A 72,089-nucleotide genomic window follows, 5' to 3' on the forward strand; every position below is an offset into this window, starting at 1 on the left:
TTGAAAAAAGTCTAGACAAGAATTTTATAAGACAGGGCACTGTTGGACTAGAAGTCCAAACGTCAGGGAAGAGTTGCTCCAGACACCATTCACATAACCACAAATTGATGCAAAAGCAAGAGGATTTTTATTCTGTCATGACAGGGTCCTTCAGGTTCTGGATATGAAGGACAACGATAGCTGTTACAGTCCATCTTTTAAAGCAAAAAGCCACAGACACAAGGAGGGTGACCTGTAGGTTGTTTTCCAACTTACTGGATTGGCTTATTCAAAGGGTTATTATCAGTGATTGGTCTGTTCCAGGGCAGGAGAATAGCTGCGTGATAAGGGAAACATCTGTAGGGGCGACTGTTCCTTTTGTGAACTGATAACATTCTAAGTTTGGCACATGTGCCGACTACCGGTATCCTGTTCTCCTAAGCAAACGGGATGTTCTCATGAGAGCAGGCTAGCTGCAGGTCCTGAGGGGGTCCTGAGGGTCTCAAGCAAACAGGATGTTCTCATGGTATAGCCGACTGCAGGTCCTGAAAATCTTTCAAACAAACAGGATGGTCTCACGGGAGCAGGCTAGCTGCGGGTTCTGAGGGGGGTCCAGAGAGAGGGTCTTTCAGGCACAACTAATAGGATTAAGAAAAGCAGGAAAAAGGGGGTTAAGAAAGGTATTATCTAATTCTGTATGTTGGAAGTCAGGCTATACCTGTGGGTGTTAAGCTCTGAAGGGAAAGGTATCTTGGACATCAGAAGCCAGGCTATACCTAAAGCTATGAAGGGAAAAGTATCCTAGATAGCTATAGCTGTCAGAATCCAGGCTGTCCTTACAGCTCATAGAAGAAAGCAATCTTGGTACACCTCTGTAGTGTAGCAAAAGGAAACAAAACCAAGAGCTCTGAGTGACACATACCCGGTACAAGGGGAGAAACAAGCGGTTAGAACAGATGGAGAAGAAAATAGTTGGAGAAGCACAAGTGTCTTAGTATGTGGTGGGACCCTGAAGGGTGTTGCAGGGAGTATGCCCAGTGGTGGGCAGCCCAAAGTGTGTAGAAGATTCTCAAAAGGTCAATAATTAATACCTTAAAGGCCGTTGCTAAGACTTTTGCCTGTGGAGTCAATGGTTCTTTCTCTAGACGTTTAAACTTGGCCCTAATATCAGGGAAACTTTGGGAGAAGTCATAAGAAGTTGTTTCCCATCTGGGGTCTCAGGATCCAGATTGGTATATTGATTGTAAGAGGGTCTTTGTGAGACAGTCTAGGAACTGAGTTGGGTCTCATGTTTGTCCTGGATGACCTCTTGGATTTTTTTTTTCCATAATTTACCTCTTTAAGGGTAGCCAGCCGGGCCGGGTGGTGGTGGCTCATGCCTTTAATCCCAGCACTCAGGAGGCAGAGGCAGGTGGATCTTTGTGAGTTTGAGGCCAGCCTGGTCTACAAGAGCTAGTTCTGGTACAGGCTCCAAAGTTACAGAGAAATCCTGTCTTGAAAAAAAACAAAACAAAACAAACAAACAAACCAAGAGTAGCCAGCCAGAAGGCAAGTTAAAAATTGATCCCTAGCAAGGATGCCCTGTGTGGTATTATAATTTCATTCAGGTTCCTGGTCAGGGGCAGCCTCAGTTCTGACTGGGGTGGGGGCAGCCTATCACTGATAAAGGAGAAAGAAATACCAGAGAACCTGGAGAGGAAGAGAAGGGACCATGGTCTGAGGCTTGTTAGTGTGATATAAAATAGTGCGAGCATCATCTGATTTGGGCCTCACAACTAGGAGGAGTTGTTTTTCCTTGAATGGCTTATGTGGTCCTTTTTATCAAGATGGGAGTGAGGTCACGTGGCAAAGATGGCTGTCAGTCATGTGGCTACCTCCATCCCAGTGTGGGAGAAAGCAGCTAAGGTGGCAGCAAGCCACATGTTTCCTTTAGATTACCCATGCATAGATGTTAAATTATCAACTCTGCTGTTTGGAGTTCTAAATTAACTCTTCTGTTGCAGATTCTACAGGCCCAATATGCTTACAAATCTTGAGGTACAGAAAGCTAACACAATAGTTTTACAAATCTTGAGATAAGATGTATCTTAACAAAAATTTTTTTTAAATATTTATTTATTTATTAGGTATACATTATTCTGTTTTGCTTGTATGCCTGCAGGCCAGAAGAGGGCACCAGACCTCATTACAGATGGTTGTGAGCCACCATGTGGTTGCCGGGAGTTGAACTCAGGACCTTTGGAAGAGCAGGCAATGCTCTTAACCACTGAGCCATCTCTCCAGCCCCTCTTAACAAAAATTTTAGAGAGTTAAAACAAAAACCAAGAGTGTGAGATGAGTGGCAATAGTCCCCACTGGGAATAGTCAGTCCCTTCTGTTTTGCTCTTCAGAGCAGGTGGCTCACCTGGTGTGGGACAGAGATTTTGGAAGAAGCCTTTAAATAAACATGCTTGGTTCTGGAGGAGTGGGAGCCAAATCCTAACTCTAGAGTCCGATTCTTTATTTATTTATTTATTTATTTATTTATTTTTAATTTATTTATTATGTATATAGTGTTCTGGGCACCAGATCTCATTATAGATGGGTGTGAGCCATCATGTGGTTGCTGGGAACTGAATGCAGGACCTCCAGAACAGCAGTCAGTTCTCTTAACCTCTGAGCCATCTCGCCAGCCCTAGAGTCAGATTTTTAATTCACGCATACCTAAAAGACACCTGAAACCCTATAAAGCTGAATCTAGTAAGCTGAAAACAAAGAAGGCTTAGAGATATGAAAATTTTGAGTCCTGGCTATGAGCAGAGGATGCTGAAGGAGGGAGCCGAGAGAAGCACCACCTGATGAAGAGTGTGTACGCTGTGTGTGCATATTGCTGCTGGCCTACTACTTTGCTCTCTCTAGGCCTGACTCCCACTTTGCAACAAATTTACAGACCCATCTATGGCAACTTAAAAGACAGGACATTTACACAGTGTGTGTGGAGAGAGGAGGAGACTAGACAAAAACAGGGATTGGAGCAGAGAAAGAGGGAATGGGGAAATCTTCCATTTCCCCACTTGCTCACGGTATTTGTAAAGGTCCCAAATAATATTAGGATCTAAGGTGCCATTAAGTGGCCCTTTGTATTGATTTTCTAAGGGCTATTGAAGCCATATTTGGTTGTAAAAGTGAATAAATGTAGTGCCCTTCAGGTCGGGTATCAGGTGAAGAGGTCGGAGGTTTTCTAAGAAGCATCCCAAGGGGGAATGACAGAGTATGGAAAACATATTTCCATAGATGAGAGAAAAGGAAAATGTTACTGTAGCCTGTAGTCCTGGGCATCCACAGGACTTAGGGAGAACCAAATGAGGACCAAGCTGTTCAGTGGGTCATCACCACACTCAACAGGGGTCAGGAACTTAGCCTGCCTGAGCCAGCAGAGAGACTCAGTTGCCTGGTACAAGGGCTTCTGTAGAGGCGAGAAGGCGAGAAAAAACCCGCGCTCTAGGGAGAGGGTCTCAAACACAGAAATGAGGTCACAAAAGTCACAAGGGCCTAAAGGAGCTGTGGGATTACGGGAAGTTCCAGAGGGAGGTGGGAGAAGAGGGCAGGAAGGGGAGCAATAGCCTGGTTTTGCCTAAGGAAACTACAGGATTGCAGCTACAAAGGTGGGGGGATGGGGTCAGGTGAAGAGGGTCAGCTGTATCCTTAAAGACTGTGTTTGGGGGTACCTTCACCTCCAAGAGTACTAGAGGGGTGCCAGACACTCAACAGTTACTTCCTCAGACTCAGGAAAACTTTTACGCTGGCCAAATGGGAACCTTACCTAATTGCTGCTGGTGGGTGTGGTGTTGAGTGTTAGGTGAACCAGAAGGTGAGTCTGTTGTGGGTGGACTGGTGGGATAGGGTCCTAGTGCAGCTCAGACCATGAGAGGAAATGCAGGGACTAAATGAGCCTATCTGAGTCACAGACACCAAGTGTAAGCATTGCAGCTCAGATGGAAAGGTAACTTGGCAGCCAGGAACCAAGGAATACCAAAAAGTCACACAGCACAACAAACCTCACACAAGAGATTTATTAGGAGGGAAAAAACCAGGAGGGTGGCTACTGCAGAGTCCAGGAATAAGAAAATAAAAATGCAGATTCCAAAAATAAAAATGTAAAAATAAAGAAATATAAAGTTATAAGTCTAGGAGAATGAGAACAGACTATCAGCAGTTTTCTCAGCAGATCAAGGATCATTCATTCACAGTGAGCTATTTTCTCAGATGCTTGGGAAGCTTAGGTCATTTTACAACTGGCTGTTTTATTTACAAGGCCAGAGCTTCTCCCTACAAATTGAGAGTGATGTCCTGGCCATCCCTGATAAATGACAGATGTGAACTGAGATAACCTTTAGGAGACAGAGATATGTGACCTCTGGGTTAGACACTGTCTCCGTTATGGAAGACTGGCACCACCAGAGAAGAGGCATAAGACTCCAGTTTACATCTGGAGGTACCAGGAGACAGTGGACAAATACAATGGTTTAATTGATGAGCTCTGATAATAAACGTTGTAAAGTATGGCAGTCGGTATCTGAGTTTTACCTTGAGATAGTGTGAAAAGCTTTCTGCTAGCTCCTAAATTCTCAGCCTAAGAACCAGTTAATCCTAATTTATTAACCTTCTAGTATTACTAGCAGTCCCTTTCTGACTAATTGCTAAAGACATCTGTTTTCTTGCAATTAGTGACCTTTGTTGTAATCTCCTCTGAAACATATTTCATAATGGCTGCCTAGTTACCCATTGACATTAGCACTCACTCCTCTCTTTAGGGTCTCTGCTGACTAACCCAAGGGTCAGGGCAAGGCTGTAAAAATTCCTTTGTTCGGAGCTAATGCCTGGTGTCCCTACTATAAGAAGTGGGTTCAGAAACCTGCCTTTTGCCACAACCTAACAAACACCATCTCTGGCTGTGGTCTCAGCTAGCTGATAAGCAAGCTTCTGTGCCCCGTGGTGTTTTATTTTTATTTTTTATTTTTAAGTTTTCTTCTGGTTTTCCTAGGATCTGGTTTCTGGAATAAAGTTTGCTTCTGATTTATTAGACTTGGTGGTGTTCTCATCTTTGCGTGACACCCCCCCCCCTCCCCCCGGACCCAACAGCTACCTCTGCTTGAGTAAAAAAACAGCAGCAAACTGAACAGGACAGAGAGCTTATATAGAGTCTCTTGGGAAGGGGGTAGAACTATTCAGGGTGGAGCTTTACAGGGTGGAGATTGGTGGGATTTTGCATCCAGAGACTGGGATTTTTACTCAGTAGGATGGGGGCAGTTTAGAATATACTGTGGGTGGAACCTGGCAGTTAGAAGTTTTTGGAGGAGGGTCCTGGACACTCATGTGGCTTGAGGGGCTTACAGATATATCAGTCAATTAACATGAACTTAGTTGCTACAAGTGTTTAAAAAATCAGCAGCATTGTTTGAGGAAGCCCAGAGGGCAAATCTATTGGGATTTAAATAGTATCCAAAAAGTATCCTGGTACAAAACGTAGATGACCTCCTCATAGCTTCCACCACTCAGGAGAATAAAGATAAACAACAAAAGGACTATTAGAGATTTTCCAAACCCTGGGATACAGTTCCAACCAGGAGACTTGGTTTGGATAAAGAGAATCCCTTCCCAGACCTCAGAACCTATCTGGAAGGGATTCCACCGGACCATTGTCACCATCCCAAACACTGTCAAAGTAGCTGGCCATCCGTTGGATGCATCACTCTCAATTGAAGGAGGCCATGGAGAACAATGGCTGATTGACCACCACCAGAACCTCTGACCTCTAAAGATAAGGTTGACCTGGGTCCCCTAAGTGTGGGTGTCATATTTCTTTTCTTCCTCCTCCCTGGGGGCTGGAGCTATAACCCATACAGTTCAGAAAATTGGGTATTTGAACTGAGATAAACAGAAAATGGAAAGATTCTCTTTAACTTAACTTTGGATGGCCAACCATCTCTCCACGTAGATCTTTGTACCCTTATGACCCTGCCTATTAGGGGACTAGGATGAAAAGGTGGGTCTAAGGATGGATTGCAGCCCTATTGCTATGGAGAAGGAAATTCAAGACCTCCAGTTCTATGTATGTCCAACAAATGGTCCATCCTCCTGTCAAGGAAATGGTAATTATTACCACGTTGACTAGGCTTGTAAAATAGAATACTCCTGGGAACAGATAGAAAGGGAGAAACCCGGGGCTGAAGAGATGGCTCAGTGGTTAAGAGCACTGACTGCTCCTCCAGAGGACCCGGGTTCAATTCCCAGCACCCACATGGCAGCTCACAGCTGTCTGTAGCTCCAGTTCAAGAGAATCTGACATCTTTATACCAATGTGCATGAAATGAAGTTAAATAAAGTTTTTTAAAAAAAAAAGAAAGGGAGAAACCCCTTCAACCTTTAATATTGAAATATGTATCCCCATGATCATTAAGGTAAAGGCCTGTATTTCTATAGGTACCCACTATTGGGTCACAGGGATAAAATGGGCAATTTGGCTTTATACCACTGAACAGTACTCAGGGGATTCATTTACCCAGAAAAAATACACACCCAAGAGGGTGACTCCCACAAGGCCCAATTCTGGTATGTTCCTCCTAATCCCAATCCTAAAGGAGAACCAAAGCTCTAGAGATCCTACCCCATTTCCCATGCTTGTCTTGACTACCAGAGAGCCTAGACTCGCACCCCTGTTTCATTCAAAGTCTTTCCTTCCGTGCTAGACATGTTATGAAAGGTCTGTTGCTTTTTAAACACTTCTGATCCAAAATTAGGGCAAGACTTCTGACTATGTCTGGATCCACGGCCACCTTTCTATATAGGAGTAGGATCCAAACCCAACTCTTTCCAATTGAACACTCTACCAGTTTTGAATGGAAACAGCCTAAAATTTCATTAGAATGCCTGCAAGAACTTACCTATATCATGTCTTCAGATTATAATCTTGCTTTCTCTCACCATATGAAAAGGAATATTCCTTATATTTGAGGAAACAAATGCTTCTTAGGGGACTGCATATTCTTTTATGCCCCTGAATCTACCTGGCCTGCTTATACTAACGGTTTGACTAAATGTGCCTTCTCCAACTCATTGGAAAGTCATACCTCCAGTTTATGTATATTGGTCTATGTTATTCCCAAGATATGCTATCCTACATTAAAGACATTATGTATCTATAGTGAAGAGGGGAGAGCTCATATTGACCCTGACTCAATGTTAACAAGGGTTAATTAAGCCCCAATTCTTGTCCTGATTTGAGAATGGGCAAGAATAGTTAGCACAACTGCCATAGGAAGCTCAGCATTTATTGTTTGATCCAAAACTTTAGGGAACTAATTTCCCAGGTAGACTTAAACCTAAGCCATTTGGAGAATTGTATTTCTAGGTTAGAGAGTCAAGTTGACTCCTACACAGAGGTAGTCTTTTGTTTGTTTGTTTGATTTTTTGTTTTGTTTTTGTTTTTCAAGAGAGGGTTTATCGAAGGTGAGGTTGTAAGGTTGGGTGATATATTGTAACTGTTTAATGATGATAATGATGGTGGAGGGATTAGATGTACAAGCTCCTAACCTCTTTTCTATGAGAGAGAGAGAGAGAGAGAGAGAGAGAGAGAGAGAGAGAGAGATTACTTAATGGGAAAGTTTCTATGCAGCAACCTCCAGTAAAGGATGAAAAGACCACCTCAGCTAAACTATCCCCCTCCTCTGGGAACCAGGAACCTGATAATCACCCACACGTGCACTAGAAACTTTGGGTACTTTCCCCCGGAACTCTCCATCCCCTTTGTAGTTTTTCTTCAATAGACCCAGTTCTTCAATAGAACTGGGGCAAAATGACCAGCAGATGACCTGCAGATAGATGTTTCTTCTTGTTTAACCAACCCAGCAATCGCCATAGCAACGATCCATCATAGTTAGCTGACCATTAAATGAGCTAGTCACAACAGCTGATAAATGACTTCTGTACCTTCCCCCTTTTGAATCTGCACTCCCCCTTTTGATACTGCACTCCCCCTTTTGATTCTGCATTCCCCCTTTTGATTCTGCACTCCCCCTTTTTGATCCTGCATTCCCCCTTTTTGATTCTGCATTCCCCCTTTTGATTCTGCATTCCCCCTTTTGATTCTGCATTCCCCCTTTTTGATTCTGCATTCCCCCTTTTGATACTGCATTCCCCCTTTTGATTCTGCATTCCCCCTTTTGATTCTGCATTCCCCCTTTTGATTCTGCATTCCCCCTTTTGATTCTGCATTCCCCCTTTTTGATTCTGCATTCCCCCTTTTGATTCTGCACTCCCCCTTTTGATACTGCATTCCCTCTTTTGATTCTGCACTCCCCCTTTTTGGTTCTGAGGTTTTTCTCTTTAAAAGAAGCCTGTAGTAGCGTTTTGACGTCCTTCTCCTCCCAAAGTTGGGGGAACTCTGTTGGGGCAGAAATATATATTCCTCTTGCTTTTGCATTAACTGCGGTGTGCGGATGGTCTCTTGGGGTGACTCCTCCTCAGTGATTGGACTTTAGGGTCCAAAAGGGAAAACTGGGGCTTGGGGGGTTTCCATGGTAGAGCGGGCATAAGTAGCAGGAGTACTGAAGGCTGCCAGTGGGCTAAAATTGGGTACCAGAGAGGAATAATTAGGGTGGCCTGCTGCTGGAGAGGGAGAAGGGGAGACTGGGGGGCTGGAAGAAGAAAAGGAGCTGAGGGTTGAGGCCAATAAGGGGGAAGCTTGACAGCTGGATCAGAAATGGCTTGTGCTTCATTCCTAGGAGGAGTTAGGTGGGGAAACAGGAAGAACAGAGATAAGAGAAAACTAGAATGTAGGGAATAGGGACTCTCCATTTCCACTATCTGAATGATCTGAGTACTATTTGGTTATCTAAGGGATACTGAGGCCAAATTTCATTACTTTAATCTGGGCCACACCTTCTGTTGGAAGCAGACCTTGATAGACCCAGGTCCCAGCAGATCCATGGTCCTAGCACAATCCCTGGGCACCTGGCACTGAACCTAGAGACAGTGAAGGAAACACACCCTAGATATGGGACCTGATCCAGCAAAAGAAACACTTTATCCCTGCACCCAGAGCCAGAGAAAAACACCCTGACCCTGAAATCAGAGTCAAAGGAACACACTTTGCCCCTAGAATCAGAGCCTGTTGAAATTTGCCCTTAAAATTTGGTCTTAAAATTAGAGCCTAAAGGATAAAAAGGGTCAGAGAAAGTATTTTGGCCCTGAAATCAGAGTCATCTCTGTAAACCAAGCTCAAAACAGCGTCTTTATTAACCAATGATAATAAAACATATTCACAGCATGAAGGGGGTCCCACATCTCATCTCTGCTCCTGGCATGAAACTGACCAATCACTGAGTAGGAAAGGAGGATCCTCTAGTAGAGAGGCATGACCTTTCTGGACTGTAGCCCGGGGAAATGGTAACCTCTAGTCTACAGATGCCACTCCTCACAGATCTTAGCCCAGGGAAGTAGTAACCTCTAGTGTAGGGGCGTGGCCTTTCCCTGACCCCTGACATCAGGGGCTCCTCCACCTTATGGGAGGAACTAATCAGAAGTTGGTAGTGCCCTCACCCCATAGGGGGCAGCCAATCCCAAGCCTTCCCCTCTATAAAAACCCCCTTCCAGCACCGCTTGGGGTCCCTTCTGTTGCTCTGGATAAATGGGGAGACCCAAGTTAACTTGCAATAAAGACTCTGCTTTTGCATCAGATTTGGGTTCATGGTTATTGAAAGACCAGGAAGAAAATAGCCAAAAATCTAAGCAGGAAGAGAAGAATCAAAAATCTAGGGTTAGCCGGTTCAGTGACTGTGTTTCAGAAACTAGCTGAAGATAAAGTTAGATTGTAATCTTGAGAATAATCTTGAGAAACGGAGTTTCCCTCTTGTGATTTTAGGAACTAGCTGATTATGACCTTGAGTGATCTTGAGAGGCAAGGAGTTGTCCCCTTGTGTAATGAGCACGGAAGCAGATTCTTCTGAATGAATAAATAAAGGGGGATCTGTAGTGTAGATTGTTATGGTTTTGGTCCCTTTAAGAGACAAGCCACACCCACTCCCCTCCCCATCTGCTGAGGCAGGCTGATCTTCAGCTTCAGGCCTGAGCTCGCTCTCTTTTCCATCTTCCTCTTGGAGAGGCAGCTTCGCTTTTGTCTCTCTCCCCACTTCTCTGCTTCCCCCCTTCTCTGTACCTTTCTCCTCTTCTCTCTCTCTCTCTCTCTCTCTCTCTCTCTGTCCCCCCCTTCACGCTTCCTCCTCCATAGCCCCCTGAATAAACATTCAACCTCACCCTGCATGTCGTGTCTATCCATGTTTCTGTCTTCTGCCCGCCCGCCATGTGTCTCCCTGCCTGGGACCAGCCATTGCTCAGGGACCAGCAGCCGTCCCTGCCTGGGGCCCACTGTCTGCTGCCACATGGCCCGCCACCACCGCTCAGGCCATCACTCTGGGACTGGCAGCCATTTCTGCCTGGGACTGGCTGCTCCCAGACCCCGCTGCCTGACACCACATGGCCCGCTACCACCATTTGGGACCTACAGCATTTCTGCTGCCTACTGCTGCGGGGATCTTGCAGCATTTTTTAAAAAACAACATAGATAGAGCAGGAAATTTATAGAATAAGAATGAATGTAACTTGGTGTAATGTAAAAGCATTTCTTCTTGTGTGTGGTATGGAAAATTACTAAGGTGAAATATTAATAGAACATTTGCCCGCTTGAAGGCTGCACCCAGCAACTGTGGTAACGAAATAATCTTGCCACACAAGAGGGACTCCCACCCTTCTGTGGTCAGTCGATACTGATAACCTGGGACATCTGGTTATCAGAAGGATCAAACCAGGGACAATTTCGAACTGATTTAAAAGAGATGGCTGAAGCAGGACAGTTATCTCACTTCTCACAATGGCTCTGGCACCAGGCCTCCATGGAAAGAGAGATCCTCCTAGCCTGCCTCCCGAAAAGCAGCAATATTAAATGCCTCGCCTAAACACTTAATGCTCTGTCTCCCAAGTACAGAACTTCGTCTCCCGAAAACTGATATTTAACATCTTACATCCCGAATGCAAATCCTCATTCCCTGAGAGTGGACATTGAAGGTCTGTCTCCCAAAACCAGACTAGATACTCTGCCTTTCAGAATGCTTTGCCATCCCAAGAGCAAAGATTCGTCTTCTGAGCAGACAGAAGGCTTTGCCATCCCGAGAGCAAAGCCTCATCTTCGAGAGTAGAGAACTAAAAGCCTTGTCTCCCAAGACTCAGTCACCCGAATAGCCGAGTCCAAGGCCCTACTAGATACCAGCCTGGAACATCAGAACCTTATCTCCCGAGCGCAGACTACGGGGTCAAGAGTCGATCTACACTACCCAGCCTCCAGTGCGGACAAGAGCCTGTTGGACTCTAGCGTCCAAACACCGAGAAGGAGTCACCCCCAGAGACCATCTCACACACCACAGCCCATGCAAAAGCATGAGGATTTTATTAATTCTGTCATGACAGGGTCCCCCAGCATTCAGGAAGCCGAGGGACCTCAAAAAGCGGGTACAGTCTACTTTTAAAGGAGCCACAGAAGCAAGGGGGGTTGTTCTTTGACTATTCTGATTGGCTTATTTGAAAGGGCTATTACCGCCAGGCGGTGGTGGCGCACGCCTTTAATCCCAGCACTCGGGAGGCAGAGGCAGGCGGATCTCTGTGAGTTCGAGACCAGCCTGGTCTACAGAGCTAGTTCCAGGACAGGCTCCAAAGCCACAGAGAAACCCTGTCTTGAAAAACCAAAAAAAAAAAAAAAAAAAAAAAAAAAAAGAAAGGGCTATTACCAATAATTGACTGGAGAGCTGTTGCCAGATCAGATGAAGTAAGAGGTCATTTTGACCCCATTTCCCAGGGGACCGAACCAAAGCGTATGTATATGGGTAATTGTTCAGGAACTGAGTACATGCGAGTGTAGCTGTTAGGTCCTTGGTTCCCAGGGGAGGAGGGGAAGCACTATGGCACAGAGGCTGAGAGGATTCAGAATTGTCAAAAATGGCTTCAGGATTGTCTTAAAGTCTTACAAGCCCAGCCTGAAGAAATTCAAAAAGCCTTTTTTAAGCCAGGGAATACCAGGTAGTATGATGCTATTTCATGTGTGTATGAGAGGTTAAGAGAAGAGCATAGATGAGTTAATACATAAGTTTAATGTGTGAAATGTTAAGAAATATTTTATGGATAATTGATAAGATTAGGAAATATTAATGGATAAGTTAAGGTTAAGAAGTTTTATAGATAATTAATGGATAAGTTATAGATAAGTAATGGATAAGTTAAGGTTAAGAAGTGTTTTATAGATAAGTAATGGATAGTTGTATTAAGGTTAAGAAGTGTTTTATGAATAAGTGATAAGTTAGATTAAGGTTATGAATTGGTTTTATGTATTAGGTTTAGTAGGATTAATAACTGTGATATTGAAGTGCCTGTGTGTTGCCCATTATGTTCCCCATGCCTAATGCGATTGTAAACCCCCATTGATGCATTGGATATTGAAGTTGCTAGTAAAGAATCATCATAAAAACAATTCTCTTGCTTGGTCTGGTTACTCATCACTCTCTGGGGAGAAGGGCACAGAGTCCTCATAGATATTACTCGAAAAGAACCTGGAGCTGAAGCTCGTAACACCTTGTGACTTTCTGTGACACCCTCCCTTGCCCCTTTCGGATTATTGCGCTGTGGTTTCTTCCTATAAAAACCCCTTCTCCAGGTCACTCAGGGTCGAACTCTTCCCCTGCGTGGGTTATGAGTCTCGGCCCCAGTGCACTGGTTCCTGTCTCATCTCATCATTAAAGCCTCGTGTGATTGCAGCAAGGACGGTCTCTCGTGAGTTACTAAGGGGGTCGTGTTATCCCGAGACTTGAGTGAGAGTCTCCCCAGCACTGGGGGTCTTTCAGTCATATTTTGGGGATCCAGACTTTGGGTGTAACAATATAAGTGAGAGGTACAGGCCCCACAGATTCTGTGAGTCCGTAGCCCTAGCACAACCCCCAGCAGCTCTCTGGGTTCAGAGTCAGGGAAAGAAACACACCCTGGAAATGGGACCAGAGCCAGGGGAAGAGAGACACTCTACCTCCTACCCCAACCTAGAGCTGGAGAAAACTCCCCAGACCCTGAAACCAGGATCAAAAGAATGCACTAAGCCCCCAGAATACCAAAGGTTTTCACCCTGGTCCCAAAATTAAGAGTCAAAAAGATAAAAAGAACCAAAGAAAGAAACACAGTTTGGATCCAAAATTGGATCCATCTCTGCCCCTGACACAAAACCAGCCAATCCCTGAGCAGGGAAAACAGACCAATCACTGAGTCCCTGAAGGCTTTGAATTCCCCACAGACAGTTACTGGCAGTTGGGAATTCCCCCTCAGGCCTGGAAATCCCCTTACATCACAGGGAGAAGCCAATCCCAAGCCTGGAAGTCTGGAATTCCCCTCACCCCACTCAGGGGCAGCCAATCACAAGCCCAGAGGCTTGGACTTCCCCATGTCTCTTCCCCTATATAAACTCCCACTTTTCAGTGCTGGGGAAGGGTTTTCTCCTGAGCTGTTCCTGTTGCTGCTGTCCCCCCTGCCAGCTGGATGAAGGGACCTGAGTTAACTTGCAATAAGGACTTTTTGCTTTTGCATCAGGAGATGGTCTCATGGTGATGCTTGGGGATCTGGACTTTGGGGGTAATCAGCAAGAGGCTTCTTTATTAATCACAAGTGCCTGTGGGTGACTCAGCAGCAGCTCTGACTATAACAGTTCTGGCTAGCTGAGCACACTGAACAAACTTTTAACCAGCTTTTAATAGGATTTTACAGGTTACATAATGGGGGGGGGGCATAGCAACAGAAATTTCATTGGTTCTTTACATGGCGGGCTTAGCTCAAGCTGGGGCCAGCCCCATGTCTGTCTTTAAATTTCACCGAAAAACCGCAAGGCTAGATCAAGCATACTTCAGCAAGTTGACAGTTTTGATAAAGTGTTCCAGGGGGCTGATTATTCCCTTTCCTTTGCCTAGTCAGTGAGTCTGCAACCCATAGATATCCTGTTTTAGCATCAGCTGAGCCTCGGGACTTTCTGTCTATAGCTCAGCTAAGTTTAGCAAATGTTAACAGGGTACTTGGGTGAGTTCGAGACCAGCCTGGTCTACAGAGCTAGTTCCAGGACAGGCTGCAAAACCACAGAGAAACCCTGTCTCGAAAAAACAAAACAAAACAAAACAAAACCAAACAAACAAAAAAAAACCCAAAACAAAACAGGGTACTTGGGTACGGGGATCTTTCGGGGGGTCTTTCAACATAAGGACCATGAAAGGAAGAAGGAGTGTTCTTCCCTGCTTGTCCTCACCTCCATCAGCACATCCATTCCTGCTTCGAGATCCCAGCAGACCAGCTGAGACACCCAGCCTTGTGGGACTGAGCAGCTGCTAGATTCTTGGGCTTTCCATTCACGACTTGCCATTGTTGGACTATAGCCTATAAGTCAACCAATAAATTTCCATGTGTGTGGAGAAAGAGAGAAATTCATTAATTCTGTGACTCTAGGGAACCCTGACTAATACAACTATCATAAAAGCCATGAGGGCATAGAGAAGCTGTGGGATTACAGGAAACTCTGAGGGGGAGGCAGGAAGGGGAGCAGGATAATAAAGGGTCACAAAAGCCCAGACTGGTCTAAGGAAAACAGGATTATACCTCTGAGGGTAGGAGAAATGGGGTCACAGCTCTAAAGACTGTGGCTGGGGGTACATCCGTCTCCACGACTACCAGAGGGGGGGCAGGTGCTCACTGGACTCTTCTTCCGACTCAGGCAAGAGTTCACATTGATCAAAGGGGAAAGTTAGTGAATTAGCCTTGGTGGATGAGGTGACATGAGATGGTGAGCTGGAAGGTGAGTCTGTTGGGGTGGGCTGGAGATGAGAGAGAGCGTCCCAGTGTGGCTCAGATCCCAAGAAGGAACACAGGCACCAGGAGAGCCAGCTGGCGTCATCACAGCAACGCAAGGGTTTCCAGCACAAGGGCATCTTGGCAGTTAGGAGCCAGGATATCATGTAATTGAGCCATGTAATCTCACACAACAGATTTATTGGGGAGAACAGAATGGCTTCTCCCTCTGAACAGAGAGACGGCAGAGGGCTGGAGGGAGGGAAAGGCTTTTATATGGCTCTTGGACCATGTGTTGTGAATTTAGTGGGAAAGTATAAGATAGAAACATTGGTTGGGCCAGGCGGTGGTGGCGCACACCTTTAATCCCAGCATTTGGGAGGCAGAGGCCAGCCTGGTCTACAAGAGCTAGTTCCAGGGAAACCCTGTCTCGAAAAACCAAAAAAAAAAAAAAAAAAAAAAAAAAAAAGGAAAAAAAAAGAAGAAAAAACATTGGTTGGCCTTCCATGCTGAGTCATGGGTGGTGGGGTGGTGGGATGGGGATTTCCAAGTCTCTGAGCTCTAGGTCAAACCCAGGACAGCGTGTTTTCTCTTTGGCCTTTGCCTTGGTCTTGAGATCAGGTCAGAGTCAAGGTGTTTTTTTTCTCGGCTCTTTTTCACCACTCTTATGTCTCCAGCTAGAGGGCTACACTGCCTTGCAGCAGTTGGTACTGAAAGACCCCCGTGGCAGGCAGTCTTTCAGCCTGAGGAGACCCTCCCAAGGAACAGCGAAACCACTATTCGGATGCAAATAGCAAGAGGCTTTATTAAGTACACAGGTACCTGGGGCGACTTAGTCTTTCGGAAGACAAGCGCGCCTGCAGACTGGGGGAAGGTCTTTTTATAGGAAAGAGGGCAGCAGAAGCAGATTACAGAAGCAAATGCATCGTTAGTGGTCAGTTGGAATGGGGCAAGGGGCACAGGTGGTTTTTCCTCTCCCAGCACAGATGTATGGGAACAGATATCCTGTTAATTGATGTCCTGTCCTAATCTATGGATATAAAGATCCTGTTTTGCAGCCAGGGACCCTGACCTTACTCTGCACTTACAGTCGTTCGTCAAAAGCTTTGTGAAATGACGTTACAGCAGATAAGCTGGGATCTTTCATAGGGGGAGTTGTCTCTTCTGTGAATTACTGATATTCTAAGTTGGGCACATGTGCTGACTATAGGCATCCCGTTTCCCTAAGCAAACGGGATGTTCTCATTAGAGCAGGCCAGCTGCGGGTTCCTTATCGCTTGGGGCCAGATGGCTGACCGGCTGACCGCAGATATCTTGCCTGGCTTCTCCGCCCTTGTTTTCAAGTCGAACTTCCCTGCTCTAATTACTTGCGTTGCTCCAAAGTTTAAGCCTTGCAAAATGGCGTTACTGCTGCTTAGTGAGTGGGGGTCTTTCAGTACAAGAGAGGTACATGCATTTACCTCACAGTCGTGTTCAGTGATTCCCCCAGGTCTATGACTAATGAGCAGCAGCATCGAGACCAAGGTTCAAAGACACAGGAACTGCATACGACAAGAACTATGACCTCTGCCCCTTTCATTCTTTAAACTGAATCTTAATCTGGCAGAAACAGCAGCAGGTAGCTCAGTAGGATTGGGTTTAAGGAGAAAAATGGGAAAGTCCGTGATATGATGAGTTGATAAGTCCTGATTGGTCATGTTTAGCCAAAAAGAATTTTTGATAGCTGGACCTGGGTGGTAAGCTTCAGGAATGAGTCAGGCATGAAGAAGTGGCCAAATGAGTCTAGTGTGGAGGCTAGTGGTTTAGCAAAAGCAGGGACATCAGACCAGGACCCGTGCCATGTTTGCCATGTGTATGTGCCTGTTAGAGTCCTTCAGCTGATTCATCCATCCATCTATCATTATCTATCTATCTATCTATCTATCATCCATCCATCATCTCTCTCTCTCTCCCTCTCTATCACCTGTCAATCACATGTCTATCTACCTATCTACTATCTGTCTATCCATCTGTCTTCATCATCATCTACATATTTTTCTTTTCTTGGGTTGAGATAAATCTCTTGTTGGGCGGTGATGGCACACACCTTTAATCCCAGTACTTAGGAAGCAGAGACAGACGGATCTTTGTGAGTTCGAGGCCAGCCTGGTTTACAGAGCAATTTCCAGAGCCTGCTCTACAGGCTCCAAAGCTACAGAGAAACCCTATTTTGAAAGAGAGAGACAGTGAGCGAGAGCGAGAGCGAGAGCGAGAGAGAGAGAGAGAGAGAGAGAGAGAGATGAGGGGGGGGGGGTTGTATCTCTGGCTGTCCTGAAACTAGGTAGGCCAGGCTGGATTCAATCACTCTCAGGGATCTTCCTTCTTCTCCCTCCAAAATGCTGGGTTTAAAGGAATGCTCCGCTAAGCCCCAGGGAGGGTGCATTTCTTTTGTGTAGTTCATAGAAGTTGCCATCCCATCTCAAGATCTCAAGATCAGTCGGGCGGTGGTGGCGCACGCCTTTAATCCCAGCACTCGGGAGGCAGAGGCAGGCGGATCTCTGTGAGTTCGAGACCAGCCTGGTCTACAGAGCTAGTTCCAGGACAGGCTCCAAAACCACAGAGAAACCCTGTCTCAAAAAAAAAAAAAAAAAAGATTATGAGATGATCATCAGCTTATCTTCAAAGAATTACAACTTGTCTGAACTGCAAGTCTCAGCCCCATCCCAATTGACCAATTGACTGAATCCCTTATATTTCCGCCCGCGATTTTTTTTTTTTTCCTTCAGAAGTCCTCCAGGGATTCTGGTGCAAATTCCAGGTGCAGGGCGAGGCTTCTTCTCTCTTTCCCCTCAGACTGCGGAGACTGCAGAGGCCGTATCTGTCAGGCACTAGGACCGTGGCCCTGGCGCAGACGCCCGGGGGCGGAGCACAGAGCCTGCTCAACCCGCCCAGACGGAGGCCGCCACCGGAGCTCGGCGCGTTCCGCGCTAGCGGAGGCCTCGATCCGTGCTGCAGGCGAGTGAGCACCCACAGAAGCGGCAGGTCTGCTGCGAGCGGGCTTTTGTTCTTTGCTCGGGGCTCGGGGTTGGGTCTCGGTCACCTCCGTCTCTGCCGAGGGGCGCCGCCAGCATTCCAGCAGCCCTTTGGGGTCGCGGTGCGGGTGTGCGGTCTGCGGTTGTTGGCCTGACGTAGCGGGCGGGCTTGTTGCAGCTTCACGTTCCTTCCTGTCTCGGAAGGAGAAGCAGAGCTTTGTTTTGCTTTTCGGTTTCTTTCTGGTTCGTCTTCCGCGCCCCCACACCGCCTCCGCCCCTGCGACCCAGCGGCATTACCTTGTGCTCCGCCCAGGCCTGGGCGAGCGCCGCGGGCCGCAGCATCTCGGAAGCAGTTTGCATTTGTGGTACTTTGAGTGCTTTCCTAGAAAAATGAAAAAGCAGGTGAAGTGTGTGAGCTTGGCGTGCATTCCAATAGGCCAGCAGCAGAACTTGCGTGGGCATTTAGATAGTCTGCTAAATATGTTACGTTTAAGGGGAGCCTTAAGTTTGTTGCTTGTTAACATGCTAAGGTCTTAGTAACTGCTTCCCTAAGCCCTAGTCGGATTCTCTTTTAACTAACCCAATAAAAAAAAGGCTGAAGGGGCCTGTGCTTTCTGTAGTTGTATGTTGAAGTATTTTAGCTTTGGAATTATAGGACAATCGTGGAGTTGGAGAAGTGCACTTCAATTCTAGTGGCAGGAAATATTTTGAGACTAGCCTAGTTTAGTGTTTTTTTTTTTTTTAAGCATAGCTAGTACCAATTCAGTAAACTTAGTATGCTCTCAGTACCATTTAGAGGAAGATAGATTTGGCCTTTAATCTTAAAGACGTTTCTTGCTTTTCCTAGGGTCAAAGACGTGAACACACTCCTTGTGGAAGAGACTAAAAGGTAAAATTGTATTTACAGGTAAGTCTGCGCTTTAAAAAGCCTGTCTAGTTCTACCTAACTATTCACATTTTACCATGGAGTAATTTGTTTTTTGTATTTACAGGTAAGTCTGCGCTTTAAAAAGCCTGTCTGGTTCTACCTGATAACTATTCACATTTTACCATGGAGTAATTTGTTTTGGAATAAAATGTTGAATCAATACTGGTTAAACCTACAGAACTTGGCCTGTCATGGTTTGCCTGCCTTTAATTCCAGCATCTGGGAGGCCAAAGCATGCAGATCTCTGCGTTGGAGGCCAGCCTGGTCTGCAGATCAAGGCAGGTCAGCCGGAAATACATAGAGAACCCCTGCCTCTAAAAACCAAGAAAACAAAAACAAACTTCCCCCAAACAAAACCCTCACAGAACCAGTGAGACACAGTGGACTTGGTGACAAAGCTTAAGAAATAATACTGTTGGCATGGTGCTTCTCTGGGAATGATTGCTACCCTGGGAGAGGTTGTCTTAGGTGGTGAATTAAGGCTACCTAGGCAGAGGCTAGCTCTTAACTTTTGGTGGGAATGTAGTACCAGAGGTTTTTCTTATTTAAATGTTTTCTCAAATTTGTTTTATGGGTGTGTTTTGCCCACATGTAAGACTACTTTGTATGTATTTGGTGTGTGGCGTCTGGAAGAGGGTGTGGAACCTCATGAACTAATGTTGCAGGCAGTTGTCTATCCATGTTGGTGTTGGGATCTGAGCTCAGGTCCTCTTCTAGGGCCACAAGTACTCTTAACTTTTGTCATCTCTTTCAGCTCCTACACGCAGTGATCTCTAGGAGTTTCATCCGCTGAAGGGGCCTGTGCTTTCTGTAGTTGTATGTTGCAGTATGTTACTTGTGTTCTGGTGTTGGTGCCTCCACTTGGATCTTCCCCTCACTAAAATCTCAGAAGAATTTTACTTCCCTGCTTTAACTTCCTCATCTTTAAAATGGGATAACAGTAGTAGTACCTCTGCCTCCCAAGTGCTGGGATTAAAGGCAGTGCTAGAACAGTCTTAAAATAGCTCCTGGTATATAGTAACTTGCTTAATAGAGTTTAGCTTTTATCTTGTTAGAGGAAGTATATATTTTAATGGCGTTAGACATTTTAAAGCTATTCCGTCTTATAGGCAGTTCAACTTTTTTATTTAAATTAATAATAATTGATGAGCTTTGCATGTTAAACCCTTCTTTTGTAGCTTAGGCTGGCCTTGAACTTGCTGTCTTGCTGGGGGTGACACTTCTGGATCCTTCCAGTCTTCCTGAAGCTGGGGTTAGATTTGCATTCCCTAATCACAGTTTTTTGAAGTCAAAATTCCTTGGCTACAGTAATCCTGGCCCTAGTGTTTTTTTTTTTTTTTTTCCTTTTACCTATTTGATTAGTTCCTTCTCTTTTACATTATCAGTGACACATGATTTTAGGAACTCAAGTCAGCTGCTTAGGGAGTTGTAATCTTGTGAAAGTTTAGTAAGGGTAAACTTCAAGCATCATTGTTTTTAGCAGGCTTCTCTTCCCTTTTCTTTGGAAACAAATACCTGTAAAACAAGTGGGAAGCATTCAGTTTGAGGTAAAGCAAGGATTTTTACCAACCCTGGCTATAGAAATGCAGATGAAATGCAAACTAAAAAACCTTAAGACCTTGAAGAATTCTGATTTTTTTTTTCCTGAGGCAGCTGTATGCTAAATGAAGTTGGTAGCTGTAAATGAAAGAGGTGGGTAGAGTGGACCTTGTGAGGAGATACAGTCTCAATTGAGATTAGAACTATCTTGATTACTATCTTTGAGCCCTGCTATTCTCTGCCTTGGGTTCTTACCCAGTCTTAGACCAAGAAATCACAAAATCAGTTTATTTTCATATGAAGTAAAATGTATAAATTGAGAAAAACAGGGTCAATTAGAAATCAAACAAATGTTGCTTCAAAGAAAAGGATTTTTTTTTTTAAAAAGGAACAATGAGGTGAAATACCTAGTTTTGAGCAATTTTGATTGGTCTTGCTAGTTATTTAGAATGAATTTAAATTGATGCAGGCAATCTATTCATACTGCTTAGGTCAGTGTGACTAGTTGTTTTAGCTTTCAGTAATCCAGTAATGCCTTAAAGTGTAAGGGGGGGTATGTGCACTTGGAGTCCAGAAGAGGGTGTCAGACCCCCAGGAAATGGAGTTAAAAATGATTATAAGCTGCCTGAAATAGGTGCTAGGAAGTTGGGTCTTCTGTAAGATTTGGTTGGTTGGTGGTGGTTTTCTAATTTCCTTCTTGTCTCTCCTTCTCATTTTGGTTATTTGAAATAGTCTCTGGCTGTCCTGGATCTCATTTCCTGAGTACTGGGATTAAAGGTGTGTGCCACTATTCCCGGTTGCTTAAAGTTGTCTTTTATGTTACTGTAAATAGAATAACTTTCTTAGTTTCCGGCTTAATTATGTAGAAATGCATTTTTTTCTTTTTCTATCATTTTTTTTCTTTTATTGACAGAATTCCTTGTATAGCCCAGACTGCCCTCAAGTTCATGAACTTCCTGATTCTCTCTTAGAGTGGTAGGAACACCACTTTAGTAATAGTATATGTTACTGTACTTGGCTGGTTTTATGATTGATCTTGTCTATGTGACCTAGTCGAGCTAGTAGTTTGTTTTTGAGACAAGGTGTCATGTCTTAAACTCACTATGTAGTTAAGGATGATTCTCCTTCTTGTCTGTACCTTCCAAGTGGTAGAATTACAGACATGAACTGTCATGCTTTTTTCAAACTTAGTTTTTTTTTTAATTTATTTATTTATTATGTGTATAGCATTCTGTCTGATGTATGCCTGTAGGCCAGAAGAGGGAGCCAGATCTTTTTTTGTTTGTTTGTTTTTATTTTTTCGAGACAGGGTTTCTCTGTAGCTTTGGTGCCTGTCCTGGAACTAGCTCTTGTAGAGGCTGGCCTTGAACTCCCAGAGATCCGCCTGCCTCTGCCTCCCAAGTGCTGGGATTAAAGGCGTGCGCCACCACTGCCGAGCTGGGAGCCAGATCTTATAGCCATCCTGTGGTTGCTGGGAATTGAACTCAGGACCTCTAGAAGAGCAGCCAGTGCTCTTAACCTCTGAGCCTTCTCTCCGAACCCAATCAAGCATAGTTTTTAATTTACTTTTTAGAACAGGTTTCTTTTGATTTCCAATATAGAGAATGATATTTTCTACAAATTGGTAACATTCTTTTATCTGGAAACTGAAAGTTAACTTTCATCCACTCTGGATGCTTTATTATTTGTGTCTGCCGTGAACAGAACACCTAGTAAATGTTGAGTACAAGTGGCGAGACTGGGCATCCTCTCTCTTAATGTTACTCCAAGGACATTAAATATAGCCATGGTTATTAGTGCTCACACACCTTGATTGTATGTAGATTTTTGATTGTGGTTACAATGGGTTTTTTTTTTTTTTTGAATCTTCATCCTCTTTGTACTCAGGACAGTTATACAGGGATGCTACTAGTAGAACATCTTTGTTCTTTTGGCCCAGGGATAGCAATGCTTGTACATACAGAGGCCCATCTCCTTTCTGGCAAATACCTGGAGTACTCTGGGGGAATTACTTCTTGAAGCCCCTTCCTATGAATATTGATGGTGTACTCTTGGATCTGCCATTTCAGTTGGTGGCAGAATGGCCCTTTTCCCCACTACCCTTCTTTGTTGGCACCATTTTCTTGGGCTCAAGTTGAAAGGAAGGACAAGTTGGGGATCATTATTATTATTATTTTGGTTTTTCAAGACAGAGTTTCTCTGTAGCTTTGGAGCCTGTCCTGAAACTAGCTCTTGTAGACCAGACTGGCCTTGAACTCACAGAGATCCGCCTGCCTCTGCCTCCTGAGTTCTGGGGTTAAAGGTGTGCACCACCACTGCCCGACCTTTTTTTGTTTTTAATGTTGGGAATATTTTAAATAAGATTTCTCTATACTTTTTGAGATCATCTTATTTTCACCCTTTTTGACTCTTTCATTGATTCTGCATTAATTTGGGTTGTGTAGCCAATTTAGGATTACTAGGGTACATTCCAGAGTCATTACATAGTTAATATACACTTATTTACTTGATTGCATTATTTTTGTTGAGGGGTTCTATGTCTATATTTGTGTGAGGCTGTCTATTTGGTTCAGGGTAATATTGACTTCCCATAATTCAGCTGGGTGGATTTCCCTGTCCATTGTGTAAAACTTACTTTAAACCTTTGTACCCCACTAGTGGTGTTGTATTGAGATGTGCTGGAATCTCTTCTGCTTTCTCTCTCTCTCTCTTTCTTTGACACTGTTTCTCTGTGTAGCCCTGATTGTCCTGGAACTTAACTCAATGTAGACCATATTCACCTCGAACTCTTGAGAGCTCCACTTGCCTCTACCTCCTTGATCCTGGGATTAAAGCAGAAGCCAATTACCAGTCTGAGGTGCTGGAATCTTTAGGAGGTGGGACAGACTAGCGGCTGTAAGTCATTGGGGTGTGTCTTTAGGAACTGTCTTGTCTTGGCCCCTTTCCTTTTTGCTTCCTATGATTTTGTACTTTATGAGTTTGAGCTATTGTGATAGACTTCACTATAAGCCCAAACAGCAGAGCTTGCCAGCCATGAGCTGCAACTCTTCGAAACCATGAGCCATGATAAACATTTTCTTTGTACAGCCTTTTCTGACTTGGAACTTGGTATGTAGAACAGGCTGACCTCCAACTCATAGAATTCTACTTGCTTCAGCTTCCTCAGTGCTGGGCTAATTAATGTCTTTATGGTTGAATTAGTTTTGGTTATACTGTCTCTTCACTGTTGGTAGTCACTTGTTTATATTCCCTTACAACGCTTGGTTGTAAGGTTGATGATGTTCCTATTTTGTTCTTGATTTCACCATTCAAATATTTTCATGGTCAGTCCAGTAAAGGCATTGGTCTTGAACTTTTCTAAGAACTAGCTTGTGGTTCTGTTGCCTTTTCTATTTCTGTATTCTTACTTAGAAACTTTCATAGCAGAAGGTAATAAAATAGGGCCTGGTGTAGTGGCGCCTGCTTTTAATTCCCGCAATAGGGAGGCAGAGGCAGAAGGATCACTGTGATTTTGAGGCTATCCTGGTCTGCAGAGTGAGTTCCAGGATAGGCTCCAAAGCTACACAGAATAACTCCGTCTCAAAAAACCAAAAGAAGAAAAAAAAAAAAATGGAAGCCATAAGATACCCATAGAGAATGTCCTTGAAGGTAACATAATAGCCTTAGCTTTCTGAAAGGATGGAAAAAAAGCAGCCTGGTGGTGATGGTGCACGCCTTTAGTCCCATCACTTGGGAGGCAGAGGCAGGTGGATCTCTGTGAGTTCAAGGCTGGCCTGGTCTACAAGAGCTAGTTCCAGGACAGGCTCCAAAGCCACCAAGAAACCCTGTGTTGAAAAACCACCAAGAAGAAGAGGAAGAAGAGGAAAAGGAGGAAGAGGAAGAAGAAGAAAAGAAAGCAGGATTCTTAGTCTCAAAAACCATTTGTGACCTTTAAAAAATAGCTTAGGTCAGGGCCAGAGTGATGGCTCAGAGGTTAACAGTACCTGCTGATGTTGGAGAGGCCTGTGCTAGTTTCCCAGCATCCAGACAATGGCTAACAACTGGCTGGCTGTGACTTCAGTTATAGGGTATCTAATGGCCTCACCTTTGAGCAATCATACACTTACATGAAGGTAAAAAACTGATACACATAATAAAAATAAACCCTTAAAAAAATTAAAGGTTTGAGAGAATATTTTTATATGTGTTAAATTAATAACACAGCTCAGTTAGAAATGACAGTATAGTCTTACATACTATCATTAATATTTTTCAACCCCCCAATAAGATAGTAGCTTTTCTATTTTTTTTTTCTCTTTTGAATTCTACTAATAGTTGGCTTATTATTACAAAATAGTTGAGCAAGGCTTGATGGTGCATCTAATTCCAACACGTGGGAGAGAGAGTCAGGTAGAGCTCTGAGTTTGAGTTCTAAGCTATCCAGAGACCCTGTCTCACACAGACACACACATCCCACTAGTTTGTTTTTACTTTTCTTTCCTTTAATTTCTCTCTCTCTTTCTTTCTTTCTTTCTTTCTTTCTTTCTTTCTTTCTTTCTTACCATTTTGGCATAGGCCAGTATACCAGGACTCTCAGACTGAAGCCTATGGATCACAAATACCAGATTAGCCTCTGCTATGTAATGAGTTGTTGGCAGCTTGGGCTAGGCATCATGACTGAAATTTATTGTTCACTCTGGCACTAAAGACTAACTGCTATAAATCCTGACAAGTCTGTGTATTTAAATTCTATTTGACCTGGACCAGCAGGTCATTCTTCAGTAACAGGTTCCTGAGAAGGAGGATGAGGAGATGAAAAATAAAGAATATGGGAAAGCTGAGGTCTGGGGGTCTTATGTTTTATGCCGAGCACATTTATTTTTCTAGACTTAAAATTTTTTAAATATCAATCTTAAAAACCTTCATACTGTCAGTAATAAGTGTGTAAATAAAGAATAATACAAAACTATTATTCTTAGTACAGTACACTGCAATCTGAAATCTTAGATATTGTGGGTTTTGTCTTTTGTTTATTGAGAAAAGCATATGAAGAATACCCGAACGGTGATTGACTTCGTATGTAATCTCTCTGTAAGATAGGCATCTTTTCTCTGTGTGTTTTGGATTAGCAGCCAACACCTGGTCCCTTGTATGTAGTTTTGGTGCTGGGAGATCTCTCCAATAGTTTCTTTAATGTGAAAGTTTAGATGGTGCCATCTTTCTTCTTTTGCTACTACCACATTCCTCATGAAATTATCTGGCTGTGCCGAGCACGTTTATTAAGAACAGCATCTTGTATATGATTTGCAGGGAGAAATGGGAGAGAATCAGGAGAAAGCTATCATATAATAGGACAAAGTCAGCTGGACAAAATCAAGCAATGATGTACAAAGAGACACAGGATATCACAAATGCATCACAAACTGAACATTCAGCATCCTTGAGACTGATAACTCCAGTCTTCTTCAGGGGGGCAAGCTAAGTTCTTAGGAATTGAAACCTAAAGTCCTTTGAGGCCCTTGGCCTCTGCCAAGTCTGCTCCTGGGCAAGAACACCGACTAGTTCCCTTTGTCCTTTCAGCAGGGCTTCTGGGAAAACACAACACATGCCTCCAACAGTGGACAAATATTGTGACGAGGGTGACTTATATTTTAGAATTAGTTGCAATTCAGTGGTTTCCATCCCTTCTAGGCCAGCAAACTTACGTGTTGGCCAATAGGACTCCCAGGAACTCCCATTGGGTGCTAGATGTGAGAAGATGTCCTTGAGTAAATGGTATTTTTTTCCTACTGTTTCTCTATCCCAGGATAGGCCAGTTAAGAGGTAAGATATTTTGGCAAAATATGACTACTCCGAAAGCTAGTCCAGTGAGATGGACAGCTCTGCCGCAGCAGTGTTTTAAACAGGAATGTCACCGTAGGCTCCTGTTTGAATGCTTAGTCACCAGGGAGTGGCACTATTGAAGACGTGTGGCACTGTTGAAGCCCAGGCCAGGCTTAGCCAGTCTTGTGCTCTGTTTTTCCCCTCTCCTCTCTACTTCCCCTTCTTGTGAATCAGGGTGTAGCTCTCAGTTTCTTAGTGCCATGCTTGCCACCATATTCCCTGCCATGACGATACATATGGACCTTCTGAAACTGTAATCAAGCCTCAAACATGTTCTTTTGTAAATTTCTGTGGTCATGGTATCCCTCGACAGTCATAAAATTTGTCTTGCTGAGAAGCTGGTTTATGGCAGTTTCAATCCCTCAGATGTCTCTTTGAAACCATTTGGGCCTATTGAATAGGAATTACTCAGTTCTGCATAAGGAGTTCTGTCTACCAAGAGGCACAATCAGCTTGTTCCTTGTAAGGAGTGATACTTGACATTTATGTATGCTTTAACTTAGTTTGTATTCCAACAGAGTCAGTCAACTGTGTCTCTATGCCTGTGTTTGTCTCTCTATTTTTGACAAATGATAATTCAGGATGCTCCCTCGCTGGGTATCTTCACATACAGGTGTGGATGCACATCTGATCCTTATTACCTAGTCACTGGGTAACTTAGGTTTTTTTTTTTTTTAATTTATTTATTTATTAAAGATTTCTGTAACTTAGGTTTTTATTTATCTTTTCTTTCCCTTTTTTCCAATGTCAGCCTGCTACCTTCTTATGCTCCTTTGTTTCTTTCTCATTTGTAGTCTTACTGGCCTGGAAGTTACTACATAGCTGAGGCTGATCTCGAACTTATGAAGCTCCTGCCTCAGCCTTTCAAGTGCTGGGATTACAGATGGGCAGTACTGCTGACCCTAGCTTAGTTCTGCAGATCGTCTTAAGTATCTTCTTTAATGTGTTTATATTGTTTATGTCGGGGTGAGGTGTCCACCTGAATACCTGAAGTGAGCGTTCACAGGTCAGAGGATAACTTGCTATTCTTTTTAAATCTCCTATCATGTGAGTCCTTGGGATTGAACTCAGTGTCATCCTGCTTGGTGGACAGCCGCTCCTTTGCCGCCTGAGACATTTTGCTGACCCAGTTCTACAAATCTTAAAAAGTGAAAAATGGAAATCCTGGGGACTAATCCTGTCATTCATCAGCTGCTCCAAGTTCTTGATGATTGCCAAACCCTTGGTAACCTAGTAATGAATGAATAGAAATAATCGACTTTGCTTTATTAGTCATGGTTTCCCATGGTCTCCTTGTGCCAAGAAAGCAGAAGTACCCTGTCATATGACTTCTGAGTTACAGCTGTGACTCGGGACAGATAGCTGAGTCTGTCATACCTTGTTACTGTGCTCACAAGGTGGACTCTGGCTGATGGAACCACTAGAGATACTTTAAGTCCTTTCCATCATTAACCCCAGCCTTCATTTGGTAAGATCTAGGCTTCCAGGCTCACAATTTTTTTTTTTCAAACACTGACGTTCTTGTAACTGAACAGGATCTGAATAACCAGGGTAGACCCTGGAGTGTGGGCTGTAGTGACCTATAAATAACAGGAAGAACAATCCGTCAGATGTCTCTTTGAAACCATTTGGGCCTATTGAATAGGAATTACTCAGTTCTGCATAAGGAGTTCTGTCTACCAAGAGGCACAATCAGCTTGTTTTTTGTAAGGAGTGATACTTGACATTTATGTATGCTTTAACTTAGTTTGTATTCCAACAGAGTCAGTCAACTGTGTCTCTATGCCTGTATTTGTCTATTTTTGACAAATGATAATTCAGGATGGACTTGAAGTAATTCTCTTGCCTCTTGTTTCCCAAGTGCTAGGATTATATGTGACAGGTCTGACAGGAGTGTTGTCTCTGAAGGCTTATACTTCCTCACCATACAGTAACCTACTATGTATACTTAGAGGTAGTTAAGACTGTATAGATAGTTAAGACCACCAGCTTGGCTGGGCGGTGGTGGCGCACGCGTTTATTCCCTGTTGGGGACCCTTCCCCAACAACCTTGGTTATGGATGACCCTAGGTAGTGCCACAAAAATCAGGACATGGGATGCAGAGTAGGAGATAGAACTACATACTTTATTGCAAAGCCAGTGCTCCTTTATAATACTCAAATCACGATTCAAATTAGGTTCCCATAATACTTGAAAATAGTTACATAGACTAATAACTTTGTTGCAAATAATTTCAAGAGCTTCATGCCCTTGTTAATCTAAACAAAAAGCCTGGTGTTATGGGAATAACTTTTGCTGTTATAGAATATGTAAAAACACCTCATCAGAAGACAAACCACAGCCTAATCAGAGCCTTGGAACTACAGTGCACATCTGTGTTCTCAACGACTGACTATTGTCAACACTCTACTGATGGGAGAGGTTTGCCTCTTCCTGACTTGGTTTGCCAAGCCTGTCAGTGAGAATGCTACCTCAGGTCATTCCTGCACAGAGTTTCTGTGCCGTTCAAAGCTAGCCCTCCACATCTTCCTCCTTTTTCTTTTTATAATGAGTTAGTTTGTTGATCCACATATTTAACAGCAATTCTTTCATGCTCGACTGATGAGGCTTAATGAGCAGTAAATAAAACAGTAGCATAAGCAAACCTATAAAACAATAACTACTATCCCCATACCGCCAGCGGTGTGGAACAGACAAACTTTGTATCCAAGCCTTAGGGGTCTAATCCCTCTAATTTTTCAGCAATCTGTTGAGCAATGTCAGCATCTGTCATCTCTGGAAACCTCTGTGCAAATGTAGATTCAACATTAAAATGCAGTTTTTCAATTTCCTGTCTTACAGATTCATTAAAAGCTAAATCAGTAACACAAAAAGTAGTGGAATTCCAATCACAACGTAATCTTTGTTCATTCTCTAACATCATCATCACCTTTTCTCCCAACCAGGCTACCATCTGCTAAAGCATCAACTTCATTCTGTAATCTGCCATCAATTCCAGCTTGCTGGGACCAAAGTTCATGAGAATCTTTATGCCAAGCCTCAACATCATGTTTAGTCTGCAACAAATTGTGCAAGGCTATTCCAGATACCGTGGCTAGCGTCACAACTGAAATTAAACTTAATCATACAGCAACAACTGTGAGCAAGGACCGTTAACTGTATCATCGTTCCTTGTAGCTGGAGACATTCTGGTGACATTAACATCACAGGCAGTGCTATCCATTCAGAACATGTATTAGAAACATCCCATGCGGGCCCCAGTTTATCCAAGTGTTATTAATAATTTTTCCAAATTTACCTAAACAATCATTCCAAATAAAGGGTTTATATTGCAAAGAAATGTAAGTGAAATCTGTGCATACTGGGAAATGAATAAATGATTCATAGGTAACATTCTGCCATGTCTGATTAAAAGAGTAGGCAGACAACTTCTGTAACTGCATTCGTGATCTGGTAACATTAATACCAGGCAAAAGCCAATGTTGATAAGCCATATATGAGCAAGGGGGAGGCCCTAAGCATATAGGGTGTTCCCAACCAGAATATGTAAAATTAAATTTAGACCCACCTGCAAAATTGTTAGCTGTTAAGTTGTCCCAAGGAGGATATAACTGGGGTGGTATACACTAAGAGAAGTGATGCTCCCCACATCACAGGCTCCAGTAATGGGGGATTTGGGATGTATGCCCAGTAGGAATAACTTATGGCTTCCGCAGAAGTTACTGACAGTAAAGCCCATGTGGTCAGGAAAAGATTCTGAGCTGTAACAGGTTTATCATACCTCTGCAGAACAGCTTGACCATTGTCAGTGAGAGACTTAATTTGTCCCCAAGTAGACACAGGAGCTTTAACATGCCTATGAGGAGGTTTTCTGGCCAATGATAACTGGGCCATTACTGCCACCGGCACCTCAAGATTGTCCTCGTTCCCCCTCGATGCCATTCTCGCACAGCCGTTTTAATCGGTCCTTTGGGCCTTGATCCAGCGGCCTGGAATCCACTGCTGGTGGCCATCCTGAAAAGGCACGAGACCATACCCCTTCCATCTATCAACAACAGCGCTGGAACCCATTCAGCATTATCAGCCGTTTTCACCCAAATTTTCATAAAAGAAGCTGGCTCCAAAGCCTGAGAATTTTCAGACACAAAATGCTCAGCTCTAGTTAGAATGCCTCCCTGTGGTAAATTCAGAAAGTTTAAAATAAACAAAGCCTGATGCATAATAGCTCTAGGATTATTCTGTAAAGCCCAAATGTCTTTCATACCCAAGTCCTGCATTTTCCTCCTTTTAAGTTTTTTAATTTGTTGCTATAAGGTAGTGTGCGCTCTTTCTACAATGGCTTGACCTTGGGGGTTGTATTCTATTCTAGTCACATGTTTAATATCGTATTGATCATAAAATCGCTGAAATTTTGTAGAGGAGTATGCAGGCCCATTGTCTATATAATGGTTGGCATCCCCAATACTGCAAAAGCTTCAAATAAAAGGGCCATGACATAATTAGTTGTCTCCCCAGATAATGGCATAGTCCATATCACGGAGGAGAATGTTTCTATGGTCACATGAACATAAGATAACCAGCCAAATTGTGGTATATGAATTACATCCATCTGTCATATATGTTTGGAATCCAAAACCCCAAGGATTTGTACCAGGGATATTTTGTCTTAAATGCAGGGGATGACAGATAGGACAATTAACAATAATACAGTTAGCTTGTCTGTAAGGAATTTTGTATTGAACATGTAAATGAGGAGCATTGGATTAAGCCCGTCCTCAGCTGAAGCACAGTTTATAAGAGCATCAGCTAGATTATTCCCCTTTGTTAGATATCCAGGTAATTTGGTATGTGATCATATATGCACAATAAATGTTTCATGATTTTGTTTTTGCAACAGCTTTTGTACTATTAAGACTAAACCTTGTATAATAGAATTATTAACATGAACTGAAGCAGCGTAAATGGTCTTTACAACCCCCACTACAGTGGCTGATTCCAAATCAGCCACTATGTTAAGGGCCTCGGCAGGAAAATCCTGCAATGTCTGAATGACTGTCTGTAACTCATTCTGTTGCTCTGGGGAATAAGGAGATAATCGAGACCAAAACTGATTCAGTCCAGTCAGCGGCATGAGTTCTAGAACCATCAGTAAAGACAGTTCGAGCTTGTGAAATGGGTTGTTCAGCTATAAGGTTATTAAGGACAAAATGCTGTTCTTTAAAAGGTTCCTTGCCCCTGTTTAGTACATCATCTCAAACCTTGAGATGAATTTATTCCAGAGGCTGGTATCGAGATTTTATTAACATTAGTTTAAAGGCACCCAGATAGGAATTATTATTTATTGAAGCCATTAATGACCAAAATCCCTGTGATGACTGTCAGAGAGATTTCCTTTTTATCTAGTATTCTGGGGCGGGGGGGGGGGGGCAGGGATGATGTATTCATTTCTGTAATTACTTCCTGCTGACCTTAGGATGTTGTTCTTAGGGCCCTGGAAGGCTAGAATGTTAGTCAAAAGCAATGAGGGAACTTAGAAGAATCTGGTTCATTGACAAGCTGAAAAGACAGCAGTCACATTGGCTGGATTAGTCCACATCAGGTTTCAGCAAGTTCAGAACTCAGTCATTTGGAGGAGGTTGTTATCAGCAATTGATGCTTGGATGTGTTTGTCAGCCAAGTGGGAACCTGGTGAAACAGATACAAACTGGAAACATAAATTAAATTTATGGACTCATTTGAAACTTGCTTACTCATATTCTCAATAATTAAGGAAGGGGAAGAGTCCCAAGACCAGGAGAGAGAAAAATACTGTAATTATTTTGACTTGTGAGAAGTGGATTTAAGATATATAATTTGTTAAATTTTTTGAAGTTTGTATGAATCTTCATTTTATAAAAGGACATAAAAGTTTCAGATGTATTAGCATTATTAGTCTGTACTGAAATCCATATTGTAGAAAAAGGAGGTAAGAGGTATCTGTGAAACAACAGAAGTAGTTCTGAGTCCTAACAAGAACTATGACTTGGATTAAACAGCATATAAGCCTATATTCAGAAGACAACAACAACAAAAAAAATTTAAAATCTTGAGTTTGTGACCCAAATAGTAAGCAATGATTGCTCTATTAGCTTGTCAGAACTCTGTTAATGTTAAATCTGAACTTTTGAAATCCTAGTATAATATTATGAAAGGGGAAAGAAATCTTGTAATTTTTATATACATCTAAAGCCATTATTTCTTATAAATTTTATCTATATTTTTTAGACTATCTTTTCATACCCATATAATCTCCAAGCTTTATGCCTTCAAATCCTTACAACCTGTATTGATCCCAGTTTTTTATTTTTTTGACCCTCAGAATTAATATAGACTCATAACATAAGCATTTTGTCCATCATAGGAGCAGTTACTGCAGTTTTCATTTACCGACCATGGATGTGATGTTGAAGTTTTTAAGAACATGTTTGGACTTTTCTATGTAAGTCTGAATAGCTAAGACCTTTAGCTTTGTTATTTTATAGGAGGCCAATCATATAGAACCCTGTAACTCAGAGGGTTGCTTGTACTGGGATGATTAATTAATTATTAACTTGTATTTAGAACCTCAGTCTTCCTTTTACCTTTAAAGAACATGATCGCATAATTGACATAACTATTCTTCAGTGAAGAATCACCAGCCTTATTAATGGAGAAATCAATCAGAATTAGCACAACATAATTAAATATTTAGAATATTTATAGTTTTTCTTAAAACTCATTATTATTGCCCATAGATGTTTTATATATAATTTTAGTTTCTTGTTTGTTCCCTTGTCCTTTAGACAACATGTAAATCTCCATGAATGTCTCCTCTTGTGAGTTTATCCAGCAGTCCAGAACATTGCATAGATACATTTCAAACAAGAACCAAAATGTATAATACACATGTATGTATCACAATAAGAATAATGTAAATTTGTGTATAAAAACCTGTACCAATGTGAAACTTTTGAAACTAGCAGCAGTTTTTTTTCTTAATGATAATTTGTACCCAATTTCCTTTAAAGATGATAAATATTTATAATCCATTGGATCTAAGTGATTAAAACTCCTATTTTTTCTTTTCCTGTGAAAACAAAAGCATAATTTTCCCCAAACATAATGCATCTTGAACTATTATTTTAAATCAACGCTTTCCAAAGTACACAGGTTGGTATAACTCAACATTTTTTTTTTTAAAAGCAGTATCAAGACAGGGGAGGTTAAAATGAGAAATTGCTGGCCGGCAGAAGAGACCTTGAGTGTTATCGAGGTGAAGAAGAACTTAGGAAAGAAAAGAGGGGGAGAAGCGCTCTTGGGCACAGAGTGTCCTTGACTGCTAGGATTCCTGAAAAAAATTTTTTGTTAACTTCTCCCGCAACCATCAAAGCTTCTCTGTTACACATCTGTGCAGTTTTTCAACTGCAAGCAGTCAATTCTCTGCTGCCCCTTACACACCACCATGTCTCCCTGTAGTGTCTGCCCACCTGAGCATGTGCCTGCACCCCTGCCCTCTGCAGGAGCTGCTGGCTGGCTGTGGGCCAGAGAACAACAAAGGGGGGTGGCCAGCTTCATGCGCCTCCAGAGAAGTTTCTCCTTCGGGACCCCAAGTCCTGGAACTGATCCAATAAAGATGCACAGGAGTCTAGAGACAGAGGCTGCCTGCCTCCTCTCTTCCAGGATAACAAAGAAGGTCAATAGACAAAAACAGACAGTAATGACAGACAGACAGGTACAGGAACCCCTTAAACTTTCAAAGACATAAACACATAAGACAGCAACATAGTAACAGTTAAAACACAGACCAAGAGTGCTCATTCATTCACACACACCTTTTTAAATCTCTAGATTCATACTCCCTTCTGCAGTTGTCTTTCCGTAGTACCCCTAACCTTTAAAGTACCTATAAGTAAATGTACAAACAGCTATTTGCTGTTTTCTTGGCCCATATTTACCTTTTTTACACTCCTATACAAGTTACTTCTTAAGTTACTTTTTTTTTACAATTATTCTCGTTACTTTTTATTTGTTTTTCACGCTGCGCAGCTAACCTCTTATATTTACACCACGACTGCTGATGTTCCTGGGATATACTTACCCCACCTCCTGTCCTTACAGCAGATTGATCAATAGGCAAATCAGGTAAAGGCAGACTGTAGCTGCCTTAAATGATTGATTGCCTTGGCATCTCTCTCTCTCTCTCTCTTTCTCCCTCCCCCCCCCTCTCCCTCTCTCTCTCTCTCTCTGAGTCAAGATCAGGAATCCAAAGATTCTGCATAGCCCCTGGCTGCAGCTGCCTTAAATGATTGCCTCCCGCAGCAGCAGCAGCGGAGGAGCTGACAGTTTTACTTTCACTTTTTCTTTGATAGTTAACAATTCTTCTGTTTTTTTTTTTTAAGACTTTAATCCAAATTTAGATTAAAGGAATTTATTCTTTCTAGACTCAATCCAATTTAGACTAAATGAATTTATTCTTACTGTTGGCAGAAGGAAGCATGCTATTTGGAGGTGGAGTGAAGTGAGATTTTGAAAGGCAGACACGGTATTATTACTGCTACCTGTGAACGCCACAGCTGGGCAGGAAAACTGTTTTACTTCTCTGAGTTGTTTCTTACTTCCCTGCCATTTTATTCCTTTCTCATAGCTATAAGCAAGTTCTACAGAAGCAAGGGCGGCTGTCAATACTTCCCAGCCATTATCCTATTCTTACCTCACCTGTAGGCCACTAGGATCCCCAGACATTCCAGAGCCAAAGGTCAACAGCCCTTAGGGATGCCTGGCTCCATATTAGGTTTCTTTAGTCATCCCAGGAACCTGTGTAAATTATCGCTCTAATGACTGGAATAGAGCAGTTTATTTCTGGGCAGATAAAAACACAGGGTTATCAGTTTAGGACTGGTGGTCACATCTCCACAATAAAACAACTCAATGAAAGGAATTTTAAGGGGGAGAGAACTTATAAGGGTCACAATTCCAGGTTACTGTGGGGAAGAAGCAGGAATTTGAAGCAGCTGGTCCATTCCACAGCCAGGAGCAGAGATGATTACATGCGTGTCTGTGCTCAGTTTGCTTTCTTTAATTCCCTTTTTTAAATTTTTTTTTTTTTTATATTTCTCTGTGTATTCCTGGCTGTCCTGGAACTCGCTCTGTAGCTAGGCTGGCTTCAGACTTGCAGAGAGCCATCTGCCTCTGCCTCCTGAGTGCTGGGATTCAAGGTGAGCACCACCACCCTACTTAGTTTCCTTTCTTAGGCAGTGTGGAACTCAAACCCACCTCTGATCAGCATAATCAATATAGTCCTCCAGGGCCATCCCCATAGGTCATCTTGATCTAGATATCCCTTATCTCACTCATTCAGGTGATGCCTTCTAGGCTGTATCAAGTTAATTGTTAAAACTAACCATCAGAACACCTTAGTAAGAGCTTCATAAAATTTTCAGGTGAAAAGTCTTCACCTAGTCACGTCATTCTCTACCCTCCTTTAACTCATCTGCTATTATAACTTCATTTGCCCTCCCCCCGCCCCTTGTAAGCATCTTCTCAGGTTTCTTCCTAGGAAATACTAATGGTAGTAATACCAGTTAAGATCCAGTCTCCATGGAAAACTAAAGGGTAGATTTTGTCCACTTCTCGGTCGTAAGTTTGGTTTTATCTGCATTCGTCACACTGTATTGCCCAGGCTGGTCTCAACATTGAGGTTTAAGTGGTGCCTTTCAACTTCCAAGTATTATACTTGGTTATAAGTGCGTGTTTTGTTTATTTTTGTTTTGGAGATAGGATCTTAATGTTTCCAAGGCTGGCCTCAACCTTGATAAATAGGGAAGGAAAGCTTTGAGCTTTTGATTCTTTGAGCCTTCTGCTGGGATTACTGCTTTGTGCCATTATGCCTAAATTATATGGTGTTGGGGATAGAACAAGGGCTTCATGCAGCTGAGCTGCATACTGTGGCTATGTCCCTGATTTTTCTTACATATACAGAAGAGTAAAGTTACCTTCCTACTTACAGAAGTGTGTGGGGCTTGTTTGAATCGCCATCATTGCCACTCTGAATGCTTTTGTGGGCCATTACTAAATAAACCCAATTGCTTGAAGGCCCTGTCTCAAAACACAGACAAGAGCTAGGGAGATGGCTTAGTGAGTGTTAGTTAGTTATACTTGTCAACTTGTCTCAATGATGTCTAAATTAGGATGGCCTGTGAATGTATTAGTGGGAGATTGTTTCGATTATGTTAATTGTTATGATGAAGAGTCAGTCCATGTGCCTGCTACTATGCTGGTCTTTACATAGAAGGTAGTCTTCACATTTGGCATGACATGCACTCTGTCCACTGCCTTAATTTCTGTCATGTTGTTGTGGTACTCTGACAAAAGAAACTTTAAGGGAAAAAGTTTACTTGGTTAACAATTCCAGATTATTGTCCCCCTTGCAGGGAGTCAAGGCAGGAAGTTGGAGCAGTTGTGAGTAGAGAGGGAACATGCTTGTCTACGACATACAGCTTGTTCCGTCTATGTTGTCCAGGACCCAAACCCAGGAAACGGTGCTACACACAGTGGACTGACTCACTTCTAGGTGCTATGAATTCAGGCAGATCCGCTGTGCCTAGCTTAGTTCTGATTTGGGCATAGCATAGTGGAGTAACTTAAGTATAATAATACTTGATAAATTTAATCTTTTAGAATTTTTAAAGAAAATTTTAAAAAATTACAAAAACAAAGTCTCCCTCAAATAGTGATTAATATTTAAACAGGTGGAAGGGGTTACTGCCTCACTTGACCTTTAACTTTTGTACATAGAGAATATCAAATTATACGAAGTCCCCGAAATGTAAAATATACAGTAGATACAGTTTAAGAAAGCCCAGTGTTTGCATTTGTGTTCTGTCTTACTTACTTTTCTGTTGCTGTTGTAAACACCATGACGAAGACAGCTTAAAGAAGAAACAGTTTATTGACAGCTTGCAATTTCGTAGGATGAGTCCATGACCATGATGGCAGAGAGCATGACAATAGGCATGCAGACTTGTGCTGGAGCAGTAGCTGAGAGCTTGTATCTTGATCAACAAACACGAAGCAGAGAGAGCTAACTGGGAAGAGTGTGGGCTTCTGAAACCTGAAAGCCCACCTCCATTAACACTCCCAGTGGCAAACTTCCTCCTGCAAGGCCACATTTCATAATCCTTTCCAAACAGTTCCACTAGGTGGGGACCAAGCACTCAAATATGTGAGCCATTGAGAATGTGTGGACTATTCTCATCCAAATCACTACTTGCTCTCGTGGAATATCTAAAATATATAGTGTGTTAGATGCTTGCGATATAAGCAAGAGGATCTGAGTTTAAATCCCCAGCACCCATGTAAAAGCCAGGCATGGCCATTTCAGATAGGTTAGCTGACTATAGAATTCCCAGGTCTAGTGGTCTTCACCCTCCAACCTCCAGTTTGTGGTTACCAACTTGTATAGCTATGTTTTTAGTTGGTCATGGTTGAACTTGCTTTGAAATTACAGCACTTTAAGTATAGAGGCAGGAGGATCACTACAAGTTTAAGGTTAAATAAGGATTTGGGGACCTCTGTCCAGAACTGGCACTATAGTAAAATACATTTTCTACTATACCAAAGGACATAGTGACATGCTCAGCCAGTGTTATCATCTCTGTAGCTTGGAGATCCAGAATTAAACTTCTCCCAAAGTTTATCTCCACAGCCACCTGTTCCTTGCAAAGTGTTTCTGTGTGCCAGCAACTCTAGTGTGTCTTCCCCATAACCCACCTGATTTTAACACTGTATCTCTACATTAAAACAACACTCGTGACAGCAGGGACTTTTCTCCCTGCCAACTTATTCTCTAGTTTTGTGCACATGCCTTCTGGGTATCTTGTTCTCCCATTGAGTCCTGTATCATCAAATTCTAGTTAAAGGACTCAGTTTCACAAGACTGTCCCTTCTTGGTAGGTATACTCAGTAAAACCCTAAGGATGTGATGGATAGGGTCAGCTTTTTTTAAGGGATGGGTGGAGCTTCCATCTCTAGGCAGTACTACTCTGAGCACTACCTTGTATCAAATCTCACTCAAGACTGTCATTTGCAGTGTTAAACTCTGGTTCTTCCCGCTTTCTAAAGCTATGGGTGGGGTTGAACGTTCCGAGCTACTGGTGCTGAGTGCTTCCTGAGACTGCACTTAGTTCTCCCTCTTATCTCAGTAGTGTGTACTCAGTGTGAATGAAAGAAAGTAGAGGATGCTCCTGTCACTCAAGGAACTGCAAATTATGGAATGTTGTTCTGTATCAGGGACAAAGGTCAAATAATACTTTTCTTTCTTTTTTTATGACATAAAAGCCATAGACAACACAGGGTCCTAGAAAGGAGGGCAGTGGAATACAGAGACATAGGACTCTGGCTTCACATCAAGGATGAATAAGTTTTGTTTTTCCACAGCTTTTTCTATAGCAGTATCTACTTACTAAAGATAGAATTGAATGCAAGTTGCCTTTGTCCCATTCTCTGAGTTCCTCTTTCACACTTCTCTGTTCTTGTGGTCTTATGTGTGCTGGAGGAATTCTTCTTTAGACTTAGACATTATCTCATGCCTGTAGCTTTCTCGTGTAGCTACATCTCAGTCAAGATTTGTGCTTGAGAAAGGAACTGTAGATCATCTGGATTCTTACAGTTTTAGCTTTTTGTTTTGAGATGGGATTCACTGAAACTGCCCTGGTAGGCTTTGAACTCACTTTGTAGCCTAGCTAGAACTTGAACTTGATGTCTTCTTGCTTCAATGTTTTGAGTTCTGGGATTATAGACATGTATAACTGGGCCTGGCTCAGGTAAATTTCTTGGTAAATCACAAGTGACATAGCCATAAAGTTGAATGCTATGTAGGTAGATACTTTTTTAGTGAAATAACAGTATATTGTGTTTGTTACAACTGCATTTGTCTTAAAAGATGTTTTAAATTTTGTTCTATTTTTCAGATAAGGTCTCTTTACATTGTCCAGATATTTTCACAATCTTTTTTAGCCTCTTGAGTAGTTGTGGGTAGAGTGTGAAACTTTATGAGTGAATGTTTATGCTTAGAACTTTTGTGATGCTATTGTGTACTTCAATAGAATTATGTGTTCGGAATATAGAGTAAGAACTTCTTTCCCTGGTAAGCTTTGCTTTACAACTGGCATAGATAGTTTAGAATAAAGTAAGTATCAATAAGTATGAACAGGCTATCGCTCTATCTCTATGTCTGTCTGTCTGTCTGTCTGTCTATCTTTCTATCATCTATTAATCTGTCTATCATCTATCTATCTATCATCTATCTATCGTTTAGGAGTAGAGTGAATGTTTAGCATCCTTGAGTCTCTGTAAGTCCATTATTCCCACCTCAAAAAATAATAAATAAAAGCAATAAGATGCCACTTTAATTTAACAGGTAACAGCTGCTTTGAATGGAGTGAATTGTTACACATTTTATTGATCTTGACAATTGGCTAAATTATTGTTGTAGCTTCCATTATTACTACTATCTGTGTATGACTTATTAATGTGAGGTCCTTTTGTAGTTAACATAGACATAATTTGCTTTCATTGTTTTTTGAAATTTTGTCTAAGCTGAGTGATTACCACAAGTTTGAAGCCAATCTGGCAATCTGGTCTACAAATGGAGTTCTGGGCCAGAAAGTCTCTGTCTCAAAAAAGTCAGGAGATGGAGAGAAAAGTTTGTAATAAAAGATCTTTATTTGTTTTTCTTGCAGATTTGACATTCAAAACCACAGACTATACTGCACTACTAATAAGCCAGATCAAATATGAATTGGAATGCAAAACCAGAGCATGCTGCCCCAAACCCATCGTATTCTAAAAGTCAGTCGTCTGTTTTGCAGCAGTTATTACTGCCTTCCACAACTTCTCAAAGTTCTTTCAGCTGCCTCCCACAAAACCAAGAACCATGCATGTATCCCACTAGTTCAAATTCAGTTTCACAGCCACTTCTGAATGGCAGGAGTTACATAACTCCTCAGATCTCTGTTTCTAATATGCATAACAGGACAATTGTGGCCTCACAGACTTCAGTAGAAAGAGTCACAAGTAGAAATGTTAAAGGAGCCCAACAACCAAACCACAATTTGCAAACAGTGTCTTCAGGAGTTGTACAAAATTTCTGGATGAACTCAACAATGAGGAATTTTATACCTTCTCATACAGAGGCAACGATATCCCATAAACCTGATGGAGGGACTAATATGCCTTATATGCATGCATCACAGAGTCAGTTTGTCACATCAGATAGCTACTCTGTGCAACTACAAATGACTCCTTCAAATTCTGTAAGAGTTCCTATAAATCACCAAGGAAACTATCAAGGAAATCAGGGACTTAACCACCCGGTACCAGATCAGCTTGCTGGCTGGACACAGTGCACATCCAGTGAACCTGCTTATCCAGATTACAGGCCACCTCCAAAGCAATATCCTTATTTACCACAAAACTTTGTGCAAGACCCTTCTGTTCAGAAACAAAACTTTGTGTCATCCATGTCATTGCAAGTCAAAAATAATCAACTTGCAACCTCTACACAGACTTTACAGTCAAAGCATCCTGTACCTGTGTCATTTCAGTATGCTGCAGAAACCAGCAAAAGACTTCCTCCCCCATCTTACAGTTGTAGATATGGAAGCCAAAACACGCAAAATTCTCAGCCTGTTTCTAGACATTTGTCTGTGGAGATGTCTCAGAGTTCAGAGATGCACTCATCTGAGACAAAGAAAGATTCTTACAAAGGCTTTCAACAGCTGTGGCAGGACAGTGATGAAAATCCCAGCACAATTGGAAAATTCTGTGAGTTGAAAATAAATACAAAACAATCTTACAATGGCTCTGCTAGCTCTTCTGGGGCTGGTGTTCAGACTCTTGTTCAAAATAATCAAGAGGAAAGAAAGTATCCCTGCAATCCAAGTACCAATCAAATACTAGACACAAATGTCACAAAAGAAAAGCTGGTGAGGGATATTAAATCACTAGTAGAAATCAAAAAGAAGTTTTCAGAACTTGCAAGAAAAATTAAAATCAATAAAGATCTTTTGATGGCAGCTGGTTGTAGTAAAACAGCCAATACTAATTACACTGAACCAACTCAGCATTCTGAATTTACAACAAAAGAAATGTCTGCTAAACGTAGCAATCCCTACTCAATGGAATTGCTAGCAACATGTCTTTCTCTTTGGAAAAACCATCCTCCAAAAACCACAGAAGAAAGTGTTCCAAAACCTTTAGAAGAAAAACAGTGTAATGCATCAAGAACCAGTACAACAGCAGTTGGCAGTTCAAATCCTACGAGTGAAGTTCATGTTAAGAATTTTTGTTCAGGTGTTAGAAGTTCTCAGAAAATGTCCAGTTCATCCCAAACAGTCTTGTCAGTTCTTACACAAAGTTATGAGTCTCCAGATGTAACTGTTGGAAAAGGAACAGAGCTTCAGATTGCTGTAGTTTCACCCTTAATTCTTTCGAATATCAAAACGGTACCTGGGAAAGAGTTAGCACCTGAAGTGCCTGAAACTGTGTATCCGGTTGTTAAAGAAGGCAGTGTTTGTAGCTTACAAGACCAGCAAGCAGAAAATACAACAGTAGCTGTTGCTTTGCCCCTTGATGCTACGGGAGGAGTAACAAATACTACCGTATCAGCTGAGCTTTCCCTGCCTATACTCAAGGAAAAGGAGCACAAACCAACACAGGGTGATCTAGACTTAACTGATAGCAGCCTGGGAAAGCCCTCTACCCTGGGCACTGAAGCTTTGCCTAACCCTAAGGACTGTGCCGTTTTGAGTGGGCCCATGTTACAGATTGAAAGTATCTGTTCTCTTGCAGAAGGTGATGTATCTTACAATTCCCAGATAGCAGAGATATTCAACTCTGTAAAAAATGAGCCCCAGAAACCTTCACCTAATCAGCAGGTAATCAATAGTCAGCAAGAAGAACAAGTAGATGACACCACTGAAAATAAAGACTGTGATCTTCAGAAAGATAAGTGTGTGCAGTGTACAGATGTTCCTCATGAAGTCTCTGAGCAGCCAGAGCTGCTGCAGCCTTTAGAGCCAGCATCTAGTGAGTATGTTGAAGCAAACAAAGAAATTCTAGAAGAAAGCAATAAGGAGAATACTGGTGTAAAAGGAACAATTAAGGATGTATGTTCACCAGCTGCTATTGAGCAGGATCCTCATCAGGAAACTGATATGGTCAGCATTAAGTCAAGCCACAATCTAACTGCAATAAATGAGGTTAGTGATGAAAATGAACCTGTCTCATACATACATGACCAGCTGTCAGAACTTCTAAAAGAGTTCCCTTATGGCATTGAAACTGTTACCAGACATGAAGTTTCTGTGGGCCCACAAAAGATACATGAAGTCTCAGAAAATCAAACTGATCGTAAAACTGGTAATATGTGTGTGGATAGCACAGACCAAATAAAAATTACAGTATTAAACTCAGAACAAATCAAAGAATTGTTTCCTGAAGAAGATCAACCCTGTGACTTAGACACATTGGCAGTACCTGAGAGTGGAACAGTTATTGCAGAAGAGAATAGAAAAGTCATTGCAGAAGTAAAGAGCCCTTGTGACTCACAGGTCCCCAGAGAAGAAAATCATGACCCTGAAATGGGGGATGTGGAGAAAGACAAAGTCCATTGCTGTGCTTTGGGTTGGCTCTCAGTGGTTTATGAAGGTGTGCCACAGTGTCTTTGCAGATCCATGAAAGAGAAAGAGAAAGACCAATGTTCTTTGGAGGTCAACAGCTGCAAACAAGGAGAGCAGTCCTGCAATAGTGGAATCACTATTTTTGAAATCAGTCCTGTTTCTAATAACCCAAAAAGTCCTTTGATCCAAGCAGCTGACAAAGGCAATTTTTCTGAAATACATGGTGAACAGATAAAAACACCCAAAACAAAAGACGGTAGTTTACCAAAGGTGGAAAAGGAATTAACTGACCATGTTTCAATGAAATGTTACAAGAAAGATAAAGACAAATCTAAAACAAAACAGGATAGCTCACTGAAAATGGAGCAAAAAATAAAAAATGTTTCATCTAAATGTGACAGACTAAATCCCTTAGAAAGCAATAAAATAACATCCCCAGGAATATTTCCAGTGCCAGCTTCCAACTCTGATAAAAATACGCCAACATTTTCTAAACAAGCTTCTCAGGAAAGCATACAGAAAAAACACTTGTCCCAAGACTCTGGTCCAGTAAAAGCACATGTAGAACTTCTGCCAAATAAAGATCCATGCAGGAGGAATAACTTTTGGGGGCAGTCAGTGTCACCAGAAAAGAAAAAATTAAAATTCAAAGCAGGTTCCTCCAGACTGAAGTATTTTGAAAAAAGAAAAACAGACCATGTACTTATCCCAGATGTGGAAATAAAAAAGAAGAAATATGAAAAACAAGAGCAGAACAAAAATGGTGGACCCAGTACTCTGACAGAACCAAATGAAAGAATCAGTGTTAAAGAAAAGACAGTGCCAAATTCTGAGTTGTCAGACTCAAAGGGCAGCTCCTCTAAGAGTACTAGAGTGCAAGAATATTTACAACGGCAGAAAGACAAACATATGGGGAGTAACGCCTCCAAAAACATCTGTGTAGAAAATGTGCCCTGTGACTCTGAACACATGAAGTCCAGTAAACAGTCTGCATCACCCAGCTGGGGAAAATTAATTGAGGGGCAGGATGTCAGAGCACAGACCTCAAAAGAACCAGAACATAATTCTACCAGCCATGGCAAAAATCTCAAGTTCCACCATTCTGTGGAGTCTAGGATGTACAATGTGTTAAATAGTAGTGGAAAACTTGACAGGAAGCAGCTGGACAAAGCCTATATTGATAAAACCAAATTAGAAAGATTGACCAGTATGAGTAATAAGTTCAGTGAGATACCTTTCCAGGTAAAGGAACAAAGGAAACAGTATCTGAATCGAGTTGCATTTAAATGCACAGAACGGGAAAGCATTTGTCTCACCAAATTGGACAGTGGCTCCAAGAAGCTTAGTAAAGAGAAGAGTAGTGTATCTACATCCACGCCAAAAGATGACACAGACAAGCCTAGTATGTTGGAGTTTAAATTATGTCCAGATGTGCTATTGAAGAATACAAGCTCTGTTGACATGCAAGATGATCCAAGGCCTGGAACTGGGAAGCAGCAAGCACCTGTTCAAGGTTCAGTATAATTTGTTTGGGGGGATGGGGGAGACACAGTTCCGGCTGGCGATAAATCACTTTATCATCAAGGTTGACCTTTTTAACTCCAATGCTCTTGTCTCCATCTTCTAAGTAGTAGAATTGTAAAAGAGCCCAACCAGTGGTTTATGTGGGAGGCACCATAGAGGTGTCCTGGGAGTGGGAGAGTGCTATGGGTTAGAGTCGGGCGACAGTGAGCAGCATTTGTTTCGTGTTTGTTGCCCTTTATTTTAAATTATAATAATTAGTACTGGCAAATTTTCCAAATGAACATTTCCTGTGCACAAATATTTTATTAAGTCCCTAAGAAACTACACTGTGAAGAGCATTTCTTGTGGTAAAAGTTTGAAAAGTTTCAAGTGTACATTTGTTTCAAGAAGTTTTGATTTTGTGGTATTGGTTGGTGGTCAGACCACCAGCATTCTCCCACTGAACTGCAGTCACGGCCAGTGTCTTGGTTTTAGTTTCTTTTTATGTTGGTAATTTCAAAGCAGCCTCTATGTGAAACTTTGTTCCAAATATCAGGTGGTAATGTACAGTTCTAATGTAAGGGGTCAGTTTGTTGCAGTCTTTGAAATTGAGGATGGAAGATGTTATCCCCAAAGTTAAAATGGTAACATCTAATCTGCTTATGAAATAGACGACTTGTAGAAGTTGTAATTGCTTGGAACAAATTAATCTCAAATTAGTCACACATTCTGAATGGTGATTGACAGAATGGTACATTTGGAATGCTGGAGGCAGAAGAATCCAGGGAGTTTTAGGCCAACCCTGGCTATAAGACGGCATTTCAAAAACCTTAAACAGTGAAAAAGCCAGAACAGCAATTATGAGTCATAGGTAGCATCTCCATGAAGTGCAGAATTAAAGGAGAAAATGGATGAATAGTTGTGGTCATAAGTGAAGATTTTGAAGTTGGAGATATTACAGCTAATACACTGTGCAGTGAAACGCAGATTGGAAAACGGTAGGATTTCAGTTGAAGTTTTAGTTTTGTCTTGGATTCTTTTTTCTCTTCTGATTATATCTTTTGGGGTGATGAAGCTATACAGCATAAACACACTCTCTTTCTCTCTCTCTCTCTGTGTGTGTGTAAGGTGAAAGGTATAGAATACAAAATGATTTTGTTTAATGTCTAAAATGGCTGATTTCAAAACAAGAGGTGGCACACACCTTTAATTTCAAGACTTGGGAAGCAGAGGCAGGTGGATTTCTGAATTTGTGGCCAGCTTGGTTTACATAGTGAGCTCCAAGCCAACCAGAACTACACAATGAGATCCTTTCTCAAAACAAATAAGACCAAAACCAAAGGATCATTTCTTACGCATTTTTCTTAGGGTTTTGGAATCTGAGACCTTGGGTGGGGTTTTTTATTTCATTTTATGCTAAAATAGTGGAGTAAAGATTATATATCTGAAAACAAGTATTTGAACAGTTTCAGGAATAAAAACTACAAAAGAAGACTGGTTAAAATGTATCCCTGCAAAGACAAAGATACCTGAATCAAGTCAAAAAATAGGTAAAGCACCATCTGTTTCCTTTGTTTTGTTTTGTCTATAACTTGGGTATAATTACATGTTCTCTCACAATGCATGATTTTATTTATATTCTTTTTTTTAAGTTACGTGGTGTTTGTTTCTGAAGGTAAGAAAGAGTTCTGTTCTCTCTGTCAGGATGGTCCTTTTTAACAGAAAAATAATACTATCACATTGAATTAGATATGGGAGTTTTGTATCTTTTCCCTGAATAGGGACAGACATAAAGTATTAAATTTTCTAGATCTGGACTGACCTCAATTTTGACATTGTATCCCGTGATTTTTAAATAAGAATATTATGCAACTCTTCACTAAGATCTGTGACACCCTGAATTGGCCACCAATAATGTCTGCCAGCTTCCATTTGGTGTTTTACAGGTTTATTCATTCAATTCCCTAACAAGGTAGGCAGGGAGATTCCCATTTGTCGCCTGGCTTAGTACATTGCTAGATATTAGGTACTTGAACCTGGTCCATCTCTTCAAAGTTCATTGAGGATAGTGGAGTATTTTAAAGGACAAGGCTAGTTGCCCTGGTCAGCAACGATCTGGTAGGCTCGCCTTGTACTCACTGTGAACTATTGATCCTTTCTTCTATCCTCTCACCTGCTGAAGGTTTATGTGCTGCTAAGAACAGAATCCAGGGCTCTGTGCATGCTAGACAAGAACTGTATTAACTGAATCCTCACTATCTGTTTAATTTATAGTGGAATGGATGAATTTGTAGAGTCAAGCTGAGGGGTTATGTCTTACTTTTGCTAAGATTAAAAGGCAAAGATAGCTGAGTGTTGGTATACTCCTTTAATCCCAGTACTTTGAGTTCAAGATGAGCCTGTTCTACAAAGTGAGTTCCAGAGCAGCTAGGGTTCTTACACAGAAAAGCCCTAAAAAACAACAACAAAAAGACAAAGATAGTTTCAGAGTCTTGAAATTGGGAACAATTTTACTAAGGACAATGATAGAATCTTTTTAATTTTTTTTGACGTACTATTATTGTTAGTGTTTTTGAGACAGGGTTTCTCTGTGTAGCCCTGACTTTTGTAAAACCTGCTTTGTAGACTAGGCTTGACTTGCTCAAACTCATAGAGATCCACCTGCCTCTGCCTTCTGAGTGCTGGGATTAAAGGCATGTGCCAATCATGCTCAGCCCAAAGATTTATTTATTAGTTTTGGGTGTTTCGAGACAGGGTTTCTCTGTAGCTTTGGAGCCTGTCCTGGAACTTGCTTTGTATACTAGGCTGGCCTTGAACTTGCAGAGGTCTGCCTGCCTCCTGAGTGCTGGGATTAAAGGTGTGCACCACTACCTCCTGGCAAGATTTATTTTTTTTTTTTAAATATTTATTTATTTATTTATTTATTATGTATACAATATTCTGTCTGTGTGTATGTCTGCAGGCCAGAAGAGGGCACCAGACCTCATTACAGATGGTTGTGAGCCACCATGTGGTTGCTGGGAATTGAACTCAGGACCTTTGGAAGAGCAGGCAATGCTCTTAACCACTGAGCCATCTCTCCAGCCCAAGATTTATTATTTTTAATTAGTGTGTAAGTATAGGTCTCTGCGTCTGTGCATTGTAAGTGCCATCAGTGTGAGATCTTTTGGAACTGGAGTTATAAGCAGTTTTGAGCCACCAACATGGGTGCTAGGAATAGATCTTGGGTCCACTACAAGAGTGGTATGCTCTTTTAATCATTGAGTCATCTTTTTTTTTTTTTTTTTTTTTTTTTTTTTTTTTTAGTTTTTAAAATTGTGTTTTTTAAAAGAGGGATTTGTGTAGTAGGAGCTGTGGGCTGCGTTCCCGCCCAGCTCCGCACAGCTAGCTTTACCCAAAAATAATTACACAGAAACTGTATTCTTTTAAACAATGCTTGGCCCATTATCTCTAGCCTCTTACTGGTTAACTCTCACATCTTGATTAACCCATATTTAGTAATCTGTGTAGCACCACGAGGTGGTGGCTTACCGGTAAGGATCTTAACCTGTGTCCATCTTGGAGAGGAGAGCTATGGTGTCTGCCTGGAAAGGAGAGGCATGGTGTCTGGCTCACTGCCTTCTTCCTCCCAGCATTCTGCTCTGTTTACTCCGCCTACCTAATTTTCTGTCCTATTAAAGGGCCAAGGCAGAATACTCTCCCATATCAGATTTGACAAAGATGAGAGTAGAGATTCAAATGTATAGGCAAACAAATACAAATTGAGTCAGAAATACTGAGATAATGTACAAAATAAAAAAACTTAGCTAGCCTTAGCTAGTTCATGCTCATAATCCCAGAACTTAAGGGATTGATGCAGGAGGATTATAGAGAACTGGAGACCACTTTGGACCACAAAACAAAGTACTATCTCAAAGAAAGATCAAAAAATGGGTATAGCACCCGGTGGTAGGTGCACACGCCTTTAATCCCAGCACTCAGGAGGCACAGGCAGGTGGATCTTTTGTGAGTTTGAGGCCAGCCTGGTCTACAAGAGCTAGTTCCAGGATGGAATCCAAAGCTACAGAGAAACTCTGTCTTGAAAAACCAAAAAAAAAAAAAAAAAAAAGTCATAGCTCAAAAAGTTGAGTGCTTGCCCTGCATTCTTGAGGCTGTAGATTTGATAGTCATTGCTAACCTGTTAGAGGAATGGCTAAAGGCAGGATCAAGAGTGTAGGTGTAGTGAAGAGGGGTAGGCCCCTGAAGTGAGAGAACAGCTGTAAATGCTTGAAAGCAGGAGAAACAAGGCCTATGAAGCACTGCACTAAGGGTTAAATGGAAAGGGAAGGTATGGGCTTTTCTGATGTTATATACCATGACCTTGATAGACTGTTGCTTCTTTTCCATTCTCTGTTTGGTTCCTTTTTTTTTTTTAAGATGATATCTTATGTAACCCAGGCTGACCTTGAAATGAACCTTGTCCATGGTTAATACTGACCTTGAATTTCTGATCATCCTGTTTCTCTCTACCTTAGTGTAGGATTACATCATGTACCTGGATAACTTTCTGTATTTTCTCCATCTTGTTTGTTTTTATTTTGAATTATGTATGTATATGTTGGGGAGTGGGTTATGTGCATGTGGATGCAGTGCCCTCAGAGTCCAGAAGAGGACATTGGATCTCCTGAGTCCTAGGCACTTGTGAGCCTTCATCCTGTAGCTGCTGGGAATGACACTTGTCTCGCTTTTGTCTTTCACACCCACTTACAGCCGCATCCCCACCCTGAGACAAGGTCGCAGTATGTTGGTTTGGCTGGCCTAGAACTCTTTGTAGAAGCTGTTCTCTTCTCAGAGATCCACCTGCCTCTGCCTCCCAGGTGCAGGAACTAAAAGCAGCCACCACTGAACCATCTTTCCATCTCTTCCTTTGGATTTTGAGGCAAGCTCTTGCTGTGGAACTCAGACTGGCCTTGAGCTGAACCTTGAAAATGCTGTGATTTTAGGCATTGGTTGTCATTTCTAGCTCAGTTTTCTGCCACTACAGACACTGTACATTTCCTGTCTCATTTTTCATTGTTTGTCAGATTGAACATTAAGTATCAGTTTTGTTTTCTTAGATCGGGCTGATTCAAGACTCCCTAAGAGAAGCTTAAGTGCCGATGAATTTGAAACACTACAAAACCCAGTAAAAGACTCAGATGTCATGTTCCGTACCTACAAAAAGATGTACCTGGAGAAGAGAAGCAGAAGCCTTGGAAGCAGTCCAGTGAAGTAGCCACAGGATGTAGTGGTTTTGTTTCTATCGCCATGAAATCTCTTAACTTTTTCTTTTCAGACTCCCTTGCTGGAAATAACTCAGGACTTTTCACATTTGGATTTCTCAGCCAAGGAGTTCAGTTACAGCTTGTGTTAATGTTTTTCATTGATATTGTGTGACTAAAATGTTGGTTTAGCTGCTGGTAAGCAGGCAAAGAAATAGATTGTATTTGTCTAGGAACTGCAAAGTGTGTGATCTATGCTGTTGAACTTGTTTTAAGTCTTACTGGCACAGTGGTGCACACCTGTGATGTAGTATTTGGCAGATGCAGACGCGAGGATCAGTGATTGGTCACTCTCAGCAGCATATTCCTTTAGGCTGCTGAGAGTAGTTTAGTTTAGGCTACCCGAGACTCTCTCAAAAACAAACAACCATGAAGGTGACTTACACAGGTCTTACTTGGAATGCTGTCATCCTGACGTAACTCTTCATTAGCTGAGACCTTGACTGGGGTTGTAAATACATTTTTGTTTTTAAGCACATTAGCAAAACTTATTTTTCAGAAAATGCCCACTGTGAATGTCAAAGTATATTCCTAAGTATTTTGTACCTTATTGTAAAGGTTTTTTCATAAGCTTTGTTTTATACTTTTGTTAAACTGAATGGAGTTTTTGGAAGATGTCTTGACATTACTTTTCATACTTGAAATAAACATTTATTTTTTAAAGAATGGCAGTTGAAATCTTCATGGTTCCATTTCCTTACCCCCATTCAGTAGACACATAAAAGTTAGGCATGGTGGCACAACCTCAGGGAGGCTAAGGTGGCTTTTGCTACAGGGGACAGAGAATGTTTACCTCTAGGAGAGCATTGGTTATTTTTAGAAAGTTTTCCCTCACCCAGTGGTTGAAATGGAATCTAGGCCTCATGCATGTTAAGTGCTCTGCCACTTAACTATACCCCTAGTTCTGTTTCTTTTTAAAACCCTGTTGTATATATAAACATTGAAACATGAAAGTGAAACATAGAAGGTAGACAAGGTTTTAAGAAAATTATGCAGAAATTTACTTTTAGATTCGGCTTCCATATTGCTACCAATCTAGTAGGAAACGCATGTTTACCAACTTATGCAATATCAAGGAACACACGATTATTTGAAAACGCTTTTGTACTTTTTTCCATGAGAAAAAAAGAACCGTGAATGGAAGACTAAGGCAGGAAGATTACTGCTGATTGAAAAATAGACTAAGGAGTAGGATCCTGCCCCAGTCAAAAGAAAAGGTATATTTGTATGAAGTCAGATTTTCACAATATACTTGTCTTAGGGTTATCTATTTCTGTGACGAGACATCACGACCATAGCAACCCCTAGTAAGGAAAACATTTGTGGTGGGGGCTTACAGTTCAGAGGTTCAGTCAGTTATCATGGTAGGTCTTGGCGCTGTGTAAGCAGACATGGTGTTGGAGGAGCTGAGAGTTCTACATCTTGATCTACAGGCTACTGAGCATGGCTTGATCATACATGAGACCTTAAAGTCTTACCTCCACAGTGACAATCTTCCTCTAACAAAGTGACACCCTACTCCCAACAGGGGCCACACCTCCTAATAGTACCAATCCTTATGGGCCAAGCATTCAGTATTTTGGCAGCCAAATCTATTCAAACCATCACATTCCATTCCCTGGCCTCTTTAAGCTTGTAGCTATTACATAATGCAAAGTGCATTTATTCCAGCGTCAAAAGGCCCCATAGTCCATCCCCATCTCAACACTGTTTAAAAGTCTAAAGCTTAGCGTTTCTTCTGAGATTCATGCAGTCTCTTAACTATAATCTGTAGTAGGAGGCCGGCTGCTCAGCCATGAAATAACCACACAGACACCATATTATTTGCAATACTGTTTAGCCAATAACTTAAGTGTATTTCTGGCTAACTCATTTTAATTTAACCCTTTTCTATTCATCTGTGTATTGCCATGTGGCTGTGGCTTACTGGTAAAATTCCAGCATGTTGGTTCCTGGTGGCGGCTCCATGGCTTCCCCTAACACCATCTTCTTTCTCCCAGCATTCAGTTTTAAGTTTTTAGCTTAAGACAGTTTCTTTACTAACCACAGCCATGTGGCAATACACAGATTAAAAGAAATGGGTTAAATTAAGATGTGAGACTTAGCCAATAAGAAGCTAGAGCTAAATGGGCCAAGAGTGATTTAATATAGTTACTGTGTGGTTATTTTGGGGCCCAGCAAATAAGGGAACAAATTATTGAGAACAAATAAGTAGCCTACAACAGTAATCCCCTATACAGTCAAAATAAAAAAGGTCACGTACTTTCAACATATTATGATAGGAGATATACAGTACCATTCCAAAATAGAGGAAAGTGAAAACAGTGAGGAAATACTGGACCAAAGTAAGACCAAAAAACTACTGGGCAAATTCCAAACTCTGCATGTCTGATGTCAAAATATCCCTCAGATCTCCAACTCCTTTAAGCTTTGCTGACTGCAACACATTTCTTCCTCTTGGGTTCTATTACTTGTTAGCAGCTCATCAGCACGTCTCCCAGGACTCTGGCATCTCCAAGGCAATCCAGACTTCACCTTCACAGCTTCACACAATGACTTCTCTAGGCCTCCATTCAGGGACACCTCTGACACATGACTAGACCTAACAGCTTTCCTTAGTTGTGGAAGGGAGATTCCATAACCCCTTTCTTCTATTCTTGACTCTAAAACTAGAACCAGGTAGCCCAAACTGCCAACTTCTGCTGTTGCTGGGGTTGGAACATGTTTTCTTGTTTAATTACATCTTCACCAGCTTTTTGTCTTTGATGGTTTCCTTCACTGTCTAAGCTAGATTGCCTGAAACTGTCTTGAAACTTGGCTGTCTTGAAATCTATTGACTAAGCTCGTCTTGAATTCAGAGACCCCACCCTGAGCTTTATTTCATTTTCACAAGTTGGAAGATTAATTGGATGGGATCTTTCCCTGAGGTCACCACCTTTTAATTCACCTCCCTCCCTCCCTCCCTCCCTCCCTCCCTCCCTCCCTCCCTCCCTCCCTCTTTTCTTTCTCTCCCCTTCCTCCTTTCCTTCCTTTGTTTTTATTTACTTATTTTTATTTTTTGAGACATGGTTTCTATGGGTAACAATTCTGGCCATTCTGAAACTCGCTTTGTAGACAGGTTGGTCTTGAACTCACAGAGATCCACCTGCTTCTGTCTTCCCGAGTGCTGGGATTAAAGGCGTGTTCCTCTATCCTGTTTTATTTCTTAATCTGTTTATCTTTTTTTTTTTTTTTTTTTTTTTTTTTTTTTTTTTTGGTTTTTCGAGACAGGGTTTCTCTGTGGCTTTGGAGCCTGTCCTGGAACTAGCTCTGTAGACCAGGCTGGTCTCGAACTCACAGAGATCCGCCTGCCTCTGCCTCCCGAGTGCTGGGATTAAAGGCGTGCGCCACCATCGCCCGGCTTCTGTTTATCTTCTTAAACACAGGATTTATGCTGTGATGTTAAATGGGATAAAGCCTAATGTTAAATAGAATAAAGGGACTGCCAAGCTTAGACAGTGAAGGAAACCATCAAAAACAAAAAGCTGGTGAAGTTTTAATTGAACGAGGAGGCCTGTTCTAGCCCCAGTTTGGGGAAGAACTTGGTTGGCACTTTAGGATGCGTGGTTCTGGCTTTAGAGATAAGGATAGAAGAAAGGGATTATGGATCTCCCTTTCTTAACTAAGGAAAGCTGTTAAAATCTAGTCATGTGTTGGATAATCCTGTTTTTCATTCAGGGACATGAAGCTATGAAGGTGAAGCTTGGATTGCCTTGGAGAACCCAAGATGTTAGTGATGCCAGGATGGTGAGATACCTGCCTAGGAGAGCTGCTAATGGACTGGAATCAGCCCAAAAGAAATGTGTTGCAGTCAGCAAAGCTTGAAGGAGTTGGAGATCTGAGGGGCATTTTGACATCTGACATGGAGATGCAGTTTGGAGTGTGACCAGCTGGATTTTGGTCTTGCTTTGGTCCAGTATTTTTTCACTATCCTTCCTTATAGAAAAATAATGTATATCTTGTGCCATTATGTGTTGGAAGTATGTGATTTGTTTTTAATTTTTACTTTTTAGGGGGTTACAATTAAGAGATTGTCATGACAGTAGAGACTTTGGAGTTTTACAGGGTTGAGACTGTTACAGAGTATTGGGACTTTTAAAGTTGGACTTAATTTATTTCTGCATTATGGTATTGTTACGAGCTTATGGAGGCCAGGGAGTGAAATATGGTTTGAAAGAAAATGGCTCCCATAGACTCAGGGAGCAGTGTTATTACATGGTGCAGCTTTGTTGGAGTAGGTGTGACTTCGTTGGGGGAGGTGCATCATTAGAGTTGATCTTTGAACTCTCAGAAGCTCAAACTAGGCCTATTGGCTCACAGTCCTGCTACTTTTGGATCTGTGTCTAGATCTCTCAGATACCTTTCTAGCACCATGTATGATCTGACATGTTGCCTTTGCTTTGGAGTGCTGGGATTAAAGGCTCTAAGCTTTCCTTTAATTCCTTTCTATAATTGCAAGTTTAGCTGGATCAGACCTTGCCCTGAGGTTGCCACTCCCATTATTCTATTTAACACCAGACTTTTTAAAAAAAAAAATCTGTTTATCTCCTTGAACAGACGACTTTATTCTACTTCCTGGTGCCCCTTTTCTTCTCAAATTATATATTTTCTATTTTTCCTTGCTCAACTTGCTCCTTTTCACTATCCATCTATGTAGGAGTAAACATCAATAGCCACAGAGTTCTTACTAGGCTGTTATTTCGTCTGCTAGCACAATCCAAACTCTTCAATTTAATCTCAGGCAAATTTTCTGAACAAGGGCAGAAAACAGCCTCATTCTTTACCAAAATATCATAAGAGCAGTCTCTAGGCTACATACAAATAGACTCTTAACTCAGCCCCCAACTTTTAATCATGCTCAGCACCACTGACTTCCATATTCCTACCAGAATGGCCTATTAAACCCTATTTAAAATGTTCATCTGCTTTTCTAATCGAAAGTCCCAAATTCCACATTCCTCTGAACAAAAGCATGGTCAGGCATATCACAGCAATACCCCACTCCCTCGTACCAACTTCTGTCTTAATTAGAGTTTCTGTTGCTGTGAAGAAGTACCATAATCATAGCAACTTTTATAAAGGAAAACCTTTAATTGTGGCTTATAGTTCAGAGGCTCAGTCGATTGTCATCATGGTTGAAAGTATGACACCGAGCATTCAGACAGTACTGGAGACATAGCTGAGAGTTCTACATATGAATATAAAGGCAGTAGGAAGAGAGTATGAGCCACTAGGTCTGGCTTGAGCTTCTGAGATCTCAAAGTCTAACTCCTAGTGGTGTACTTCTTCCAACAAAGCCAAACCTACAACAAGGTCACACCTAATAGTGCCACTCCCTATGAGTCCATGGGGGCCATTTTCTTTCACACCAACATACCATGTAAAGGTTGAAAGGTCGAAGGAGAAAACCAGCTGCATAGAGTCATCTTCTGATTTCCGGCATTGCACGTGCGCACATGTTAAAATAAGTAAAGGGTGAGAATAAGAGAGGGTGGGGAGAGAGAGATAACTGTCACATGCAGAACAGTGGGGATAGGCCAGAGGAGCAATTACAGAGTGAATCCTAAAAACAAAGCAAGTATCAATATCCTGGGAAACTTGGGGCTGGGAGGTGACTGATAAAAAGTTTCACATCATGTGGTTTAGTTCAACATGGCATACTTGACAAAGAGCATAGGGTAACGACATTATTTAAGACTATAAATCAGTGCTGCTGTTAAGCCAAAAGCACAGACAACTTGATGTTCTGTGGTAGTGAGAACTGCAGGGCATGTGACTTCTTCAGGCTGTGGGATCGGGCACCTTAAAAGTGACGATTGTGCTTTAGGGGCAGGCCCATGTTTTAACACAGTGCTAGCTGTCTACAGCTTTATGAGATTCAGGTTTGTGTTTCCTTTATTGTCTATTTCGGTTTCAAGTCTTGAATTGTTTCTTTCACCTGTTTGATTGCTTTTTCTTGGTTTTCTTTAAGGGATTTATTGATTTATTCTATTTTTTTTGTCTTTTCCTCTACTTTGAGGGAATTTCCTCTTTAAGGGCCTCAAACATTTTCCTAAAGTTATTTTAAAAGTTGTTTATTCTGCTTCATCTCTGTTGGGATGTTCATGTTTTGCTATTGTAGAATCACTATTTTTTTGGTGATGCTGTGTTGATCTTTGTGTTGTTGAGTGTGTTCTTACCTTGTGGCCTACTCATCTTTTCCTCCAATTGGTGTAGCTGAGGTTGTTTCTCATGTGATCAGTCCTCCCAATGCCAGCGGGTCCAAGGCTCAGATGGTTGCCCTTCAAAGTGTAGTTGGGGCCATGGTTCAGGTCACTCAGTGCTCCCCTAGGTAGCTTGGCCTTCCTGCTCCTGGAGTTCATCTATGCCTTGTTTTCTCCCGAGGTCGCTTGGCACTCCTGGAGGTCGCTCAGGCTTTTCTCTCATTTTACTTAAAAAATAATGTTATGTTACATTGAGTGTGTGTGTGTGTGTGTGTGTGTGTGTGTGTGTGTGTATGTATGGTGTGCGTGCGCACAGACCACAAACATGCATATAGAGGTCATTGGACAACTTATGGGGATTTGTTCTCTGTACATCATGTATGTCTTTGGTAATGGACATAGGTCTGTTTTTTGTTTGTTTGTTTTTGCCAGCACCGCAGAGGCACCTGAGTCTATTGCTTTTCTAGTCAGTAACTACAGCTCCACAGTTACTGGCCCACTTCTCAGGAAGTGGCCTGGTAGGACTTCTGTGTCCCACCTGATTTGCCTCCTGCTGCTGCCACCAAATGTAGTTTTAAACTAAATCTCTCATTGTTTTTACCAATAAAAATTTGGGAGTCAGAGGCTGGTGTGAAAACCTGCTAGATCGGAGAGGTTGAAGAGTAACTAGCTCACCTTCCCTCTTCATGGGCATCTCAAAAAGCGAATGTCTCTTCTGCTACTCCAAACCAAAGAGGACCACCACACTCAAAGTCCCTCCTACTACTTTTCATATATCTCTCTGTCCATTTTGCATGCTCCTTCTATTTCCAGCTATTTTTGAAGATTTAAAAAAATTATTTCTTTTTTGCTGGACAGTAGTGGCACAATCCTTTAATCCCAGCACCCAGGAGACAGAATCAGAAAGCTCTGTGAGTTTCAGGCCACCCTGATCTATAAAGTGAGTTCCAGGACAGGCTCAAAGCTACATAGAGAAACCCTGTCCTAAAAAGAAAAAAAATTATTTTCCTTTGTTTTCTTCTCTGTTGTATTATCTTTGGTTAAAAGAATGAAATCTGCATTGTATTGATACAGAAGAAACTGGAAGTAATAAAATTATTATAAAGGACTCACTAATAAATTTATTTAGTGTTGGGAGACATTGCTGGCTGGTTGAGGTTGCAGTCTGCCTTAGCTTGGCAGCTTTCCCTAAGCTCAACAATATGGAAACTCCCTCCCTTCCCAGCAAAGCTTCCAGTTCTCTACCTCATCTTGTCTGGAGGATGTCCCTGGGCCTGGAGGACTAACCTTATCTGAAGGCTGTCTCTAAACCAAATGCTTGTCTCTAAAGCCAGATGCCTGACTTAATCTTTATCATGTACCCTGACATAGATCCCTGTTAGAAGGCTCTCTTGCTACACATTCTAGGAACCCTATGATAGCAGCATGCCTCTTAATGCAAATTAGGTGATACCCCTGCCACTGTCCCCAGACTTTTATTTCAACTTTCTTCCTGGAATAAAGTGGAGTTGTGACATGTAATTGTCTCCCTGGAGAGCTGTCTCTGGGACTCACAAGCCATGGGACCTTGCTCACTCATTTTGGTTTCCTCCCCCCTCTCAGATGGTGGCCCAGGATCCCAAGTATTGGGAGGATGGGCTGCTAGTTCATTCATTTTTCTACTGCCCAGAAGCTCAGACCTGAAATAGTCACACAGATACTGTACTAATTAAATCACTGCTTGGCCCATTAGCTCTAGCTTCTTATTGGCTAACTCTTATATCTTAATTTAACCCATCTCCATTAATCTGTGTATCACCATGTGGCAGTGGTTGACCAGGTAAAGTTCTGTCTGGTTCTGTCAGAGCTATATGGCTTCTCTCTGACTCTGCTTTTCTTTCTCCCAGCATTCAGTTTAGTTTTCCCTACTTAGCTTTGTTCCCTTATAGCTCTGCTATAGGTCCAAAGCAGTTTTGTTATGAACCAATGGTATTTACAGCATACAGAGGGGAATCCTACATCACCCAAGGAAGAATAGAGGAGTAAACCACAGTTTATAAAATATTAAAGTTATTAAAAGTTGAATTTAGTTGAAGACACCTGTCTCTGAGATAACTGTGGGTCAGGAACCTGCCTGACCTCCATTTTGAGACCAGGAACCGTTTTACTGTTTTGTTAAAAATAAGTTTCCATTTGGTGTAAGAGCTGAGCTTCTGTTTTTGTTGTTTCTGTTTCCTGGAACCTGACCTGTTTTTACAAACACCATGACCTGTTCTTACTAGTAACCACAAGTCATACAATGACTGTTTTTCAAAATTTTCAGTACTTTCAATGGTTATCCATTGTTTCATTTCTGTAAACATGCTTAAAACTTTTTGTTGTTTTATTCCTCCTTAAAAGAGCCCTGAAGAATGGTCTCAAGACTGCCCTTTCTAATATCATTTTGGGCAAAGTGGTCACTGGCCAGCTCTGAGTACTCAAATAAACCTTGCTTAATTTGGTCCAAAATTGTGGTACTGATTTTAGGCTCATCTGGTGAGATTAAGAAGTTAAATAGTGTTGGAATGTCTTGTTTTGTCCTTCCATGGTGATTGAAAGTTTTGCTGGGTTTAGTAGTCTGGGCTGGCATCCATGGTCTCTTAATGTCTGCATAATGCTTGACTACGACCTTCTGGCTTTTGTTGACTCCAATGAGAAGTCAGGTGTAATTCTGATAGGTCTACTTTTAAATGTTACTTGGCCTTTTTCCTTTGCAGCTCTTAATATTCTTTCTTTATATGTTTAGAGTTTTGATTATTATGTGGGGAGAGGACTTTTTTTTTTGGATCCAGTCTATTTGGTGTTCTGTAAGCTTTTTGTATCTTCATAGGTATATCTTTCTTTAGGTTGGGAAAGTTTTCTTCTATGATTTTGTTAAATATATTTTCTGTGCTTTTGAGTTGAACTTCTCCTTCTTCTATACCTTTTATTCTTAGATTTGGCCTTTTCATGGTGTCCCATGTTTCCCAAATATTTTGGGTTAAGCTTTTGTTAGATTTAATGTTTTCTTTAACTGATGAGCCTATTGTATTGTATTGTGTTATCTTCAGTGCTTGAGATTCTCTCTTCCATCTATTGTATTCTGCTGTTCATGCTTGTGTTAAATGCACAAATTAATGATTGTTTTCTCATGATTTCTGTTTCTATAATTCCCTTGGCTTGTGTTTTCCTTATTGTCTGTATTTCAGTTTTCAAGTCTTGAATAGTGTCTTTCATATGTTTGACTTCTTTTTCTTGGGTTTCTTTAAGGAAGTTGCTGATGTCTTCCAATTTTTTGGTTTTTCTTTTCTTCCATTTCTTTAAGAGAATTTCTGATTTCCTCTTTAAGGGTTTCAAACATTCTCTTGAAGTTATTTTTTAGGTAATTTTCTTCTGCTTCATCTATATTTGGTTGTTCAGGTCTTGCTGTTGTAGGGTCTTTAGGTTTTACTGGTGTTGTGTTGCTTTTTGTGGTATTGTGTGTGTTCTTACCTTTTCTACTCATCTTTTCCTCTAATAGTTGTGGTTGGAGCTGTCTGAGATTCTGTTGATCAATCTTCCAGGTACCAGTGAATCCAAAGCTCAGAATCTAGCCACAATCCCAGCCCTACACAAAATACTAGAAGGAAACTCCAACCCAAGGAAGTTGACTACATCAACAAAAACACAGACAATTGATGGTCTCATAGCAGCAAATCCCAAAGAAGTAAAAATGCACAAGTTAATATCACCAACAATGAAAACTAAATCAACAGGAGATAGCAATCATTGGACATTAATATCCCTTAATGTAAATGGACTCAATTCACTATAAAAAGGCACAGGCTAACAGATTGGATATGAAAACAGAATCCATCCTTCTGCATACAAGAAACACACCTCAACCTCAAAGAAAGACATCATCTCAGAGAAAAGCATTGGGAAAAATGTACCAACCAAATGGACCTAAGAAACAAGTGGGTGTAGCTATCCTAGTATCTAACAAAATAGATGTCAAGCTAAAATCAGTCAAAAGAAACAAAGAAGGTCATGTCATAATAGTCACAGGAAAAATCCATTAATAGCAAATCTCAATACTGAACATCTATGCCCCAAATACAAGGTACCCTCATATGTAAAAGAAACACTTCTAAAGCATAAATCATACATTAACCCCCCCCCCCACACACACACACATTCCTCTCTCACCACTGGAAATGTCAGTCAGACAAAAAATAAACAGAGAAATAAGAGAACTAACAGATGCTATAATTCAAATGGACTTAATAGACATCTATAGAATATCCCATCCAAAAAGAAAAGTATATACCTTATTTTCAGCACCTCATGGAATCTTCTCAAAAATTATCAAAACAAACCTCAACAAATACAAAAAATTTGGAATAACGCAATGTACTTTCTCAGATCACCATGGTTTAAAACTAGAAGTCAACAGCAATACTAATTCCAGAAAACCTACAAACACATGGAAATGAAATAATGTTCACCTGGATCATCAAGGGGTCAAGGGAGATATTAAAGACTTCCTAAAATTCAATGAAAATGACCACACAATATACCCAAATTTATGGGACACAATGAAAGCAGTGTTAAGAGGAAAGTTTACAGGACTAAATGCCTACATAAATAAGCTGAAAAAAATCCCACACTAGTGAATTAACAAAACATTTGAAAACTTTAGAACAAAAAGAAATAAACTCACTAAGAGATGGCAGGAAATAATCAAATTAAGAGCTGAAATCAACAAAAGAGAAACAAAGCAATACAAAGAATAAATGAGACAAAGATCTGGTTCTTCGAGAGAATCAACAAAATAGACAAACGTTTATCCAAACTAACCAAAAGGCAGAGAGAGAATATCCAAATTAACAAAATTAGAAATGAAAAGAGGGACATAACAACAGACACGGAGGAAATACAGAGAATCATCAGGTCATATTTCGAAAACCTGTACTCCACAAAATTGGAAAACTTAAAAGAAATGGACAACTTTCTGAATAAATATCACATACCAAAATTAAATCAAGACCAGATAAGCAAATTAAACAGACCTATAACTGCTGAAGGAATAGAAACAGTCATCATAAGTTTCCCCCCAAAACAAAACAAAAACAAGAACAACAACCAAAAAAAAACCCCAAAAAACAAAAACAAAACAAAAACAGGACCAGAAGGTTTTAGCTCAGAATTCTACAAGATTTTCAAAAAAGAACTAATACCAATACTCCTCAAATTATTTCACACAATAGAAACAGAAGGAACATTGCCAATCTTTTTATGAGGCTACAATTACCCTGATACCCAAACCACAGAAAGACATTATTAAGAGAGAGAATTACAGACCAATCTCACTCATGAACATTGACTCAAAAACACCAAATAAAATGCTGGCAAATCGAATCCAAGAACACATCAGAGCCATCATTTACCATGATCAAGTCAGCTTCATCCCAGACATGCAAGGATGGCTCAACATATGAAAATCTCTGTCAATGTAACCCACCATATAAACAAACCCTAAAATAAAAACCACATGATCATCTCATTGGATGCCAAAAAAGCTTTTGACAAAATACAGTATTTCTTCATGATAAAGTCTTGAAGGGGTACAAAGAACATACCTAAACATAATAATGGCAATATACAGCAAGCCAACAGCCAACATCAAACTAATTGCAGAGAAACTCCTAGCGATTTTACTAAAATCAGGAACAAGACAAAGTTGTCCACTCTCTCCATATCTATTCAATATACTTCTTGATGTCCTAGCTCGAGCAATAATACACCAAAAGGAGATCAAGGGGACACAAATTGGAAAAGAAGGAATCAAGCTCTCATTGTTTGCTGATGATATGCTAGTTTTCATAAGCAATCCCAAAAATTCTAACAAGGAACTTCTATAACTCATAAACACTTTCAGTAATGTAGCAGGATACAAGATTAATTAAAAAAAATCAGTAGCCCTTTTGTACACAGATGATAAAAGGGCTGGGAAAGAAATCAGAGAAACAACACCCTTTACAATAGCCACAAATATCATAAAATATCTAGGAGTAACTCTAACCAAACAAAAGGAAGACTTATATGACAAGAACTTTAAATCTTTGAAGAAAGAAATTGAAGAAGATACTAGAAAGTGCAAAGATCTCCCATGCTCTTGGGTAGGCAGAATTGTACTAAACAGTAATCTTGAAGTTTAAATGTTGCAGGGAGTCCCTTGTTTGGTCCCAGCTAGCAAGACTCAAAATAACCACAGAGAAACTGTATTAATTAAATCACTGCTTGGCCAGTAGCTCTAGCTTCTTATTGGCTAACTCTTATATTAATTTAACCCATTTCTATTAATCTGTGTTTTACCATGTGGTAGTGGCTTACCAGGTAAAATTCCCAGTGTCTGTCTCTGGTGGTTCCATGGCATTCCTCCCTCCACCTTCTTTCTCCCAGCATTCAGCCTTGCTTTCCCCGCCTACCTAAGTTCTGCCCTATCAACAGGCCAAGGCAGTTTCTTTATTCATTAACCAAAAAAAGCAACATGCAGAGGGGATTTCCACATCATTTAACCATAATTCTAGTTTTTACAGGATCCCATAGAAATAATATCTCCCCCATAACAACTGGAAGTAATTCTGAAAGGTGACATTCCCTCTCCCAACAAAGTTTATCCTTAGGGTTAGAGCCACATATTAGGGGTAGGTTATAAGTGGCATAGGATAGAGGGTAAAAATTAAGTAGGCTCAAGGATCTCTTTTTAAAAAAGGGGGGAGTGGATGGGATAATAGGTAATTAGTGTGCGCTCACTCACACTAATAAAAATAGTGAGTAATAGTGAAAATACTTGAGAGCTATTATTTATAGACAATTAACATTGGCATAGATTCTTTTATATTGGTACAAATTCAAATTCTATTTGTCATATTAAATGTGTTTTTTGCCGGGCAGTGGCAAAAATCCCAGCACTTGGGAGGCAGAAGCAGGTGGATCTCTGTGAGTTCGAGACCAGCCTGGCCTACAAGAGCTAGTTCCAAGACAGGCTCTAAAGCCACAGAGAAACCCTGTCTCGAAAAACCAAAAAAAAAAAGTGTTTTTATTTCTGTTTACAATATTTATGCACCTATGCAAAATTATTTTGACATATTGTATGCATGCATGTTTCTACCTCTGCTTTAGATATTTTGTATATTGATGCAATTTTAGGATATAATTATAATTTTGCTCTATACATTTCTACCTCTGATCAAGATACTTATATATTGTTTATATTTTGAGGTCATTGTCCTCATTTACTGCACATTTGTTTAAAGATTACTTAATCTTCTAATATGAAACCTTAGTCTTTAAGCTGTATAGTCAATAGTCATCCATGTTTGTCATAATTATAGTTGTACTAATCAGGTTCTTTAGATGCACAGAGACTGTATTCCACATACATAGGTAATCTTTAACCACTTCAAAGAACTGTAGAATATAGCATTTAAATAACTTAGGATTCTGTTGACATGAGACACAATTGCTCCTGACAACACCAATCTATTCCCAAGAAAATGTTGGGCACCAAAGACACTTCACTGGGAGCTTGTTTTCTTTTTGGCAAAACTGGCCTTTGGGCAAAGAATTGCCCCTGCCTGAACCACTGACAAAATGCATGGTATCCAGAATGGACAGGCAAACTGCACACACACACACACACACACACACACACACACACACACACACGACTGTCAGACCCTGGCAAGACAGGTAAGATCATTTTAAAAAATTCCCTGCCTCTTAAAAAAATAGTCTGTCAGTTACTTTAGGCCTTAGCCAAAGTTGGTTGCCCCAACATTGCAAATGAGACTTTGGGTGATTGCCCAGGTATCAGGTTGTCTCTGTCATTTTTTTGCACCTTTTGGAAGTTGCTTGATTGAGCTTCCTAATTACTCAAGTAATATTATTTCCCTTCTTAGGTCTTTCTGGGGTTAAAGAGTAGATAGTCATAGTTACTTTCCTTTCATGACTTAGCCAAGCCATTTCTAATATAAGACTTAGACTCCTTCAAATAAAATAACTATTAAAACATTTATCATATGTTTCTTGCTTAATGTCATTCATGCTGGTTGTAATTCTAATTTTTATGCTTGATATTTGTTCTTATTATATATAGTTTTTTTTTTAATTTTTTGAGACAGGGTTTCTCTGTAGCTTTGGGCCTGTCCTGGAACTAGCTCTTGTAGACCAGGCTGGCTCGAACTCATAGAGATCTGTTTGCCTCTGCCTCCCGAGTGTTGGGATTAAAGGTGTGCGCCACCACCGCCTGGCTGTATATACCTTTGTATTACCCTTAAAACTTGCTTATTTAGAAAAAAGAGGGAGGTGCTGTGGAAAGTTCTTCAGTCAACAGCCTTTAAGATACTGGCCCACTTTGGGCATGGTCTCATGTACGATAAATACAAACATAAGAGCGTGTGTGGGCCCCTTTGTAGTAATAAGAGCGGCGGGGCTGCGTCCCCAACACCCCAGCCGCCTGCCCGGCTAGCTTATGCCCCGAAATAATTACACGGACACTGTATTCCTTTAAGCACTGCTTGGCCCATTCTCTTCTAGGCTAATTCTCACATATTAATTTAGCCCATTTCTAATCATCTGTGTGTAGCACCCCAAGGTGCGCTTACCGGGGAGATTCTAGCCTAGTCCATCCTGGGTCGGAGCTTCATCCCGGGAGCGGGGCATGGCGTTTCTCCCAGGCGTCTACTCCCGAGAGGAGAGCTGTGTAGTCTGAGCTCACTTACTCTTCCTCCCAGCGTCCTGTTCTGTTTACTCCTCCCACCTATCCTCTAACCAATAAAATGGGCCAGGGCAGTTCCTTTATTAGCCAATGACCTTCCTCCATCATTTCCCCTTTTTCGGTTTAAACAAAAAAAAAAAGGCTTTAACTTTAACATAGCAAAATTACATATAACAAAACAGTTATCAAGTAAAAGTTATAATAATCTTTATCATAACTAAGGAAAACTAACTATAACTAACTATTCTTAACTCCATCAAAGACTCCAGAAAGATACAATACTATCTAAGCAAACAGGAAAAAAGCAACTTTTAAACTCTAGAAATGACAGAGACATCTCGCTGCCTGGACAGTCACCCAAAGTTCCTCTGTACCGTTGGGGCATCCATCTTCAGCCTTCAGGCCCATGCTATCCAGCAGACATTTCCATAAAGCAGAAAAATTCAAAGTCAGTTCAGTCACTATCTGTTGTGTCCTGCAGAATGTCGCGCAGACTCTTTCATGAATCAGGAACCCCGAAAGATCATCTCACCTTAGGTAAGTTCAGTAGTCCTCTCTGTGGGTTCTCTGTGTCCAGTTTATGCAATAGTCCAGGCAAGAGCAGTTTCTTGCCCAAATGGCTATCAAACTCCATAAGGTGCCTCTTCGATGCCCATCTTCCTCTTGAAGTACATTGGTGCTGCCAGGAGCAGAGTGTCTCATTGTCATGAAAAGTCCTAAGTTATTAAAACATTTAAATGTCCTATTCTGTAATCTTTGAAAGACATGAAGAATGTCTAACTAAAATATATCTCTATATATCTAGAAAATCTAACTAACATGACTACAAGCTTTACTATTATCAATGATTATCCATTAACAACCTATATTTCTTAATTATACAGTACATATTTAAATGAACTACACAATCACAATACCTTAATCAAAATCAGAAACACTTATACATATAACAAAATTGACCGTAAATCTCTATCAATAAAGCAAAATCTATACTAATGCAAATTATTCATATCTGTATCATATCCCCCTTTAAATGTAAAAGAACATTTATAAACCATATTTGGGAACATGGGCGCAGTTTTTTCTCTCCAAACTGCTTCCTGCTGAATGGGGGCGTCGTTAATTAGGTCTTTCATGGTATAACCTGTGTGCTAGTTTCATCTCAGTTGGCAGTTGAGCGAAGCAATTTTCTAAAGATGTTCACTGCAACCCTTCAGGAGGGCGTGGTCCATCATACCATATTGGGATAGAAGAAATGAACAGTGTCTCATCCTCTGTGAAAACAAAATAAGAAACTCCTTTCCAAAGTATCATATCCTTAGATCCAAATTTAATATATCTATGTTGGATTAGTTCAGCAGCATTTATAAATAAATATCTTTTAGCAGCTGTTGCTCCTTCCTCAGCATTCAAACAATTCAAAGAGAGCATAATAGCATACAGTATCAAAATTCTCTGTCTATTTTCCATCTTTCTACAGCTTTGTTTTAACCTCTATTTTGTTTATTTTTACTTTTTACTTTTTGCTTTTTGAGACAGGTTCTCTGTATGTTTGACCTGAAGTAACTCTGTAGACCAGGCTGTCTTTGAACTCTCAGAGATCCGCCTGTCTCTGCCTCCCAGGCATTGGGATTAAAGGTGTAAGCTACTACACCTTGAACTCACAGAGATCTGTTTGCCTCTGCCTTCTAGGCACTGGGATTAAAGGCGTGTGCTACCACACACAACAACTCTCTTCCTTTTTTTTTTTTTTGTTTTTTACTTTAAGAACTTCAACTTTTAGTCTGCATATATTTTTAACACACTTTAAACCATTCAGAAATTTTCTCTGTCTTTGAATCTCTCTTTACTATATATCTCTCTTTTTCTGACCACATGAATCTTTAAATTACTGAGCAATATGGGTAGGATTAAAGGCGTGGCTTTGCCAGCTAGATCCAGTCCATTTCTTAGCTTTCCAGCCTCGTGGCTGAGGTACTGGCTGTAGGCATGTTTACTGCATTTCAAGGTCCCTGCCAGCAAGCGAGATTCAGCAGCCTGTGCTTGCAAACCGCACAAGCCGCCTGCATAAAAGAGTCAGAGTTTGCCCTGGCAGGACAGCCCAGAAAGCCGGATTTTTAAATGGTGCAGCTTTTTTCCTGCTACGGCTGAAAACCAAAAAGCATGCGTTCAGCTTTTCGTCAACACCGTTTAAGTGTTTCGTGGCAGGACCTCTTAATGAGCTGCAGGCTTTGCAGCTAAAGCTGAGTCAGGAAGCTTCTCTTAGATGAGGCGCTTGCTTGCCTCTAACAAGCAGAGCAGACCCGAGAACATAGCGAGTCTAGTTGCCATCAAACAAATCGTAGCACTTTACTCCAAATGCTCTAGTCAAAAGTTCTGTCTCCCGCAGGAGCCAGACAGAGATCGCAATGGCGGCACAGCCCCAGGAAGTCGTGCTTTAAAATGACACAGCGTTTTTTTTGCGACTGTTGCCGAATCAGGAAATCTCTCTACAGCACGCCACCAACAAAGAGCAAAAATCTGTGTTAAACTCTCTCTCCCTTATTTTTAAGCCTTCTCAGGTTTTTTAAATGGGTTTAGTTGTCCACACGTCTGGGCTCCAACTGTAGTAATAAGAGCAGCGGGGCTGCGTCCCCAACACCCCAGCCGCCTGCCCGGCTAGCTTATGCCCCGAAATAATTACACGGACACTGTATTCCTTTAAGCACTGCTTGGCCCATTCTCTTCTAGGCTAATTCTCACATATTAATTTAGCCCATTTCTAATCATCTGTGTGTAGCACCCCAAGGTGCGCTTACCAGGGAGATTCTAGCCTAGTCCATCCTGGGTCGGAGCTTCATCCCGGGAGCGGGGCATTGCGTCTCTCCCAGACGTCTACTCCCGAGAGGAGAGCTGTGTAGTCTCAGCTCACTTCCTCTTCCTCCCAGCGTCCTGTTCTGTTTACTCCTCCCACCTATCCTCTAACCAATAAAATGGGCCAGGGCAGTTCCTTTATTAGCCAATGACCTTCCTCCATCACCCCTTGACTTCTGGATTTGATTCCAGTTCCCCTGAGCATGCAGAGGCCTGTGAATCATTACTCTTTCTGTGAATTTACTCCTTAATAAATAAACCTTTTTAAATACTCCATTCTGTACTGCAGCATTGTATATCACATAGTTGCTGTTTTTGACTTTAACATCTTGAGCAAATTGCAGGTTGTGCTGTTCCCCACTGCTCTGTATGGGGCAGCCCTGCTAGTGGAGGTGGTTTCTTTTTGGGAATCCCATGACAGTGAAAGAAGTCAGAAGACCCCCAAAGAAAAATGTTTTATGTTTGTTTGTTCTATGGATATAAGCTTTTCAAAAGTGAATTTGGACGTGGAATAGAGATTTCTTAAGGTGGAAAAGATCGAAAGGGGCTTAGAGAAAGGGGCTGACTATTGTCTACTCAACAGAGATGAAAGTTAGAAGTTCTAATATTCTATAGCACAGTGAGTGAGGTGATTTCCATTACTAGATTGATATTTGGCTTCTTACTCCCTTAGGAGGCCAACTATGTCAAAAGACAGAATGTTGAGGCAAGGAAAGTGATTTTATTCAGAAAAGACTGGGTCAGTAAGATGGTTCAGTGCATTAATGCGGTTCCTGCCAAAAGAAACCCGATGACCTAAGTATAATCCCATAATCCCACATAGTAGAAGGAGAGAATCTGTAAGAGCCAAAGTCAACCTCTGAGCCCCATCTGCCTAAGGACAGATAACTTCCTGGAAGGCTGGGGGCTGTGGTTCTCAGTAATTAACAAGCTATGTGTTTTTGCTTCCCTAAACAAGCTTGCACCGGAAGTTCTTGATTGGACATAGGCAGGAGTTGCTTAGGCAGGAAATAGTCCAGGATGTATGTTTGCCCCTGATTTGACCTGATGGGAAATGCAGTGATCTGGTGGAAAACATGACTAGTGGCCATTTCCTGGGAAGGGCCAGAGTCCATCATCCTGGCCAGTATTTAATTAAAACTTGCTTCAAATTGGCCTCAAAATTGTGGATTTGGTCTTTCTCGATTTTCAGGATTAACAGACCAACTCCTGCAAGTTATCTTCTGGCATTCATACAATTTTTTTCTTTTAAAATTTTATTATTTTATGTGTATGGGTGTTTACTTGTATGCATGTCTGCATACCATGTTTGAGTCTGGTGCCCACAGAGGCTAGAAAAGGACATCAGAGCCCCTGTAAGTCAAGTTACAGATAGTTGTGAGTTATAATACGGTGCTGTGAATCAAACCTGATTCCTCTGGAAGGGTAGCCAGTGCTCCCCACCACTATCCCTTTAGTCCCTGACATCCACACTGTTGCCCACCTGCAAGCCCTCAAGTGTTGGGCATGTGCCACCATGACCTTCTTACAATGCCTGTCTTGCAGGAAGGCTGATTAGAGGGTGGTTTACATAGATAGTTTATGGGTGTTTCCAGACTGGTATAGTCTCTTTAAAATGAGGGTCATCAGATCACACAAATGATACCTAGTCTCAAAACATTGCAGCTATGTAAATCTCAAGAAATGTAATTTTGGGGGGCTATTCTTACAACTAGTTACAAGTTACAGTAGACTTAAGTTGCATGAGACTCTGCTGAGTTCCAGACTCCCAGTACAAAATGACCACAAATTCCTCACAAGAACTTTCACAAGGCTTGGTTTCAATATTTCTCAATAACTTATTATATGTTTTAGGATAAATTAGAAGAGAAAATCTTGAAGAGTGTAGGCAGATTTTTTTCTGTTCTGCTAGACAACTTCCAAATAACCACAGAGACTTTTTATTAATTATAAAAGCTCAGCCAATAACTGAGGCTTGTTTCTAGCTAGCTCTTATAACTCAAATTAACACATTTCTACTTATCTAATGTTACCACATGATTCATGGCTTTTACCTCTTTTCTTGTACATCTGTTCTTTCTTGTCTGATGGCAACTCTACATTCTCTCCGCTCCAAAAATCCTGCCTAGCTATCGACTATTTAGGTTTTTTTTAAAAAAGATTTTATTAACATTATATATACAGTGTTCTGCCTGCATGTATGCCTGAAGGCCAGAAGAGGGTACCAGATCTCATTATGGATGGTTGTGAGCCACCATGTGGTTGTTGGGAATAGAAATCAGTTCCTCTAGAAGAACAGGCAGTGCTCTTAACTGCTGAGCCATCTCTCCAATTTCCATTTAGCTTTTTATCAAACCAGTCTGAGTGACACTTCTTCACAGTGTACACAAAGATTATTTCATAACAGAAGGGTTTAAACATAAAGAAGTAATAAGCTGTTGGGCATCAGAGGTCTGGGCATGAGGCCCAGTGTGACTTCCTGAGCCTCACTTGAGTTTGTGTGAGGCCTAGTGTAACTTCCTGAGCCTAGCTCAAGTTTGGAGGCCTTTCTCGGGCTATAACTTCTACACAGGAAGTGACTCAGCATAACTTGGCCTGGACCTGACTCTGTCCAGCCACCACTAACATGGCAGAATATTATTGGCCCTTGTTCCTTGCTCTGCCTTGGCCCATCCCAGGCTTCCCACCCCTATCTCACCCTATATAAGTTCCTGCCTAAAACAATTAAACAGATCCTGCTTCGACAGACTCCTGACTCATTGTGTGTGCTTCTCCCTGGTTCTGAGTCATCAACATGCGCTATCCTGCTCAGCCCCAGGGAAAGTCTGGCAGGTCTGGCTCTGCCCCCACCCTTTGTGCCAGAGAACCTGGCAATAAGCAAGTAAAAATATTAATTACCTTGATGGATCTGTACAGAATGTGAGCCTATAGAGAGATACCATGATGTACTTTGTAAGTATGTATAGTTATTAAAAATAGAGGATTTAAGACTACAAAGATTGGTGCTGACAGAGATCTTTTTTTGCTGTTGCTTTCCATGAAGACAGGGCTCAACAAATGTCAACATGACTCCGTGGTCAGGAGGTGTTAGCATCTGCATGTCTTTTTGTGCATACTGTCATGGTTAAAGGAATTCTTTTTCCAAAAGGATCTCTCAGTTGTGGGACACTACTGCCATCAGGTGGTACTCAATGACTTTTGATCCACAAAAACAAACCCTTTGTCAGACCCTAGAGACTAAGTGCCATTGAGAGGTGTGCACAAAAAGCCACAGAGGTCATTAATGCCTTTAATTCCAGCATTTGGGAGATAGACACAGCTGGATTTCTGAGGCCAGCCTTGTCTAAATAGTGAGTTCCAGAACAGTCACAGCTACATAGTGAGACTCTGTCACAAATAAACAAAGCAAAACCCAACCAACCAACCAACCAACCAACCAACCAACCAACCAACCAACAAAAAACATGGAGATGCAGAAGAAAACACCAGAACTCATACTTCCTTTCATTTTTATAAAAAAAAATCAAGAATTTAAACTGTGCTGTTATTAAACTGTGCTGATATTGAATTTATCGGTTATATTCAGAGTTCTTCATCCTGAATGTATTGGTTAATGAATAAAGATATTTTGGCCAGTGGCTTAGCAGAATAGAACAAGGCAGGAATTCTAAGCAGATAGAGGAGAAAAGAAGGCGGAGGCAGAGAGATGCCTTGTAGCTGCAGCCAAAGGAGACAGATGCCTGGCAATTTTGCCGGTAAACCACGAGTCTCATGATGATGCACAGATGAACAGAATTGGGTTAATTTCAGATATAAGTACTAGCTAGAAAGACACCTAAGCTATGGACCAAGTAGTGATTTAATTAATACACTTTCTGTGTAATTATTTCTGGTCTGGGCAGCTGGGAACAAACTAGCAGCCTCCATATACAACCTTTTCTTTTCATTTAGATAAAAAGGAGGAAAATTTGTTGGATAATCTTTTTGTACACTGTGAAGACATGTTTTTGCCAAGGCACTTTCTGTTTAGTTTAATAAAGAGTTTAATGACCAATAATAGTTAGGCAGGAAAGGATAGGCAGAACTTCTGTGTAGAGAGAGGAACTGGGAAAAGAATCAGAGAGGCAGAGATTCACCAGTCAGACAGGGAGGAAGTGGGACAGAAGGTACTGAGCCACGTGACAGAATATAGAGTAATATAAATGAGCTGATTTAAGTGTTAAGAGCTAGTTGGGAACAAGCCTAAGCTAAGTTCAAGCTTTCATATTTAATAAGAAGTTTCTGGTCATCATTTAGGAGCTGGTGATCTAAAGAAAGACCATTTTACACACACACACACACACACACACACACACACACACACACACACACGAAATTTATTAACTTAAATGACTTAATAGGCTGCAGTCAAACCAATTCAGCAATTACTAGCTGTGAATGGAAAGTCCAAGAATCTAGTAGTTGCTCAGACCCACAAGGCTGTGTTTCTCAGATGGTTGTCTATGTATGCTACAATCCTGA

At 41.3% G+C, this 72,089-nt stretch overlaps 1 protein-coding gene across 3 annotated transcripts; it reads left to right on the plus strand.

Annotated features, from left to right (window-relative positions):
• Positions 1-17,809: 17,809 nt before the first annotated feature.
• On the plus strand, positions 17,810-50,372 carry Resf1 (retroelement silencing factor 1). 3 transcript variants are annotated; one of them, XM_041638799.1, is made up of 6 exons: positions 17,828-17,892; positions 18,730-18,789; positions 32,613-32,690; positions 39,970-44,422; positions 45,879-45,962; positions 49,509-50,372. In XM_041638799.1, exons 4-6 carry the CDS (start codon positions 40,024-40,026, stop codon positions 49,664-49,666), a joined length of 4,641 nt encoding a protein of 1,546 aa, XP_041494733.1. In that variant the 5' UTR covers positions 17,828-17,892; positions 18,730-18,789; positions 32,613-32,690; positions 39,970-40,023; the 3' UTR covers positions 49,667-50,372. The 3 variants fall into 3 exon arrangements, with proteins under 3 accessions (XP_041494731.1, XP_041494733.1, XP_041494734.1); XM_041638797.1 differs by lacking the exon at positions 32,613-32,690 and having other exon boundaries at positions 17,810-17,892; positions 18,730-18,771; XM_041638800.1 differs by lacking the exon at positions 32,613-32,690.
• Positions 50,373-72,089: the final 21,717 nt, after the last annotated feature.

The sequence above is a fragment of the Microtus oregoni genome, unplaced genomic scaffold (assembly GCF_018167655.1).
Source record: "Microtus oregoni isolate MIOR12 unplaced genomic scaffold, Mior012 000002F_ref0000024, whole genome shotgun sequence".
Lineage (NCBI taxonomy): Eukaryota > Metazoa > Chordata > Mammalia > Rodentia > Cricetidae > Microtus > Microtus oregoni.

Bases quoted from the DNA above. Each gene is read 5' to 3' on its own strand.
- Resf1 (XM_041638797.1), top strand. From the start codon at position 40,024: ATGAATTGGAATGCAAAACCAGAGCATGCTGCCCCAAACCCATCGTAT. The intron at 44,423-45,878 runs GTTCAGTATAAT...GTATTTGAACAG, and splicing joins GCAGCAAGCACCTGTTCAAG to TTTCAGGAATAAAAACTACA. The intron at 45,963-49,508 runs GTAAAGCACCAT...TTGTTTTCTTAG, and splicing joins TGAATCAAGTCAAAAAATAG to ATCGGGCTGATTCAAGACTC.